General features: G+C 37.3%; 4 protein-coding genes across 4 annotated transcripts; 1 reads left to right on the top strand and 3 right to left on the bottom strand.

Annotated features, from left to right (window-relative positions):
- The first annotated feature begins 10,441 nt into the window (after nt 1-10,441).
- On the top strand, nt 10,442-12,108 carry LOC143599363 (NAC domain-containing protein 43-like). Its single transcript, XM_077077339.1, has 3 exons — nt 10,442-10,664; nt 10,744-11,024; nt 11,271-12,108. The coding sequence occupies exons 1-3, from the start codon at nt 10,469-10,471 to the stop codon at nt 11,937-11,939; spliced, it is 1,146 nt and encodes a 381-aa protein (XP_076933454.1). The 5' UTR covers nt 10,442-10,468; the 3' UTR covers nt 11,940-12,108.
- A 3,125-nt stretch (nt 12,109-15,233) lies between these two features.
- On the bottom strand, nt 15,234-16,733 carry LOC143599366 (uncharacterized). The gene has a single exon (XM_077077341.1). The coding sequence runs from the start codon at nt 16,731-16,733 to the stop codon at nt 15,339-15,341; it is 1,395 nt and encodes a 464-aa protein (XP_076933456.1). The 3' UTR covers nt 15,234-15,338.
- An 8,310-nt stretch (nt 16,734-25,043) lies between these two features.
- On the bottom strand, nt 25,044-27,616 carry LOC143599362 (growth-regulating factor 8-like). Its single transcript, XM_077077338.1, has 4 exons — nt 27,562-27,616; nt 26,604-26,750; nt 26,307-26,505; nt 25,044-25,735 (listed from the first exon to the last, which is right to left on the bottom strand). Exons 1-4 carry the CDS (start codon nt 27,608-27,610, stop codon nt 25,333-25,335), a joined length of 798 nt encoding a protein of 265 aa, XP_076933453.1. The 5' UTR covers nt 27,611-27,616; the 3' UTR covers nt 25,044-25,332.
- An 18,406-nt stretch (nt 27,617-46,022) lies between these two features.
- LOC143599361 (beta-carotene isomerase D27, chloroplastic-like) lies at nt 46,023-48,005 on the bottom strand. Its single transcript, XM_077077337.1, has 6 exons — nt 47,559-48,005; nt 47,253-47,345; nt 47,088-47,149; nt 46,844-46,950; nt 46,289-46,384; nt 46,023-46,200 (listed from the first exon to the last, which is right to left on the bottom strand). The coding sequence occupies exons 1-6, from the start codon at nt 47,952-47,954 to the stop codon at nt 46,151-46,153; spliced, it is 804 nt and encodes a 267-aa protein (XP_076933452.1). The 5' UTR covers nt 47,955-48,005; the 3' UTR covers nt 46,023-46,150.
- Between the last annotated feature and the right edge of the window lie 24,084 nt (nt 48,006-72,089).

The raw sequence follows: 72,089 nt of genomic DNA, 5'->3' as shown, positions 1-72,089 counted from the left end.
AACTTGGCTTTAGGCGAAGTTAAACCTCAGGCGAACTTGGCTTTAGGCGAAGTTAAACCTTAGGCGAACTTAGCTTTACAGCAAAGTTGTCATCAGGCGAACTTGGCTTCAGGCGAAGTTGTCATCAGGCGAACTTGGCCTCAGGCGAAGTTACCAGTTAGGCGAACTTAACTTTACAGCGAAGTTGCCATCAGGCGAACTTAGCTTGCAGGCGAAGTTCATCAGGCGAACTTAGCTTGCAGGCGAAGTTCATCGCTTTGAAGGCGAAGTTGCCCAGATGCAGGCGAAATTGCCCAGACAGCCGCTGTTCGGTTTCTTTCCAGCATTTCGAGCGATTTTAACACCCTTTCTATGGTTCAATATCACCCACTACGCTTCCCGACCATTTTCGGTCGCTTATACACTAAGAAGCTTGGATCTTTAAACTTCAAAGATCAAGAATCATACCTTTTTGAGCTTGTTTGGATCTTGTTTACTTGTTAATCACAACCAACCGCTCTCTCTCTCTCTCTCTCTCGGATCTGCCCGATTCTTCCCTTGGCCCGGTCGGCGAAGTTGTGGTGTGTGGTGTGTGTGTTTTGGGGTGTTAGAAAACAAATGGAATGAAAGATATTTTGGGTTTAGGGGATATTTATATCCCTTAAATCCCATGGACCTAAGGCCCACTCTCATTTAACCCATCTCCATTAATCCAAGTCCATAACCCACATACATTACCCAACACTAGCCCGACCCATACCAACTCCTACTCTATTATTTATTTCCTGACAACCCGAGTAAACTTCCCATCTATTATTAAGTAATATAATTAATATTATTTTGGAAATTTCCGGATGTTACAAGGCCCAAGCCCGCGGAGTTGTTAATATATATATGTGTGTCTTGTTTAGGTTTGGGTATCCAGAAAATTAGAGTATTGGTGTGTAGTTCAATTGTCTAGAGAGAAACCGTGAGGCAAAGTCGTGTGGGACGGCCCGAGGTAGAGCTCACATCGGGTCGGCCGTCATTTGTTTTCATGTTTGGTATGTAAGTGTTTCGGTTATTATATAAAAGATCTGTAGATGTGTTTATCCCATTCATGTGTTTGTTCGTGTATGTGTTTGTGTGTAATCGTGTTCTTCGTCTTCTACACCAATAAACGAGTCTAGGAGGATTCCGCACTCCTAGACCTCGTGCGGATCTCGTATCGATCAGCGACGCCCCGGGGGGGCTTACAGTTTTTATTATTTCTATTTCATTTCTACAATTTTTTTAGATACCAAACAATAAAAATTAATAAATGATTTCATTCCTATAGGTTAACCAAACAAGGAAAATGAATGGTAATGATCCATTTCATTCCCTTGTCCATTCCATTCCTTCTTCCATTTCATTCCCCCTTCATTCCATTACCTCCACCAAACATACCTTTATAGTTATTTTACCCGTCTAGTACACGAGATTTCAACAATGTATATGCGCGTACGTGCGTGTAATACCACCTATAAGTTATAACTTATTAAGTTACATTTGGTCTTAAATTAGCTTTTCTTATTTGTCTTGTGTTCTATTGATGATTTGAGTGCTATTAAATTATGTTTCATAATTAGGATTTATTTGTAGAACCATAAATTATGTTTCGTAATTAGGATTTATTTGTAGAACCAAAAAGAATTCATAATAAACTTAAAAAGAGTCAAGGGATGTGCAATACTTAATAAAAATAAGCATGATTTTAGTCTTACAATTAATATTTTTCTTATTGTTAGTAACTTAATCAATCATGTTTCTCATTACATTTGAAATATATTTTATTTTTATATTAATTGTAAAAAACATACTTAATTATTTACCATGTTTTTATACAATTTAAACATTCCTTATCCAATACTTGTTTATACCTTTTTTCATAAAAAAAATATTAACTAATAACACGGATTGGTATTTCAAAGTTAAACATTCCTTATCCAATACTTTGAAGTATTATAAATAAAAATCAATACCTTCAACTTTATGCAACTTTAAATCTTCTAATATTCTTCTAACTCAGAATAATCACTGTTATTTGAATAATGACTTTAAGGTTAGTATGTCTTTGTCATTTTCCTATGAATTACATTCATATGAAATAAAATAAATCATTTTGTTATATTTTAATTTTTGATTTTATATGTTGTTTGATTATACAACTTTTAATTGTAAAATATAAAATCAATTAAAAAATTGTCATACATAGAATATTAATGACAACAAATTTATCATGATTAATCAATTTTAGATTATAAAAATTCTAAGGATGATTATATCATCAAAGTTCAGGTAATCTGGTTTTTTGGGATAATCATGTTTTTTGGATAAACATGAACAGATGAGCTCAAATGACATCATATTAATTGTTTAAAAGGTATGATTATGTATATGAATATATTTTTTTTGTTAGTTTCATGGATATATTTATCATTATTTAGGGTTGGTATGTACTTACACGAATCTTATTTGTCACACTGACAACTATATGCATGTGGCTACATCAACAGTAACAAGCAAACCTATATGTTATCTTATCAAGAGTTACATGAACATATGGACTAAAGATTTTGATTTTTGATAAATAATATATACCGATCAATACAACAACAAATTAGTGTACATGAAAGTTTTTTACTTATTTGTAACATATTTGTGTAACCCTGGTTATGCAATATTTACAATTTTAATGTAAGTTATAATTGTATTAACAATATATGATCATTTTGTTGACTGAATTTCACTTAATGGCTAGAGTTAAAAATTTCATCATTTACCCCGTGTAATACACGGGCCTCAAACTAGTTCTTAATAAACTTTAAACAGAGTCAAGGGATGTGCATTATATGTTCATTCAATGTTATTAAGGCTTCGGTACGAAGGAACCTTATAGGTTGCTATTGGCAAAGCCCCTGGACCCTTGGGTTTCGTTCAATGCGTAGCTCTAGTAAACTCAAGGCACAACGCCATTGGCTGGGTCACACTGGATAGCTTAAAGTTGCATGAAAATGATTTTTAGAAGTTAATAGAATTTAGTAGCGAGTTTGGTAGCAACTTGGTTACAGAAGTTTGGTAGTAAGACTAAAGATCGGTAGCAAATTTGACATTCAATAATAACATATACTAAATATCAATAGTCTTTTTGACCTAGCGATAGCAAATGAACTTGTTGCGACTGAGATGTGGTAGCATCTTATACTTTGGTAGTCACATAGTTACACTTGGTACCCAAACCAACCTAACCCGTCCTTGATTTTTGTCTTGCCACCAATACATGCATGCCAAGTAGGGTGTTTAAAACCGGATATCCGAATTTCCGGATATCCAGACGTTTCGAATAGTTCACTATCCGAATTCGTATTCAAAAGTTTTGATACTGAAGCGGATATCCAAATTTAAAGAAAAGAAAAAAAAAATAAAAAACGAAAAATAAAACACTAGTTTCCATTATCACCATTAAAACAATGAAACTATCACCATTTTCAATACCGATGTATCATAGTAACCTTTATGGTAATCAAAGACGCGCTATGAACGAGAACAATGAAACAATATTTGACTAACACCCAAACTTTATTGATCAATAAATCTGACTCAAAAACTTGATACAACTTGTCCCATATCCTAAACACGGTATTTATAGCTAACCTAACACGCTATACTATAACCGGGATTCTAATTAACCAATTCCATAATAATTATCTTCCTAACATGTATCAAATAGGAAACTAGATAATAATCCATAAATTGATTAATGTTATTTAATCATTAACTTGCACGCCAAGTTAACATCCTAGCCGCCCCCACGCACCAAGCCACGGGTCGACTCGGGAATTCCCAACAATCACCCCCTGAATTTTTGAGTCGTACAGGGGAGATCTTCTGACTTTAGAAAAGCTTGCATCTCCTTGAATTTAATCCGCACGAGAGCAACTAATATCTTTATCTTCTCGATTCGTGCTTCCGAGGCGAACACTTCATCATAGTCAATCCCGGGATGTTGCACATATCCTTTCTCCACAAGCGTCGCCTTGCGTTTGTTTATCGGATTCCATTTAACTCCTTCTGGTAACCCCGTTAAACTCGCGTTTTCTTTTTCTCGATTGAATTGATCTCGGCCCGCACCGCTTTCATCCACTCGGGTTTCGATTTTGCTTCATCAAAACTACTCATTTCATCATTCAATAACACTAGTAGTTCTTCGAGTTCTTCATTGGAATTTAACTCGTAATCACCAATATTATCGGATAAGATCAAAGGGCAAGTAGAACGTTTAACCGGGGTTTGCACAACATTATTCATGGCTACCTCACTGCAGTTAGCGACAGAGGTGCTGCTGTTTGCAACAGTTCCATCACTAATGATGCTGTTTGCGACAGTTTCAGCGTCGCTATTGCTGCAGGTTGTATCAGACTCGTCGCTATTGCTGTTGTTAGAACCAAAACCGTCGCTGTTGCTGCTGTTCGTTTGGGCTGGGTTCGGGTTTCACTGGTCCAAACCCGAAATCGATTGGCTTGTAAACACCTGAGAGCATACCAAGTAACTTTGCTCGTAAACAAGTTGGGTTCCCAATATTTAGTCTGATTTTATAAAGCATCTTGGCATTCCTCGTGACCTTCATTAGTAACCTCCCACTACTATCGTGCATCGTTAAGTAGTTACTCCTCATCCGTATATCACAACCCGACGTGGTTACTTGACCCAAGCTAATCACATTACACTGCAAACCCGGAATATAATAAATATCGGTCATCAATTTATGTTCTTCACTTTTACCTTTTAAAATAATTGAACCCTTCCCTTTGATCGGTACACACGAACCATCCCTGAACCTTACTCGTCCGGCTATCTGTTCGTTTAATTCCGAAAAATATTCACGGTTTCCCGTCATATGGTTAGTTGCATCATTATCTAAGTGCCAGATGTCGAGCTCACCCGAATCGGTATCGTACTTTGTCGGAATTACTTTATCTTCGTTAGTCTACGGTTTCCCAAACACCTTCCATCATGAAAAACTAAGCATCAAGATCTTTTGGTTCACGCTCGTCCGTTCGGTTTAGATTTGCTTCTTCATCTTTTCGAAACTGGTCGAGGCACCTTGAGACAAAGTGCCCGAATTCATCGCACCTATAACATTTAATGTGTGATAAATCTCGCTCCATACCTTTTCCTTTCTTATCAACATGTTTCTGGTTATCATCTCGACCGCGTCCTCGTCCTCTTAAATCATAGGATCCTCGACCTCAACCCCTACTAGACAAATTAGATTTAGTGAACATTAACTGACCTTGATTGCTCTCGGTTTGAAGATTGTCTTCTTTTATCCTCTCTTCATAGGCTTTTAATCGACCCACCACATCATCAAACCCAACTGTCTTTAAATCTAAAACTTGCTCAAGTGAGGCCACAATATGAATAAAACGTCTCGAAAGATTCGTGAGGAACTTTTTTACCATTTTTTCTTCCAGGAATATTTCTCCGAGCGTGGCGGCTTTCAATGAGTAGCTCGATAATGTGGCTGCATACTCATTAATCGACCCTGTTTCTTTCATCTTCAACCTGTCGAACTCTGATGTTAGGGTTTGGAGCTTCGCCTCTTTCACCCGTTCAGCACCTAGATGTCGGGTCGTTAACGCTTCCCACATCTCTTTTGCTGTGCGCAGATTACCGACTTGTAAAATCTGTGCTTCGGGGATCGCCTGAAAGATCAAGGCGATCGCAATATTGTTTTGTTTTACCTCGCCGTTACCCGGATCGATCGTGTCCCACACGTCATGCACATTCATCAGCACGCGCATGTGCATAGCCCAGATCGTGTAATTCGTTGTTAGTTTCGGACATTGAAACGAGTTCGGGTTCGTGTTCGTTTCCTTGGCCGATTGATCACTCATCGTTGTTCGTTAAACTCTAACCGCGAAAACAAGCCGAACAAGCTTTGTTGAACCAAGAGTATAAAAGGAATTAACCACCTTGCTAATTTTGTTTTCGTCTCTTCTGACTTCTTTTGTAAGCAATTTTCTTTTCCGTGAAGCCTCTTACCAATACAAATCAAGATATTAATATCAATTCAAACCCTCCTCGATTTGACCGCTACTTTCAAAATTGATATTAAAATCAATTTAATTTTCATACCATGATGTGGTTGAGATTAGTTTTAATACCTTCTGGTCTTTAAGAGTCCCTTGGTTGCGAACAACTGATTAATATTCACGGGTTCGTTGATCAGTTGTTTCTTTAACTTGGCTCTGATACCAATTATGGTAATCAAAGACGCGCTATGAACGAGAACGACGAAACAATATTTGGCTAACACCCAAACTTTATTGATCAAGAAATCTGACTCAAAAACTTGATACAACTTGTTCCATACCCTAAACACGATATTTATAGCTAACCTAACACGCTATACTATAACCGGGATTCTAATTAATCAATTCCATAATAATTATCTTCCTAACATGTATCAAATAGGAAACTAGATAATAATCCATAAATTGATTAATGTTATTTAATCATTAACTTGCACGCCAAGTTAATATCGCCGCCCCATTGCACCAAGCCACGGTTCGACTCGGGAATTCCCAACAACCTTTCGTCTTTCATTTCCTTCTTTAATTATGAGTTCCTTATCATAAGAATTGAAAAGCTATTTGATTTTATTTCAATTGAAACCCTAACAAATACACATCAAATAGAGAAAATCCATCATCACCTGTCATCTTATCATCTAAAACACGAAATTAATGAAGACAAACCGGTAACCGGAAACTTTCGACTTCGGTAACTGATTTATGGTGGAATTTGGAGGCTATCTTCGATAGATAGCAACAGATCCGACTTTCAATTGGATGTAGATAACGATTAGGGTTTGATGAATCGAATTTAGAGCATTCTCAGTCTGTTCTCTAAAAATATGTGAGGAAGATTTGTAAATTATATGGTACGGTTATGAGTGGTAGTGAGTAGTGGAGTGAGAAAATGTTATATGGGAAAGTTGAATTTGGGGTTTCACTGTTCATACTGTATATATTTTAATATTTTTTAAAAGTAGTTGCGAGTGGTGGAAAGAGAAAAGATAACAATAAAGATATAAAAAATATTATTTAATTAAACATAAGAGAGAAAAACAGTAATTTTAATGAAATTATATGATATATATTGATATATGGTAGGGAATGGGTTAAGAATGCTCTAAGAGCGGCTGAATGCGATAAAGAGATTCCAATGTTAAATATAATAAAATAATTAAAAATAATAAAACCTAATATTCGGATAGTTCGTATATCTAAACTGTCCAAAAAATCCTATAATTGCTATCCGAATCCAAATTTTGGGATATCCATGATTCGGATTTCCGGATACAGATTCGGATTATTTTGAACACCTCTAATGCCAAGTATAGAGATAAATGATTCATAAAAGAAATAATTAATTTGAGATCTAAAAGTCTATGCACATAAAGGTATATGATTTAAACAAGGGGAAAATCCCCAAAATAACCCATCTACAAAATGAGATTTTAACTTTTCCCCTAAACTTAATATTTCCAAAAATAGCCTTCTCTAACTCATCTTTGGACCATGTATTAGAAAATCTAACGCGTCTTTGACGACGTGTTACTAACACGTCGTCAAAGACGCGTTGGATTTCCTAACACATGGTTAAAGACGCTAACACGTCGTCAAATGCACGTTAGATTTCCTAACACATGGTTAAAGATGAGTTAGACTTCCAAACACGTAGTCAAAGATATGTTAGTATCAAACGCGTAGTCGAAGATATGTTAGCTTTTTTGTTTGTTTGTTTTTAATATTATATTTTTAGAACTAGTTTAACTTATATTTGTTTTTCTTTTATAACTTTTAATATATAAAAGTTTTATATTATTTCGAATATACCGACGAGACATGCTTACTTTTACCTACTGACCGACATAAACTAACTCAAACTCGAGCCGTGCCAAATCAATATCGAAATATTCAATAAAATTTGACCCCGCTCGGTTTTAAATAAAATTTATGTCGGTCCGTAGATAAAAGTAAACATTTCTTGTCGGTATATTCGAAATAATATTAAATTTTATATATTAAAAGTTATAAAAGAAAAACAAAATAAGTACAACCAGTTATAAAAATATAATATTAAAAAAACAAACAAAAAAGCTAACATATCTTCGACTACGCGTTTGATGCTAACATATCTTTGACTACGTGTTTGGAGGCTTAACTCATCTTTAACCATGTGTTAGGAAATCTAACGTGCATTTGACGACGTGTTAGCGTCTTTAACCATGTTTTAGGAAATCCAACCCGTCTTTGACGACGTGTTATGCTAACATGTCGTCAAAGAAGCGTTAGATTTCCTAATACATGGTTAAAGATGAGTTAGAGAGGGCCATTTTTGGAAATATTAAGTTTAAGGGACAAAGTTGAAATCTCATTTTGTAAATGGGCTATTTTGGGGGTTTTCCCTTTAAACAAGTCTTTATGCAAAATATCGAAATATTAAGTTTAAGAGACAAAGTTGGAATCTCATTTTGTAAATGGGCTATTTTGGGGATTTTCCCTTTAAACAAGTCTTTATGCAAAAGATCGAGTGATGACATAAAAGACCTTCAATTGGTTATTAAAAGATGTGTTGTCTCATGGCAGATACAAATTCCATATAAAGCATGAGACGCTTATGATACTGATCATACTTAAACTAATGACTGTGTTTATATAAAACAAACACAATTCACTATTTTACCCTTTTGTATTCATAATAAATTGCATTTATATAAGGAAACGGAAAGCATTTATATGAATAATAATGTAACAATCAATTTTAATTAAATTAATCCGTTTTAATACACACTTTGTGCTAAATAATAACACGAGCCAGCCCCGACATCAACCCTCAAGGGGACCCAATTTCAACTCATCTTGGTAGCAAGTACTAGCAGCAGACATATGGTCCTAATATCCACGCGAAAAAGTAGGATTTTATCACTTTGGCTCTCAACCAACTTTAGAATCATATCTTAGTTGAAATAATATATAAACAAATATAAGTGGAAAATAATTTGTTCAAGACATATAACACTAATATCACATATAGTTCTTAAGATCAAATGTTATTGCTAAGAAGCCCACCGACAGGTTATAGGATTGTTACAACATTGTGGATGTGGAGGAATTATATCAAAGGGTGAAACAGTCACACTTCATCTCTTATCCATCTTTTAATAAGGTAGTGTATACTATTGTAGGATCATATAGGTTGTTCTAATCAATAATAACGGAGGTTGGATCGAGAATGAGTGAACGACACAAGTTCTAGTAGTTTTGATGCTAACAGGGACACTCCCAGCAACCAGAGGAATTGTAACACTTCCTAGTGTCGCCCAAACTCATGAAGAATAACTTTCTAGATGCGAGACTATCTGCAACACTTTGGAGTGTTGTTGCTAGCCTGACAGTGACACTTACTCTACCTACATATAGTTCTTGTTTTTGTTCATTTTAGACTAGTCGTTCAACCCGTTGTAATAAGAATCATTGTTAGACTCGTTTTCTGATTGTATTAAAATAGCTAGGCAAGGACTCAATCGTTGTCTCGTTGGCTTTATGATATCAATTGAATCGTGTTTGTTAGTTGTGGTGATCGGTTTCACTTGTTTTTATCATTTTTCTCTATTTTGGGCGTTGATTACCATTTCTTTTGGTATTTCACATATCAGAATTGGTTTTTAATCAAGCTTGCACTTGATCTAGAGATCGATAAACCGACCTACAATTATGAAAACTCTTAGAAGAAAGTTTCCGATGATTGGACCAAAACCCTAATGGGTCAATGTGTCGGGCGGAAACCTGTTGGGTTACGCCCATTCAAAAGTATCGTCTGCATTACTTGTCTAGCACATTAAAATCGTTCATATTACACGAATTGAAAGCCGTATGATTTGAACCAATTCATCGCACTACATCCTTGGCATCAAGATTCACGTACTTGATTATAGCGCGTACGACTTTTATGTCACGCGCACTAGTAAAATGTTATATTAATTGAAAATAGGACATTGTTTAGTGTTGGGTGTGACATGCAAGGTCAAAGGTCGTATTAGAGAAGGTACTGGCTCATATTCGGTACACAACCATCCCCCATCTGCTTTTTAAAAAGGCCCCAAATTTCATGTCCTTTGTGTTAGATCAGTAGGTGATTAGTTGTTTTCTAACCCTCATGACCCTACAATCAAAAGGTTGCTACCAATTTCCAAAGTCTGGTGCCTCATTATGAACCTTCTATTCCTTTTTCATGTTTTTCTTTTTACTAACAATATACACATTATGGTTATTAAAGTGTATTTCATATTTTCATACACATTATTGTTTCATCTCTAAGCATTTAACCATTGATATAAATCATCATCTTGTTGTTCCTTTTCTGTTATTATTATTATATCTTTCTTGCTTTTGTTTCCATGTCTAAAGAAGATCAAGTGAGTTTATCTGTGAATGTTAATGGCCACTCTAAGGTGCCACCAGGGTTCAGGTTCCACCCAACCGAAGAAGAGCTTCTTTATTACTACTTAAGGAAGAAAGTTGCGTATGAAAAGATTGATCTTGATGTTATTCGCGATATTGATCTTAACAAGCTTGAACCATGGGATATCAAAGGTGACTGATGGTTTATTTCTTGATTAGCATGCATATATAATATGGTAACTTAACATTTCTTTCATATATATGTTTAAAGAAAAGTGTAGGATTGGTTCAGCCCCCCAAAATGATTGGTATTTCTTTAGTCATAATGACAAGAAATACCCTACTGGAACGCGCACAAACCGTGCTACTGCTGCTGGTTTCTGGAAAGCCACCGGTCGAGATAAGGTCATTCATAGTAGCTTGAGAAGAATCGGTATGAGGAAGACACTCGTGTTCTATAAAGGAAGAGCACCTCATGGACAAAAGTCGGACTGGATTATGCATGAATATAGACTCGATGACAACACGATTTCCTCCCAAGATTATGGCTCGGTAAGTATTACTCGTATAAACTTAATCCTCCGGTAGTTGATTTTATTATCTATTATAGTAATTATTTTATTCTAGATCGAATATAAGTTTGTTATTCATTGTTTTGCTCGGGTTTGAATATTATGAATCCTTGTTGCAACAATCTTTCTACATAAAAATATCTAGTTTTCAGTTATTCACTACACAGAAATTATATTAATTGTTCATTTCAATTCTTTCAACCTTCTACTCCCTTTTCCTTGATAGGGTTCTAACATGTGTGATTCAACTCAAGAAGACGGATGGGTTGTATGTCGCGTTTTTAAAAAGAAAAACTACCATAAAGCGGTCCAGAGCCCACAACGGTCATCATCGGCACCTTCCAATGATTCAACAGCTCAAATGCAATCTTTAAAGAAAGATCATGGAACTCAAGTTCTTCCCTACATCAATGGTAAATCCTGCAAGCAAGAAACCGAATCACTTGCCAATATCACAACCACTCATGACTATGATCCTTTGCAACAATTCATTAACCCGATAGCCAACAGATTCCTACACCTCCCACGGCTGCACAATACTGACTTGATCAGCTCAGCCACCTTTGATCAAGATTCAATTTTCCCGGCCCCTAACTCCGTGGCCCACTCTAGAAACCATGAACATCTTGAAAATTGGTCTGATGTGGATCGGCTTGTGGCCTCGCAGCTCAATGGCCAACCAGGCTCATTGAGGCAGATGTATGGTTGCTATGATGAACCCAATGCAGACATGTGTTTCCCATTTCATCATAATGATCAAGAACCACTTGCACAACCATCATCCATGGCTAAACCAAATGAAGCAGCCTATACAAGTGAGATAGATATATGGAGCTTTGCGCAATCTTCATCGCAATCATCATCACCGGATCCGTTCTACCATTTGTCGGTATAGCTCAAATATTTTTATTCCAGTTTAATTTCTTGATATACTTTTTTATCCAAAACTTTTACTTTTTATGGAAGATACAAATGGAATAAACTGTTGTGTATATACCTGGAAGTATAAAGAAGTTTGAGTTTGAATAAGGTTGCGCTAAACGTATCTCACCCCTTTCATTTTAGTTACACACCCCCTTCAACTTGTTATATCAGTAATATTCTCTAATTTTTACACTAGAAGAAAAAAATCCCACTGATATGATGTTTTTCGAGGTAATGTACGATGAAATGAGGAGCCGTGGTACGTTTAGGCGTTTAGCTAGTACATGTATTTTCTTAGCTAGGTAAGGCTGTTGATGTTGATGTCAAGTAAAGGTTATCTAGTGTATTGTGTTTGATGGATACATATAAAATATGCAGCAAAAAAAAAAGAAAGAAAAAAAAACATTTATAATTTTCATACCCCTACAAGAAAATATCCCATATACTCCTTGGCTTCATTGAAAATTTTGTTTTTAAAGTGACATTTATTCTTTAAAACATGTTTAGTTCCAAATCATGAAGTATCTATTGAAGTTGTCTTCTAATCCTTTTAGAAGGTATAAAGATATAACGTTACTTTCTTGTCTAGGGTCGTCTCTATCATTAACTCCTTTGTTTTATTCATTTTGGTCATCTTTTGTAGTGCTAGCTATCATTGTTTGTGAAACGCAAACATGTTTGTTTTTGTTTTCATCTTGCTCAACTTTTATCTAGAAATGTAAACAATTCAAGTAAAGCTTGAGTTCGTCTAAGTTTTATTTAATTTGAGAAAGCTTAAGCCCGGCTAGCTCGTTTTCAACTTGTCTAAGTCTCGAGTTTCACTCATAAGTAACTTTTCAAACTCAAGCTCAACTAGTTTCTTACTTATTAATTAATTTATTATTTATATGTATATATGCGTCTTTATATATATATATGTATATATATATATATATCTTTATAATTATATTTATACATATATATAGTATAATATATTTTATTTCTTATTTTTTTTATATTTATAAAACTAATAGGCTGGTTTCGACTCAAAGCCTAGTGATTTAAGTCCGACTAGATTTGAGCTTTTAACAAGATGATCTCATTTAACTCATGAGCGTTTATGTCCTATATCATTATATAGAACATATATGCTATATATAAATATATTCTAAAAGTACATGTTGAGTTTTAAAGGATGGGCATGTATCAAAAGCATGTCAAAGAAGCCCTTTTGCAAACTTGATTACTTAACAATTGGTGTATGATAGATATGTAATTGGGAATATCGATTTAATAGGTCGTGTTGGATTGGTCCCGTATAAGAAAGTGATAGACCATGATTGTGACGTTCCAACCGACAACTAACCAACAAGAATAATGCATGAAGATGGTCTATCGTATAAAGTTGGTACGTTAATAGATGATTAAAACAACACCTTAATTTTAATAAAACGAAAAGGCATCCAATAATATCATAACTTTGCAGTTAAGCATCTTGTTTGACAAAACTAGCCCTAAAATAGTAAAAAATATAAATATTTTTAATAATTTACGGGAAAGTACTTAAAATCAGGATTTAAAGGAGGGAAATTGCTCACATGCAGATTTGTTGCAGGCAGGTCCTACTAGCATAATGTAATTATTATACTTTAACAAGCATTAATAATGTTTATTGATTATGAAAAAAGTTGCAATATGTGTTTAGTTATTGTCAAATATTACTATTGAAAAAGAACCCATCACAAGTCCACAACTACCAAATTGGATGATTATTAATAGATATTAATTAGTATTTTTTATGACAGCAAGCATGCAATCTTCCATAGTTTTGCAGATTGAATAGAAAAGAATTAGTTAAATTACTTCAAGTGAAAAATGAATTTTGAAGCTTAGTAGAAAGAGATGGAGAAGTTTGAGAATTATAGTAGGTATTAGAAAAATCTCAAAAATTGAAATTGACAGTTTGAAACTGAAAATAAAAGTATAAGTAAGCACATAACATAAGTTAAGAAAAGTGGTCCATATCTTCTAGCACATTGAGACCTTTATGTCCATATCTTATGAGTCTTCTAACTCTATATAAATCAATAGTTACTTTCATTTGATGTTTGCACGGTTGTAAACAAACTGAATGTCTGGCGAATCGTTATGAACCGTTCGCATGTCTAATAAATGAACGAACATAAACAAAAAAATTTCATTTTGTAAGCTTAACGAACGAACACGAACAAAGGCCGTGTTCATGAACGTTCGTGAATGTGTTCGTCTAGGTTCATTCATTTACGTTCATCCAGTTCCTTTACATGTATATGTATACTATTAGTATTTTTACTTATTTCTTTACTATTACTATTTTTATATAAATATATATGTTTATGATTACTATCATAAGTTTTTCTCTTTGGATATGGTGTACTTCCGGATTCTTGATTGATTTTCTTTTTTGATATTATAGGGTGTACTTTCGAATTCTCGAGTGATTTTACGTTGATTTAACGATTATTGTTTCCAAATTATTATATGTTCATTTGTCTTCGTTTATGTTCATTAGTATCCTTTAGCACCCGGTTATGCTAGTGTCCGTTTACAAAATTAAAGAGCGAACACGAACAAGCTCAATTCTTTAATGGGCGAGCAGGTACACGAAGTTTCGTTTGATAAAGTGTCCATGAACCGTTCGTTTGTCCAGTAAAAACTTAACATGCGAACACGAACAACGTCTCGATCGATTTGGTTTCACCCCTAGATGTTAGTGTTACAAACTTACACTCTTTTTTGAAAGGCGATATAATTTCATTAAAAAAATCAAGCAAGCAGCTACATGAAAATTGAAAACAATACAATTTTTTATCAAAAAGTCTCCACGACATCTAAAGTGCTCGAGTACATCAAATTTTTAGCGTTTTATAGGATAAAAAATAGATCTTCGTTTAAATTGCTAAATTGGAAGGATTGGTGTATTTTTTCTTTGTTGGCCGCTAGTGTTTGCTAGCTTGCCTTTCTTAATGAAAGTTGTCGTTAAAAAAAATTGAATTTTACTTAAAAAAAAATAAAAAAAGCTACATGAAAATACACCAAACATCCACCAAAATAACTCCAAACAAACAGCTTTAGTCAATACCAAATTCATCACCAATATGTCTAGTGCTGAATCAGCTCTTAACAAAGCTCCAAGTGTTACAGTCAATACCATATGTTATATCAATCAAGCTTCTAACACCAACACAACAAATGTTTATAAATGCATATGCTATAGAAATCTAGATAACCCTTTAAACTATCATCATATGCTGCAAATTAAACAACTCACTTAAGTGATGTTAATCTGAATTTCATTTATAAATATCATCCTAAAAACAAAATTTTCTCAAAAATACATACCCAAAAACGATCAACTACAAACCGGACATCGAACAAGTCCATTCTCATTACAATCACTACATTTCACAATAACAGTTTTCCCCAACTGATCTCCATCACTTTCATCAATTTCTTCCTCCACATTCATCACCAATTTACAACTTCCATTACAACCAGAACAAGGCAAGAATCTTGCACCACCACAAGTCTCACACACATACCCTGGCTTTAACTTAGTCAACCCTTCAAGCAATTGACCCAAACACCCATCTTCAACTATCCTCAAAACCTCATCTGATCCACCTACATACCTCCCCTTCACAAACACTCTTGGTGGCACACATTCCTGCTTATCTTTCCCCTTCATCAGCTCCCAAAGCTCTTCCTTAAATCCTCCGTCCATCGATATATCCCGCTCGCAGAGAAACAATCCGGATTGTTCTAACACCGCCCTCACCGCATTACACGCCTCAAACGTCTTGCGTACACCACGCAATGTCGTCGTATAGATCACCAACTTGTTTTCCCCCTTCGGTGGGCAGAGCGGTTCGAACCCGGATAAATAATCCGGTTCCGAAACCACTGGTTTGGTAAAGATTGGATTTTTATGATCCGGGCTTGGGTTTTCTTGAAATGCTGAAATTATGGGTTTGGTAAAGATTAGATTTTTATCATCAGAATTTGGGTTTTCTTGAAATTTATGATCAGGGTTTGGGTTTTCTTGAAATTCATGATCCGGGTTTTGGTTTTCTTGAAATTTATGATCGGGGTTTGGGTTTTCTTGAAATTCATGATCCGGGTTTTGGTTTTCTTGAAATTTATGATCTGGGTTTGGGTTTTCTTGAAATGTTGAAACCAAGGGTTTGGTAAAAACAGAATTTTTACAATTAGGGTTTGTAAAAATCGGATTCTTATGATCCGGGTTTGGGTTATCTTGAAATCTTGAAAACCCGGGTCGGGTAAAGATCCGATTTTTATGATTAGGGTTTGAGTTTTCGTGATTTCGATCAAATGGGTATCTAAAAGGGGATGGTTTGGAAGACTGTGGGGTGAAATTGAAGGCTTCTGGGGTGGAATCAAGACCAGCCATGAGTTCCCATGAGTTGATGACGTCATCAGGTGGTGAACCAGAGGTGAACCGGGGTGGAGTGGGTGCAACGGTGGTCGGAGAGGCTGGTGGGTCAAGGGTTAGAAGGCCATAAGTGGTGGAAGTGAGGGAGACTATGTGGTGGGTGAAGTCATCATCTTGGTTGAGTAGATTGGATGAAGTGGTGTGAAGATGAAGGTTGATGGAAACTGATGGGACGATGGGGGTTGAATCAAATGTGAGGTGGTTTGTTGAAAATGATTTTAAATGTTGGGTTTCGCGCCTGAGGTTTGAATGCAGGTTCATGGATTGTAGTAACTGGAAGGCTTGTGCTGTCATTATCATATTATATTATGGATTGAATAACTATGTGACTATTTAATGCATAATTTATTACTTTATTAACATCTCATAGTAAGTCCTTTTTTTTATTTTTTTTTTCCTTTTTACCTCTTTTGTGTTGTAGCTGAGATGCGGTAAGAATTCAGCCGATATCTATTTGATTTTTTTTGGTACGGCCGATAGGCTATGTAAAAAATGAAAAAAGTTGAATAACTCAAAAAATAAAGTTCTAATATGAATATATGATGAAAATGATATCTAAAAGAATCATGATATCAAATGCTTGTAATTAATTTTTATGTCTTTTGTAATAAAATAGCCAAGCATAACAATCATATAACACTTTTTAAAAAGATTACATTGGATAAAAATATTATTATTGAAATAAAGCATTTTATCAAACTTAATTGCTATTGCTATTAATTAAAATAATAATTATTAACTTATTTAAGAATCAAAGTTAATCTCACTTTATTGTTATTCTTATTGAATACTTAATTTTAACTTATAAATGATTTAACTAAGGTTGTGTTTGTTTTTGTTTAAAACTTTTACAGGAGGCTTATGTCTGCGGGTGTGCAGACATAAGCTTCTGAATACTGTTTGTTTTTTTTTTTAAATAAGATCTGCAAATTGCTTTTATGGTCTTAAAAAAGAAGCTATTGTTCAACTTCTTCACACATCTTCACACTTCTTAACATTCTACCAACACCAAATGTCCAACACCACCACCACCCATCATGCGCCGCCACCACCACCACCGTCCACCACCACCCACCGTCCGCCACCACCACCACCACCGTCCACCACCACCCACCGTCCGCCACCACCACCACCCACCACCACCACCACCGTCCACCACCACCACCCACCGTCCGCCGCCACCACCGCAGACCTTTAGCCTTGAAGACTGTTTGTTTTTTTGAAGACATTTCATTAAAAAAACGTCTGCGCGCTATCTTCTTGGTGCAAACTTGGACCATAGTCTTCCAGCATCTTCTAAACTTATTATTTCCATCAGATATAAAAAAAAACCCTAGCCAACAACTCTCCTCTCCTCTCTTATCCTCACATCTCCTTATCTTCACCTTCAACCTCCCTCACTGCCGCCGCCGACCACCCAACCCGCCGCCTGCCACCCTACCGCCACCGCCTACTCCGCCGCCTGCCACCCTACCGCCACCGCCTACTCCGCCGCCTGCCACCCTACCGCCACCGCCTACTCCGCCGCCTGCCACCCTACCGCCACCGTCTACTCGGCCGCCATCTGCTCCGACTCCCTATCCATGTACACTAATTGTTAATTAATTGTGTTTGTTTAATTGATTTGGTTTTTTAGGTCTTTATTAATTGATTTGTTCAATTAGTTTATTAGGTTTTTATTAATTGATTGTTCAATTGAGTTGTTAATTGATTAGTTTTTTTAGGTTTTTATTAATTGATTTTTTTAATTGGGTTATTAAGTTTTTGTTAATTGAATTCTTGTTAATTGATTTGTTCAATTGAGTTGTTAATTGATTGGGGATTTTTTGTTCAATTATAATTTTGCATAATTGTTCAATATTATTAGTTTTTAATTGAAAGAAGTTTATAGAAAGTTTAGGCTTATAAAAAGTCTATAGAAAGTTTTTAGTTGAAAAAGGTTTGTAGAAAGTTTAGGTTATTGGGTTGTGAGTTGTTTTTAAGCCAAATTTTCGAAAGTAGATAAATCATACATAATGAATGAAACGAGCCAAAACTCGACCTCGTAAGTAGTTCATATATAATTAAAAAAAAGTGTTCGGGTTATACGGGTTTGGGCTTCCATGAATTAATAAAAAAAAATGTTCGCTTTTCTTTTTTGTGTTCAAAAGTAAGACAATAAATGTTTGGGTTATTTTTATTATCGGGTTTGGGTTAGCTTGGGTCGGTTTGGGTTAGTTTGCGTCATGTTGTTTGGTTTTTGTTTGCATTAGTTCGGATTATTTTGGGTTGTTTGGATTATTCTAACTTGTAATTATTTGTTTAGATTTGGCAAAACTTGGCAATAGCTACACTGATGGAACTTGACGATTTGATTATGAGATTAATGTCAGAACTTTTTTATAGATTGTTTGTAAGGACCTAATGATTCTCTTACATGTTAATCTTGGATTATATATTTTGATATTGTGAGTATTTTTAATTATGGATAATTTGTATTTTTTGGTATAAAATTTGGATTTATATACCTTTAATTGTTACTGGATAATTTGTATTTTTGGTATAAAGCTATATGTTAAAAGTTTTAAAAGTCTGCAGACGTTAAAAAACAAACAGTCTTCTTCTTGCAGAGTGCAGAGGTTTGGTCCACCTCTTCTGCTACAGATGTCTGCAGATATGGTCCGCAGACTGCAGACATTTTACCTCTTAAAAACAAACAACACCTTAAATTGCTGAAACTGTAAACTTAAAAAAAATATCAAAAAATGTCGCATAGCTAAGGCACACATAAGCATTCCAATAACTTGTTCTTTTGAAATGAATAAGTTTGCAAATTACTAGGTAATGCAATTGGTTCCGTTAAAATGTTAGAGCATTCCCAGTGGTTTCTTCAAATTATGTGAGAGAGATCTCTATTTTTTAGAGATGGTTAAAAGTGGTTGTGAGATGAGGAGAGAGAAAATGTTATTGTTCATGGTTAAATTTGGAGAAACACACTGTTCACCTCTATAATTTTTTAAAGTTTTTAAAAGTGATTGTGAGTGAAGGAAAGAGAAAAGATAATGATAAAAGTATAAAAAAATATTATTTAATTGAAAATGAGAGAAAAAGATGGTGTTTTTAGTATAATTATAGAGATGGAGATGGAGAATCAACCGGAAATGCTCTTAGAGCTTAAAAAGGAGAATAGATTTTGATACGAAGCGGACCGAATTAGATAAAAAATAGTTTTATTTAAAAAGATTACATATCTTTCACTTGGGATACAAAATAATAAAAACTGAAGCTAATTGAGCTATCTAATCTTAGCTCAAGCTCGGCTTATCTACAAACCCCGAGCCGACTCATTTAAAAACCATGCTAATCTCGATCGAGTTTCGAGTCACTGGCTGTTTATCACTAGTGAGGCTGCGTGCTATGATGGGGGGCTTCGAAACCCCTCCAAAGTGCCACTTCAGCGCCACGTGGGCACTGGGGGCATCGAAGCCCTAGGGTATAATGCCCCTCTATGGTGAGGGGGCTAAGAAGCCCAACCTTTTTTCTTTTTTCTTTTTTTTTCTATAAAACAAAAAAACCAATACAATAATAAAAAGAAATACAATAATACAAAATAAAAATAAAAACCATACAAATAAAAATAAAAAAAACATACAATAAAAAAATGATAATATACCTAGTATTCGTCTTCCTCGTCCTCGTTTGCATATTTGGTCAATATTTGGCTTTTCTTTTTTCCATCACCGCCCGCGACACAGGATCTAGATGCGATAGATCTTTTGTGAGGAGCTCGAATTCCTTTTGTTTCTTTCGCTCTTGGTGCATCGCTTTGTAATCCGCAAGCATCGCCTTTCTTTCTTCGTGCATTTTCATGAGGCCCTCCTATTTTTGTTTTTTAATGTCGGCAATCTCGGCTAGCCTCAGCTCCAAGTTTTCAAGATATGATCTTATGTCGGAACTCTTAGATTATGTGGTTCTGGACGAAGATCCTCCACCTCTAGCCGCCGCCTTGGCTTTATCTCTTCCTACCGGCCGTGGCAACTCATCTGGTTCGTCAAAAATTAATTCCAGATCCAACTCGTTTAGATTAAGTTGACAACGACCATAGAACATGGGCTGAGACGGTGATTGATTGGCCAAAGTAGATGTGACATTTGTCAATTTCGGGTTATTTTATACTTGTATTCTTAATGTAAACCCGACCCGTTTTGTATCCCGAACCTTTCGATATTATCAAAATGATGAATTGTATGTTATATATTTGTTTTATAGTTGTTGGATAAAAAAAACACCCTTTTCGGTTCTTAAAATTCCCCGAAAACGCTCAAAACGAACTCCAGGGACTAAAACTACCAAAATGGAGACTTGAAGGACCCATTTGTAGTTTGTGATTTCTTGGGTCTATAACCAACCCATTTAATGAAACACCCTTTATGAAAGACCCATTCAACTTTCCCTATATATACACACCCATCTTCTTCATTTGTGCTTGCTCATTTCTTCATTTCTCTCTCAAATTCTTGAATTCTAAGGTTGTTCTTCATAAGCTAATCTTTCATTTTAACTAACTTCTCAATACTTAAAGCTTGATGTTACAACATATATATAATATACACTCCTTGTTTACCTTCGGTCTTTCATTTCTCCGGTCTCGGCCGGTTGAAATGTCGGGCTAGTAAGGCAAGGTTACATGGAGGACTTTGTAGTCCTTGTTTATATATTTAACAAATCTAACCATATAACTTGTTATACTTGCTTAACTTCTACATATTTTAGTTTATTGTTCATATTTGTCAAGTTCCATGGTATTGGGTATGTGGTGACTAGCCTTGGTTTCATCCCGAATTGAGAACCGAACCAAAAACCGAACTTTTGTTTAAAAGCATTATTGTTAACTTTTTGAATGTAAAACTTGAGTATTATTATTTATAAGTTATTTTACAAGTTCCATGGTAATTGGGTATGTGGTAACCATCCTCGGTCTTATTCCGAGTCAAGGACCGAACCAAAAACCGAACTTTTGTTTAAAAGATTTATTGTTAACTTTTTGAATGTAAAACTTGAGTATTATTATTTATAAGTTATTTTACAAGTTCCATGGTAATTGGGTATGTGGTAACCATCCTCGGTCTTATTCCGAGTCAAGGACCGAACCAAAAACCGAACTGAACCGAGTTCACTCGCTTAAGACACACAAGTGTGTTTTTAGCCACCAAAACTCATATTTTTCTTCAAGATTATATTTTAAATCAATTTTAGTTAATTTCTAAACATACTTTTCATGTCGGTAACCAACTTGATCTTATAACAAGTTCGAACCGATAAGGTCGTATACTCGCTTAACGAACGTTAAGGTTCTTCACAATAGAACTACATACTTGGTTAAGTCTATTTTGATTTTATTGAGTTATCTCATAACATTTATTATTTTAGGAAGTTAACTGTGAGCTTGGTCAATTATCAAATCTCGAACCGACAAACCCGAACACTCGTTTAAACCTCATTTTGGTATTCTTATAACCAAGGGTTTTGCAATATCGCATTTTAACCCACATTATTACTTAACATAGGTTGAGTAAAAAAAGAAAAAAACTAATGAATAGAATATCGAGACCCGGTTTCGAGTAAACTTATTTTACAAAACTCGTTTATTTAATTTCTCAAATATTTACATTTTAAATCCTAAACTTTATTTATTTACTTTATTTGTCATGTATTTTATTTTAAACCCTTTCAAGACTACTTACTAATACGAGACCCATTTAATATAGGTCTTGCTCGTTAAACCGATCTCTCCGATTATTCACGACACTATCTTTCAAGTTACTTGTTAATGTGAGTACTTTTTCATCCCCCGTTTCCCATCTTTCGTTTTGGGGGTGGCATTGCATACTTATTCAAATTCAAATGATTTATACTTGAGTCTTAAACCACAACACGTATTGTATATGTTTACTTAAATAAATGCTCGATTTGGTGTTATATGCTTTACATGATTATGTGCAAATTCTTGAATGCTAAGGCGGGTAGCCTCTTGAATGCTAAGGCGGGTAGCCTCATCAAAGTATGATCATACGTTAATTCCGACTATATATGGTATCCCCATATAGAAAGGTGTCGTCAATGTATTCTTATTGACGATTTCATTATTGTCGTCAATGTATTCTTATTGACGGTTTTATTATCTAAATTGTTGCTATTATTTATTGTTTTCATATACTAGTTTTGGATTTCATACTATATACTTATTGTCCAAAACTATGAAAATTGCTCACCAACCTTCGTGTTGACAAACTCTATTTTATGCAATGTTACAGGTTTGATGTTAGCTTGATTGGATTACTTGAAGAAACTTATTATCTTGGCTTTAGGATATTAGAAAATAAAAGAACAAGTTATTTGTTTATCTATCTATTTGGCATTTTGTATGAACAATTGTTGTGTTATTTATTATGATATGGATTTAAATGAGTTTCTTAAATATTGTAACTTTATAGTGTCATTGTGCAATGAGCAATCATGTCGCGCCTCGACGTTTCCGCCTTCATTGGTCGGGGTGTGACAGTAGACGTTGTCTTTGACCGTTTGGACGGTCGCGGTAGTGATGATGTCGGGACCGGATGCCACTTTGGCGAGCTTATGCATTGTCTCCAAATATCCAACATGCTAAAATCTGTTTTATAAAGGGCTCTGTATTGTTTTAAGCATGCCTCCAACACATCGGCATCGCTCATGCCGCTTTTTCTGTTGTTCACAACGCGGGTGTGAACGTCTGTAAAGTCGGTTATTTTTGTGCGTAATGACTTCCATTTGTTGTAGACGGAATCATTCCCGCGATACTCTCCTCGACCCATTAAAGCAAAGAACTTGGTGCGTATTTGTACCTAAAACACCGGCTAATGTTTGTCGTCACCTTCGATTCATATAAAAGCTTAATATTAGTAAACAAAAAATATAACATGGAAAACATATAAATATTTTTATAATATACCTTGAATCGAGTCTTCGGAAGAGTCGATCCACGCTAACGCTAACGCCATTTCCTCGTTCGCTTCCCACATTTGTCGTTCGACCTTTTCGGTTGTTCGAACGTCACCCGGGTTCTTTTTTCTATGACTTCTTTTTGGATGCCGGATTTGCGTTTCGGGTACTTGTGTTTCGGGTATTTGGGTTTGTGGTACTTGCGAGGACGTATACGACATTGGCGCCCAAAAGAACATATCGGGGGTAAACGGTGGCATGGTGGAGGAATCATCGGTCGTTGTTGGTTTGCATAGAACAGGTTGCTAAGGTCGACGTTATTTGCGAGCAAACTAGCCCACCACATACAACTCGAATCCCACGGGTTTTGATTCTGGTTTGGGTTTGGTGTTGAGCTTGAGCTCGTGTTCGGGTTCGGGTTTGGGTTCGAGTTAGGATTCATGATTTGGTGTGAAGATGAAAGTTGTGAAGATTGTTAAATTTGGTGTGAAGATGGTTAAATTTGATGTGAAGATAAAAGTTGTTTGAGTAAAATTGAGAAAAATGTTTGAATTTCTATAGAAATGTTAATTCTAATTTTTTTTAAACGGATATAAATTTGACCGTTGGGGTGCCCCCCCCCCCCCACCTCCCTTCCGCGCCCAGCGTCCCCTCCACCGCTCCCCCCTCCGCGCCCCACCAAACCGCGCCCCCGGCGGTGTTTGAAGCCCACTGCGCCCCACCTAACCGCGCCCCCCCCCGGCGGTGTTTGAAGCCCACCACGCCCCATAGCGTTAAGTCTGATGGTCATTATTTCCCCTAGTGTTCATGAAAAGTAAGCTCAAATATAGATGTGCCTTGCACATATCGATTTTGGTGGACTCTTTTGGGTCGTCCCATGTTGTTTCGAAGAGATATGCTAGATTACGGCCCAAGTAGGCAAGTACAGCCATCATTTAAGAGAATTGGCAATTAAAAAAGTACTATTTGGATGGATGGCACCCTTTTGATTTCATTATTATTATTATTATTATTATTATTATTATTATTATTATTATTATTATTATTATTATTATTATTATTATTATGTTTCTACTCTTAATATAAGTTATTAATTAAGTTTTTCTTATTATTTTTAGTATATAAGGTTTTATACAAATTCTATACAGTTGCGATAAGGTATTGTTATTTACATTTTGATATGAGTTTTATTTAATTGATTTGACTTAGTTTGTTATAACGTAGATTAAATGGACACATTGTACTAGTATGCTAAAAATCATATAATACTTTGTATATTAAACGTCATGAAAGAAAAGTAAAACTTTATGTCACTGAAATGGCAATGGTGGAGGTGGGGCAACAACGACTACTATGGTATTGGTGGTGGCAATGTGGTGTTGGGGAAGGTACTGCTATGGTAACGATAGAGAAGTGATGAAGTTAAGAACTACATGGTAGAGGTGCGTCTCTAAATTGGCCCTGGTTGGCTGGTCCAACCGTTTCTAAGCCCAAGTTAGCCCACAAAATGCTCGCCATAAACTCAAATTCTCCATATATGAAGCCTGAAGGCTACTCCACGTCGGGTTTTTATGGGCCTCTCTAAGTTAGCCCACAATCTGTTGGACCAGGGGTCCGGGGCCAATTTAGGATCAAACTCTACATACATTATGAATGAAATTCAAACTTCATATCTTTGCTGAAAATTTCAAAAGAAAACTAAATAATATGCTGAACAAAAAATATGAAAATATTAAGATTGGATCTAAAAGTTTTCAAGATATCAAGATCCTAGCTTGAACAAAACTCACATATCTCAGTGTGACTTGTGATCATTTACTACATTAACACGAAACTAAGACATGTGAAATCCTCTAATGGCAACCAAATAAAAAACAAATGTCTACTACAACATGATCAGTTAGCTGCTTCTAAAATATCATCCCACAAATGCACCTCAACCATGTGGTCTACAGCCATCAAACGATGGCTCATTTCGAGTACTCATTATCCTCAGGCACAATGCTTCACCTAATGGCCCACCAGGTGCGGACCCTGAACCCGAACCAGAACCCAAGCACACCCACGAAGCCTGGTTCAGCCAATGCTGATTTGGTTTGAACACATCTTCACACCCATTTCTCTCACCATCACTCAACATTCCAACAGCCATTTGAAAACTCTTATTATCAAATTCCATCTCATTATCATCAGATTTCATTGATAGACTGAGAGAACATTCTTGCTCCCAAATCGGGTCCCGTTTTGATCCTCCTATTAGTGACTGCATTGGTTGCTGAAACTGGTTGTTCAGCTGATGCATAGGGACACCGGCATTCCTCATCAACCAATCACTGCACCTTCATCCAAAACAAGATATGCAGCAACTAAAATTAAAAAAAAAAAATACAGAATGTTTAATTTAGGGGGGTGTATGAAACCGAATAATTAGATTGGTAACTGAAACAACCGAACCCAATCCAAAATCCACAATTTGATTTATTTTCTTTAAAAACCAAATTTTCGGTTCAGTTTCGGTTTTACATGTATAAAAAACCAAACTGAACTCGTAAAAACTGAAAAACCAACTTTTGTTATTGAATTCATGGATTATAAATGAAGTAACCCAAAATTTTTAGGTCTGGATATGTAAATATGTAATTATGAACTAATCACTAGTTAACAAATAAAAAGTAGGCCCAAATTCATTATTTCAGACTTTATTTTTCGACCCAAATGACCAAACAGAAAAATCAAAACCAAACCAAACCCATTGTGAAAAACAAAACAAAAAAAACTGAAACAGTGATTTTAAGAAAACCCAAAAACCGAATTTTCAGTTTTTGGTCCAGTTTGAGCAAAATACCGACCCATACACACCCCTAGTATAATTGTGCATACCAATTTGACATTTTTACCGATTACACTCACTTGGTTTGTTGATTCGCTTTGGTGTGGGTAGTTTCCACAGGCTTTCTTGAACGTGATCGGGTCTTGCGGGCGTGGCGCTCGCAGTACTTTTGATCCGGAGCCACTTCTTTAGTACACCTCCATTTTTTACCATCTGTTCTTCTACACCTCCACGGCTCCGGGTCCGACCCGTTTGAGAATCTCAAACCCATACCCATCCCTACCAAACGCACAAGTAAATTTTCAAACAAGCATTTTAACAAACAGTTGGTGATAACCATTTTATATTAGAAATAAAAGGAGAATAAGTGAAACTACTGTTGGGTTGAGTGGATAAAGATATGAGGAGATGAGGTGGAACACGGATTGAAGCCATTATGTACTTGTAGATTGTTGTTTGCCTCTCTAGTTCTTGCCATTGAGTAGCAGTAAATAGCATGTTTCCAGTGTTTCTCATTACTCCACCTGCAACAAAATACACATTCATAACTAAGGGTGTTACTTATCCCAGTCGAGCCCGATCTCGACCAGGTTCTAGCTCGGGGCTTGGCTTGTTTCGAGCACTTTTTCTAAAGCTCGAGCTCCGCTTGTTTTTGACTTACGAGGGTTCAGGCTCTGCTTGTTTCGAACTCCGTTTCTAAAGCTCGAGCTGGGTTCGTGAGTCAGTTTTTCAAGCTTGGGACAGGGTTGTTTATTATTTTGTTAATTGATATTTATATGGTTTTAATTATTTTATACATTTTTGAGAAAAACTTTAAACGAGCCTAAGCTCAACGCAAGCTCGTGTAGTACCTTAAACAAGGCAAAGCTCTGCTTGAGCTTGGCTATGCAGTGTGAAATTAATACATAGAAGTTCAAAAGAGGTAAAAGTTAGGGTGGGTGGACTGGGCTCTGGACGGGACCGGTATTGATCGGTACCGGTGTGAACACCACTCCATGGTGGTTGGTACCGAGGCAAAAAGCATCCGGAGAGGGTTGATGATGTCGAATCCATGAAAAAACAAAGAAGTAACGGTCTCGGCGGGCTGGAGGATCGGGAAGAATGGTGAAAGATGGGCGGGAACACCATTTCGTCCACCCATATACACAAGCCTCGTTATGGCCCGTGTAAGGCTCGAGCTCGGGCTTGATAGCTAAACAAGCTTTTATCTTAGGCTCGGCTCGTTTCATGTAATTTTCTTGATCCGATCTCAGGTAGCTCACAAGCAGCTCGGCTCGTTCGCACTGTTATTCATAACAATTACAATAAGATTAAAAGAAGTTGAAAAGTAAGAACCTGTAATGGTGTTAAATGGCTGACCATAAACATCACTTCCATTCCACATATTACAAGAAGGTTAGACTCAAATTTGTATGGAGGTTGAGAGAAGAAATAATAATAATAATAATAATAATAATAATAATAATAATAATAAAAGGGGTTTTTTAATATGGGAGATATTTTGGTTTGATAGTTGGGTGTTACCCATGGTTCCAACATTTTGGACTGTTAGGAAGCAACAAACACAAAGTCCAAATTTGGTCCCCTCAGTGTAGTGTGTGATTGCTTACCCTTTTGAATAACAAATGCAGATGGTTTCATAAAATAGTAAACAAAGTGGTCAAATTGTGGTTAAAATGGGCATGGGCCAAATGGGGTGCAGGTAAAGTTGGTTTTAGTGCTTCCACCATTTGAATGGTTACGTTACGTGTGTGACAGTTTATACTACCCAAAGGCCAAACTTTAATTTAATGTTTTAACCATAGTATTGGACAATATGTTGTACATATGTAATGTTTCATGTAAGAAATATATTAACCGGTGAAGAAACACTAAGTGACCCGGTGCAGATTATAGATACTGGGGGTTAAGTAATGTTTCCCACGAGAATGAGGTCCAATAGAGACGGTTGTTCTTCAGGGGACCTGCAAAACAAACACCGTAAGCTCGTCACTGAGAAGGGGGGGGGGGTTCCTCCTTGTGACCACCCTCCGGTGTGAGAATCAGACTAGATTGCTCTGAATATAAGTGTATATTAAGAGATTGCTAGATAACAGGATAGCAGATGATCTTACCATTCCAAGATGTTGGAGTATTTATAGCCGAAGGTAGGTTTCCTAGAAGGTACAGCCAGCTGAATAGTATTCCTGTTCTACCAACAGTGGACTATGCACAGGCCATACTGGTTGCTGGATAGGTTACGGCCAACAGTAACAAAGTCGGCTGCACTATTCCACCAACTGTAGATTATGCACGTCCCACCTACTGTGGATTATACGCAGGCCATGCTGGTTGGTTTATAGGTTACGGCCAACAGTAACACTATTCCACCAACTGTAGGCTGCGCACGCCCCTCAGTAAGAGTTGGTGAGTAGGCAGCGGCTAATAGTGACAAACAGTACTAGAGGGTGCTCCTCCTCGTACTGTTGTCGGTGAGCTGTCACCCTGTGATTGGCTCATGGGCTGTTCTGGTCAGATTGTCTGTCCTATCCATACCTTGGTAGGTATAGTACAAAAGATCTTTCAGAATCATACGGACTGGCTCATTTTGGCGGGATTGTTCCCGCCTTGCTCATTCCTTCATGTGACTACTGAAGTAGCTATTGTCTTGTGCGTGTAGCCCTGCTGTCTGCGGGTAGCCTTCCCTGATGGCTTGAATCCGCAACTGCGGGAACAGGCGGGGTACTTCACCATTGGGAGGCTTTCCCTGCGTGTACAGCTTGCGTACTGCGCGTAAGGTTCTCTGAGCATTGTGGGTCCTGCGGGAGCAGATGGCCTTTGCGCAGACGTCCCTGTTCAAGGTGAGTCTTGCGGGACCAACTGGGCTCTGCTGGGACCTACCTCTTCAAGTCCCCCCAGTCCAATGTTCTTCTCATGAATGTTTAATAAAGTGAGGTGAACTTTTGGACTTTAAGCAAGGGGTTTTGAAAAGGGTTTTTAGTTTTAAGGTTCTCCGTGGGGATTCTTCCCGCGGGTTTCCTAATGTCACTTGCAAAAATTCCCGATTTTTTTGCTTGATCTTTGGGTATGATGCGGTTAGGTATGTAACCTTCTCGCAAGTCAGGAGCGTTGAGTCTTACTTGTATATAGTCTCCATGGGGTTCTGTTGGTTTTCAACATAGTGATCAATTATGCTAAGACCACCAATTCCATCATGGAGTTTCAAACAATATAATTCTCGACGTTCCCGTTATGCGGGGATATTATTCCTCTATCCGCAAGCATTGCCCAGAAGATCCTTCTTGGTTTCAATTCTCTGCGGGGCGCTAGGTATGTGAAGGGTTTTGCCTTAACACTACCCGCGCTCGTCTTACGGTTACTTTACTTCCAAGGTACTGGGGTCCATTCCCTGCGGGTGCTAGGTATGTGAAGGGTTTTGCCTTAACACTGTACCCGCACCTGTCTTATAGTTACTTGGTTGCCAAGGTATTCTTGGCTTCAATTCCCTGCGGGTGCTAGGTATGTGAAGGGTTTTGCCTTAACACTGTACCCGCACCCGGCTTATGGTTACTTGGTTGCCAAGGTATTCTTGGTTTCGATTCCCTGCGGGTGCTAGGTATGTGAAGGGTTTTGCCTTAACACTGTACCCGCATCCGTCTTACGGTTACTTGTTTGCCAAGGTAAGGGGTGTTTTCCCGCTTACTTTTGAATCTTTTTTGAATTTTGAATTTCGAAATTCGAAGAGTTGGTGGAAAGATAGGAACAGTCCAAACATCTGAAACGTCGTGCGACGGTTTCTTCTGACTGTGTCAGGACGTGCAGGAAGTTATGGTGACGTGACAGTACATGGTCATTCCAGACGCTTTTTCAGGCGCGTGGGCGCGATTTTTCGGGCGCGTGGCCGCGAAATTAATGGTACGCGTCCTGTCAACAGCTGTTGACAGCCTGCTTTTTGCCACGTGTCATAGTTTCATTGCACCTTCGATTTCTCTCTCCTCCGCATTAAATTCATCGCATTAATTGCGATTAGTATATAGAGGGGGAGAGGGCTCTTTGCAATCCACACCTTCACCCTTCTCTTCTTCTTCTTAGCGATTTCCGGCAAATACTCCCCTTTTCAGGCAAGCATTTTCCCGAAATCGCTTTCTTCTTTCTGCAAAATGTCTTCTCGTGATCTTGAGTCTTCGGCCGATGACAAGAGTACTGCTGGTGAGTGCCAGTGTGCTCTGCCCGGCGATCAGTACCGGTATGTTGTTAGGAAGTTCATGCTCGATCCTTTCGAGCCTGAGTTTCCTGAACCCCATCAGACCGTGTACGATGCCCCCATCGGCAAGATCGGGGTTTATGCAGCATTCTTTGTCTATGGGAATCTTAGGTTCCCATTGACAAAGTTTGTTTACCGTGTCCTTGAGAGGCACGGTGTTCATCTGACCGAGTTGCACCCCATGGCGATCGCCAAGATTCGCCATTTCGAGTGGGTGTGCCGGATTTTGGGCCTCGAGCCCCATGTTGACCGCCTGATGACCTTCTACACTTGGAGGTGCATCCAGGGGTGGTATACCCTGACAACCCGTATCAAGGGTTTGAAGATTTGTGCAACCGAGCGCAGTCTCCGTTCGTGGAAGCGGGAGTTCTTCTACATTTCTGCCCGCGCCATCCCCATCGCCATGAAGTTTAAAAATGGCCAAGCAATTCCGAGCATTCACGCCACCAACTACCAGGAGGCGGAATGGTTCTCGAAGATATCCCGGGTTCAATCTCCGGTTTTCCGGTTTCCGGAGTCCGGGATGGTGATGTTGGGGATGAGCCGAGTGTGGAAAGAGGCTGATGCGCATAAAATCCCGATCGTCCTCGAATATGGTTCGAACTCTATCCCTTACGGTATGCTCCGTTTCTTTTTGCTTATACGAGTTTATCTTCTAACTGTTTATTTTCTTTCAGAGGGGAACGACTTGGAGTCGCTCCTGTACCCGCGGGAAGCTGACGGTCCTGCGCGGATGGGTACTCGTGCTCTAGACGAGAACGAGTTGCCCATCCTGGAACAAATGGCGGATCGGTTCGTGGAGGTCTATCCCTTAGGCCACGAGATCCTGAGCCACCGGCGGCCAGGTAAGGCGCTATTCCATCCTCAACCCCTCAATGCTGTACCCGCTGTTGGAATTCCTGACATCCCGTCTTCTTCTGAGGAATCCGCAGATGGTCCTTCGTTGGTGCGGAAGAAGAAGGCTGCCGGCGGTAAAGGGAAGGAGAAGGCGGCCTCCACAGCCGATCCAGTGATTCTATCTGACACCGAGTCAGGTAGTGAAGAGGTGGCGGGGAACCCCGGTGGTGAGAAGACCACTGCTCCGGAGGCTACGACTGTTACCTCCGGAGGACCAACGACTACGACTGTTACCGGCATCAAGAGACCGGCTCCATCGGGTTCGTCTCCGCCCGTCCGTACGTTCAGGCTCAAGAAAACCCGTAAGTACAAACATCCTTATCTTTGTAGATTTATCATACTTCATAAATTTATTGTTAAAACACTTGTCTTCTTTGTGCAGGCGTGGATGTTGACGCATTCCAGGGTTTGGCGGAGAGGAGTACCTCTCCGCCAATGACGGTAGGCTCGGTCAGCCTAGCTGAGGCGTCGACCCAGGCGCCTGCGCCTGCTTCCGCTGGTCCAGTTGCTCACTCCTTTGAGCCGACTGTTCCAGCCGAGATGACGTCACCGCCGGCGGTGAGTGCGATTTTTACAGCATCCTTCACCGAGCCGGCGGTTACTGTTGCTGCTGACTCCGCGGCGGCGACCGCGGCGGACACCATGCCTCCGCCATCGACTGCGGCGGAAACCATGCCGCCTCCGCCATCGGCCTCGACGGCCGAACCTTCAGTTACGCGCGGGGCTTATCGCCAATCTTTGTTACCTTCCCATCTGCCTGACCTTTTGGATGGATTTCCCTTAGGTTCAGGTGATGGGTTCGGTGGCTATCGGCCTGTGATCGACCCTACAGGTGCGTAGGGTTCTTTTGGCCTTTATGCATTTTTTATCATCTTTTCCTAACTGCTTTGTTTCTTTTGCAGTGTCGGATTCCAATGAAGTGTATGCTCCAAGATGGAACATTCGCCGAGGAACAACCCTTCGCACACCTGTGGAGTGCGTGGACTGGGCTCGCCACGCTGCCCCCCATGGTGCGTTGGGGGAAGCCATGGTTAGCTACCAGGAGGGTAGGCTAACCAACGAGCTTCGGGTTCTCCTGGCCCGGATGCAGCCACGCGTCGAGCTGCTTTGTCGTGAAAACGACAAGTTGAAAGCAGCTCGCGTTAAAGAAGTATCTCAGGCGCGTGCTCTCCGGGAGGAGAACCAAAAACTAACCGCAGTGGCTGCGGAGAAGGAGAAGGCCTTCAAGGCCCTCGAGGTTGAGGTTCAAGCGCGACTCGAGGCCCGCTCCAAGGCTGCCCAAGCTGTTAACGAACAGCTTCGGCTAGCTAAGGAGACTGCGAGGAACGCGACCGAGAGGGCCACCAAGGCTGAAGCCGTTGCTGAGCCTTTACGCATGGAGAACGAGGAGCTCAAGGCCAAATTAGAGGCTCTTCAACGTGCTCATGATGCCTTGGCGATGGAAGATGCCAAGAAGCTCCAGGAGATCTTGGACCAGAGGGGCGTGCTTGACCATACCGAGCGGAAGCTTAAGGGCGTCGAAGAAGCTGCCGCAAAGGATGTGCTACTTGCCAACCTTAACAAAAGCGAAGCCGAACGCGCCTGCACCCAAGCTCAAGCCGCCCTTAAAGAAGCTCTGGTTGCCAAGGAATGGCTTCTTCGAGAAGCGTTGTCTCAGGTATGTTTAGCTTTACGTCTTCACGCTTTCCTTTGTTCATAGAAAAGGTGTTTGACACTTGTATCTTTTTTTGTAGGTTGTGCATCGGGTCTTCTCAGAGACTACTTACGATGATGCCATGAGCGCAGCCCTCAACGCTTCTCATGAGGATGGGGAAAAGGCCGGCTTCCTGCTTGGTCTAGGGTTCGTTGAGAGAGGCTTCCCGCCTTCCAACTTCCCTTTGTTCGATGTGGACACCGAAGCTGCATATGACCAAGCGGTGAACCAATATGCCGCCTTTCCGCATCCGGTGGTGGAGAAGGTGAAGGAAGTCGCTGCTGCTGATGATGGACTTGCTATCCTCAAGGCTTTCCTTGAACCGCCACGCTCTACTGATGGGGCGGGTCCAAGTGGAAGTGGTCCTGAAGCTTGATTCTGAAGATCCCTTCCCGCTGCTAGGATAGACTAGATTTTGTTTTGTAGGCGGGTAGTTACCCGGCCATTCTTGTAATATATCTTTTGAAATACAAATCTTTTTGTGGATAAGACTGTTATTTCCTTTGGGTTCATTTCTTTATAAACCTTATATGACTTGCATACTTAGTTTAAATTAGCGATTTCCCAAGTGTTTAGAATAAGTTAACCTTGAATGTGGTTGACAGTAGGTTGAAGTTTTGCTTCCCCCTTTGTGAGTGTGCGGATAGGATCGGCACTTGCACTTGGTAGGATGGCTAAACTTTACCCATATCTGACCTGCGTGTAGGTTTTCCTCATCCTTTTTTAGTATAAGTTAACCTTTGAACGTGGTAGATGATAGGTTGAAGTTTTGCTTCCTTGTTCGTGATTGTGCGGGTAAGACCGTCACTTGCACTTACATAGATGGCTAAACTTTACTTACATCTGACCTGCGTGTAGGTTTTCTTTATTTTTTTTTTTTAGTATAAGTTAACCTTTGAACGTGGTAGATAAGTTGAAGTTTTGCTTCCTTGTTCGTGATTGTGCGGGTAAGACCGTCACTTGCACTTACAAGGATGGCTAAACTTTACTTACATCTGACCTGCGTGTAGGTTTTCCTTATTTTTAGCGTTGTTTATGCGGGTTTTGCCGCCTTCCACACGTAACGACTTACTTCTTCCCCCATTTATGCGGTGAATACCGGCACTAATGTGGGAAGTTCATAAGTATAAAGGTAAAGTTATCAACACATTGTGAAAGGAGAATCATTTCCATTAGAAGTGGCTCTAGGCCTTTTCTTTACAAGTTTGGAATTGATCTACATATAACATTTGCGTAATTGAGCTCCATTCCATGTTCTTGGGATGGGAGTACCATCGAGCCTTTCAAGCCGGTATGCGCCTTTTCCCAGGACTTCTTTGATAATGTATGGCCCTTCCCAGACCGGGGCCAGCTTTCCTGGGCGCTCTTGGTTTGAAGCCTCGTTGTTACGCAGTATGTAGTCTCCTATACTGAAGTTGCAGAGTTTTACCCGCGTGTTGTAGTACTTTTGCATTTGTCGTTTGTAATTCTCTTCACGCACTGCGGCCAAGTCTCTGCGTTCCTCGGTTAGCATAAGGTCTAACCGTCTTTCCGCATCATTGTCTTCTAGCTGGATCAAGACCCTTGGTGAGGGTAAACCAATTTCGACCGGGACCATGGCTTCAGTGCCATAAGTGAGACTGAACGGGGTTTCCCCCGTACTGGCCTTTTTCAGCGTTCTGTTTGCCCAAAGGACGTGCGGAAGCTCGTCCACCCAGCCGGATCTGTGTTCCAAGAGTCTTTTTTTTATGCCATCGACGATGCTCTTGTTTGCTCTTTCCACCTCACCATTACCTTGCGGGTGTGCCACTGAGGTAAAGGTGTGGGTGATTTGAAGTTCTTTCAGCCACTGCTGTAGCTTCTTGTCAGCAAAGTTGGTGCCGTTATCGCTCACCAAATTCTGTGGAAGTCCAAAACGACAAATAATAAATTCCCAAATAAATTTTTTGATATGTTTTGCGGTTGTTTGGGCTAAAGGTTTTGCTTCTATCCACTTGGTGAAGTAGTCGATTGCTACCACTAGGAACTGAACATTTCCTGCTGCTGTGGGAAATGGGCCTGTCACATCGATGGCCCACTTCTGAAATGGCCACGAAGAAGTGACTGGAACAAGTTCATTCTTCGGGCGATGCGTGTTGGGTGCGTAAAGCTGGCAAGACCTGCATTTTCTGGTGTATGCCAGTGCATCCATATGCATCCCCGGCCAAAAGTATCCCGCATTGTTCAGCTTAGCCACAACAGCGCGGGGACCTGCGTGAACTCCACAGATGCCTTCGTGTACTTCCCTCAAGAGGTAGTCAGCATCTTGGTTGTCCACGCATCTTAAGAGTGGGCCAAGAAAGTTACGTCTGTAAAGGGTGTCATCGATGAGTTGATAATTCAGTGCTTTACAGCGTAGTTTTCTTGCCTGTGTTTTTGACTCTGGTAGTGTTCCTGCTGCAAGGTAATTTATTATTGGTGTCATCCACGTTTCTGTACCGGTTTGGAAGACACAAATTTCCTTGTGCGGGACTGATGGTGCTTCGAGGAGTTCAATGCGGATGTCCTTTCCCAAGTGGGTGAAGGCTAGTGATGCAAGCTTGCTTAACGCATCCGCAGATTTGTTTTCGCTGCGCTTGACGTGTATGACTTTACAATCATTAAAATCACGCATAAGGGTTTTTGCCTGGGCAAGGTACAGGGCCATTGTGTCGTTCACAGCCGTGTACGTCCCATTTATTTGGTTGGCCACCAGCATGGAATCCACGTGGGCTTCCAAGTTTTTCACTCCCATCTTACGCGCAATTCTCAATCCGGCCAAGAATGCTTCATATTCGGCTTCGTTATTCGTACTTGGAAAATCCAACCGAATAGCGTAAGTATATTCTTGGCCTGCTGGGTTGGTTAATTTTAACCCTGCGCCTGAACCCTCGTTACTGGCTGCTCCATCAGTGTAGAGTCGCCAGACATCATTGATGTCCTGTGCTGGGGAGGGTTGAGCCTCCTCCTGGCACTCTTTCTCCCGCGAAGCGGGGACTTCTGCAATAAAATCGGCCAGGACCTGGCCTTTTATGGCTGGTCTTGGCTTGTACTTAATTGCATATTCTCCCAATTCAATTGCCCATTTGGCTAGACGTCCCGATAATTCGGGTTTGCCTAGAACGTTTGAGAGTTTGAAGTTGGTGAGAATGGTGATTGGGTGGCCCTGGAAATATCGTCTTAACCTGCGTGAAGCGTGTATAAGTGCTAAGACTAATTTTTCGAGGGTAGAGTACCGGGTTTCTACGTCTGTTAGTACACGGCTAACATAATAGATTGGCATCTGGATGCCTTTTCGTTCTATTAGCAGGAGTGCCCCGGTTGCTCTATCTGTTGCGGAAAGGTATAGGATTAACTCCTCTCCCGCTTGTGGTGCTGTAAGTGTTGGGAGTTCGATCAGGCGTGACCGAATCTTCTGAAAAGCTGCTTCCGCTTCTGGTGTCCAGCGGAAGTGCGTTTTCTTTAAGCAGTTTCTCAATGTTGACACGAAAGGAAACGACTTATCCGCATGGTTTGCCAAAAAGCGATTAAGTGCGACTAGTCGTCCATTCAGTGTCTGAGCCTGTTTGATGGTGGTAGGTGATTCCATTTTAACAATGGCTTCGACCTTTTCAGGGTTCGCTCTGAAGCCATCTTTAGTAACAATGACTCCCAAGAACTTCCCTTCTTCCATCCCAAATGAACACTTGCTCGGGTTGAGCTTCATGTTTATCTTTCTGAGCGTGTTGAAAGTTTCTTCAATGTCTTTCAACATCGCTTCTGGCTCGGGGCTTTTGATGACCAAATCATCCATATAGACTTCCAAGTTTCTCCCGATTTGGGCATGAAACTCTTTGTCCATCAGTCGTTGGTACGTGGACCCTGCATTCTTAAGTCCGAATGGCATCATTTTATAACAAAATGTACCATCGGGCGTCCGAAATGCGGTTTTGTCCTGGTCATCTACGGCCATGTGGATTTAATGGTACCCCTTATACGCATCCAAGAAGCATTTAAGGCGAAATGGTGCCAACGAATCCACCTTAAGATCAATTTCTGGTAACGGATAACAATCTTTGGGGCATGCTTTGTTCAAATCTTTGAAATCTATGCACATGCGCCATTGTTTGTCATTCTTCGGTACCATTACGGGATTTGCAACCCATGTTTGATATCTACTAACGCGTACGATGCCTGCGTCAAGGAGTTCCTTGACTTGGGTTCTACACGCGTTAGTTTGTTCAGGCCCCATTACTCTGCGCTTTTGTACGACTGGCGTAACAGCCGGATCGCACTTGAGCTTATGCTCCGCCTTACTTCGGGGTACACCAGTCATGTCAGCTGGTGCCCATGCAAAGATGTCAGCGTTTTTCTGCAGTAAGCGTTTGAGTAAGGTGCGGGTGGGATCAACGATTGTTGGTCCAATGGTAACGGCCTGGTCGGGGTATTTGCCATTGAAGGCCCATTTTTCCGGTTCGGTGATGGTTGGTTTAGCCATTTTCGGTTTGGGTTTAGATGAGACAGATGCGATGCATACCTGGGGAATGCCAGTGATCATCGCTACACCCTCAGCTGTTGGCCATCCCATCATGCCGTGGACTGAAGATACCACGGCGTTGAATCTTGCCATCCCGTCTCTTCCGAATAGGATGTCGTACGTGTGGTGTGGCTTTTTCATCACGACAAAATCCACGTCTTCTGTGCGTGAATGATTCCCATCGGTAAGAGTAACGGGGAAAGATAGGATACCCAGGGGGTTTCTGTACTGCCGTCAAACCCTTCCATTGAAGCGTAGACCGTTTCCAAGCGTTCTTTGTCTTCATCATCCAGCTTGTCAAAGAACTGCCTGTACATCACTGTTGACGAAGCGCCGTTGTCAGCAAGAGTGCGGGAAGTGATGTAATGCCCCAGCTGGCTTTTGATGACGATGGGGCCTTCTTTGCTGGGGCCTCCTGGCACTCGCGGGAAGCGCACCTCAGCTTCCTTCCACGCGCATGGTTCTATCACTCGTCTTTTTCTTCCTCTGACCTTGCCATGAACCATGTTGATGCTGATGTCGACGGGCTTTCGCCCGTTACCTCTGTACCGGTTGTCATTCATTCCTCCCTTCTTGATTGATGCCACGAGATGTGCAAGTCTTCCATCCTTGACAAATGTCTCAACAATATCCTTCAAGGATGTGCACTCTTCAGTACCATGACCCTTTGTCCCGTGGAAATCACAGGATTTGCTTTGATCCGCATTAGGTTTCTGCCGGATCAATGGGGCTTTTGGCCATGGCAATTTTTCCGTGGCAAATATCTCCGTGACGCTCTTGGTGAGTGGCGTCCACCGGTGTTTTCGGTTTGAAGGGTGTGTGTTGTCCCTTCCGCCAACAAGAGGGCGAGAGCTGGATGAGGTGTCAAAGTTTACCCTTGACCGCCAAATACCTAGCCGCCTCTTTTTGTTCTGCCGGGCGGTCCTAACGTTGTTCTCCCTTGTCCTCTGCGTGTAGAGGTGTGTACTCTGGGGAAGATCTCTTCCCAGCTGCTTCTCCGTCTCGGCAAAGCGCTTGGCTGCCGTCATGATGGCATCCCATGTGGATGGCATGCCGTCCTTACCCGTCAATGTGCGGATAAGCTCTGGGTACTCGGCGCCCTGGATGAAAGCGGCGCGAACAAGATCTTCACTTATGTTGCCCAGACTCAGCTTCTTGGAGTTGAAGCGGGTGATGAAGTCTAGTAAAGATTCATCCTCCTCTCTAACGCAGTTGAGGATCGTCCACTGCTCTTCAGTATACTTCCTCTGCTGGCTGAAGTGCTGGCTGAACTTGTTCTGAAAGTCCGCCCAGTCATATATGTGGTGGACCGGTAAACGATCGAACCATGCCCTGGCTGCTCCGACCAGAGTCATCTGGAACATGTAACACCACGTGGGTTCCGTCCAGTTACTGACGGTAGCCCCCGCAATGAACCTGTTCAAATGGTCGTCTGGGTCGGATAGACCATCATAAGTGCCAATGTTGGACCTTTGTTTGGCACTTCTCGGGGCGATTGCTTCCGCAATGTCCCTTGCAAATTTTGACTTTCCTGCATGCGTAGCAGTTGGTCTAAAGGTTTTGGAGAAGTCACGCGGGTTTCTCTCCGCATTTGTTGGTTTAAAGGCTTCCCCAAAATTCCTTTTTGGCTGGGAGTCCGTTTCCTTACGCTTCCCTTTCGCCTTATGGCGAGGGTTTGCGTCGGTATCGGACTCCTCCCTCTCGTCGTCTGAGTACTCGCCCTCGCTGTTCATAATGAGGTGTTGGCGAGTACTGCCGAATTCGTCAGCCTGTTGAACTGAACGCAAGCGTTCGTCCAATTCAGCTTGGAACTCTTTCTGACGTGCTTCGGCCCACGCCTTCACTTGATCTAGTGTTTGGCGAGGGACCCTCGTTCGTTTTTCCAGCTGGGTATCGGTGAACCCCAGTGGAATATTTACTGCACTTGCCCCGGCTTGGGTAGTCGGGGTAGTGTTCGTAAGGATTGTATAACCGCCGGTGTTCCCCCCAGTTGCTGGGGTTGTTACCGGGGTTTCTTGGTCGGTTACTGGCCTTTGGACCGGAGTAACGTTAACCATTTCTTCAGAAAATTTGAAAAAACTAAATTGGTTCTAGCTTTTATGCACGGATGGCGCCAATGAAGAAAAACACTAAGTGACCCGGTGCAGATTATAGATAATCTGGGGGTTAAGTAATGTTTCTCACGAGAATGAGGTCCAACAGAGACGGTTGTTCTTCAGGGGACCTGCAAAACAAACACCGTAAGCTCGTCACTGAGAAGGGGGGGGGGTTCCTCCTTGTGACCACCCTCCGGTGTGAGAATCAGACTAGATTGCTCTGAATATAAGTGTATATTAAGAGATTGCTAGATAACAGGATAGCAGATGATCTTACCATTCCAAGATGTTGGAGTATTTATAGCCGAAGGTAGGTTTCCTAGAAGGTACAGCCAGCTGAATAGTATTCCTGTTCTACCAACAGTGGACTATGCACAGGCCATACTGGTTGCTGGATAGGTTACGGCCAACAGTAACAAAGTCGGCTGCACTATTCCACCAACTGTAGATTATGCACGTCCCACCTACTGTGGATTATACGCAGGCCATGCTGGTTGGTTTATAGGTTACGGCCAACAGTAACACTATTCCACCAACTGTAGGCTGCGCACGCCCCTCAGTAAGAGTTGGTGAGTAGGCAGCGGCTAATAGTGACAAACAGTACTAGAGGGTGCTCCTCCTCGTACTGTTGTCGGTGAGCTGTCACCCTGTGATTGGCTCATGGGCTGTTCTGGTCAGATTGTCTGTCCTATCCATACCTTGGTAGGTATAGTACAAAAGATCTTTCAGAATCATACGGACTGGCTCATTTTGGCGGGATTGTTCCCGCCTTGCTCATTCCTTCATGTGACTACTGAAGTAGCTATTGTCTTGTGCGTGTAGCCCTGCTGTCTGCGGGTAGCCTTCCCTGATGGCTTGTATCCGCAACTGCGGGAACAGGCGGGGTACTTCACCATTGGGAGGCTTTCCCTGCGTGTACAGCTTGCGTACTGCGCGTAAGGTTCTCTGAGCATGGTGGGTCCTGCGGGAGCAGATGGCCTTTGCGCAGACGTCCCTGTTCAAGGTGAGTCTTGCGGGACCAACTGGGCTCTGCTGGGACCTACCTCTTCAACCGGTTTAACAGTTTTTGTCATGGCTTAGACTCTAGTATATGTTTTCAATTCCACAAGTTGTTTGGACATTGTTGGTTTTCGAGACAAAAATCCTTGGCTACAGACCGTCCTTGACATGAAGACATGTTCTAGTGGAGAGGGTGGAACGGTTGAGAGGTTTTTGGCAAGTTGGATAGTGATATGGGCTAAATTTTACTATACTATTAAAGCAATACAAGATTTTCACATAGCATTCAACTAGTATGTCCACGTAGGTTTTTAACTCATCAATTTTTCATTTATATAATTTCCACATGTTAAATTAAATACTAATTTTAAACATTAACTCCTAAATTGAAGAAAATTTCAAAATAAACTCTTATAATCATCATTTATTGAGTAATAAAGACAAGTAATTGTTTTCATTGTTATTTTTTTAAATTTTGAAACTTTGTTATTTTATTTTTTTTTTTTGAATTTTAGGAAGTTATTTATGAACGTTTGGACTGAATGCTTGGATTGAAATGCTGGTTTAAGTCTTAAGGTTTGGATTATATTGTTGCTTTATTAAACACGTGGTTCAATAAAAATTATAATTATATCTCATTGTTATATTCATATTTTTAGCATTTGTTATGTTGTGTACTTAAATGTTTTATAATTTCAATAAAAATAGTTTATATAAAACACAACTTATGTTACAACATCTAAATGTTTACGTTTCATAATTTACAATATATGGCTTCAGTAGATGATAAAGTTTTAACTAATATGTTTTTTTTTGTTTCTTGGTATAAGTTAGAAATATGTGGCATAACTTAGAATTATGTTTTAAATTTTTATTTTTTCTATTTTTCTTCGTATGTTGGGTTCTATTAATTAAAATAAGAATATGATGATACCTTATAATAATAATGCTAGATTATGTAACGTTTACAATTTGTTAAAATGTATATAACACACACGTGCACGCACGCGCGTGCGCACACACACACGCATATGTATATGAAGTTTTATATATTTTTCGTCCGTGTGTAACACGAGATCTAACCTAGTTTTATATAAATATTATAATTGTTTCATACACCTTTGAGTAACTACAAGATTGTTTTTATCAAATAATTCGCCTAATTTGTTCATATTTGGATTTTGCACGATGAAGTAATTATGCGCTTAAAATGATTTGCAAGAGTTTAAAAGGAATTAAATGGTGGCTAACTAAGCTAGATTCAATGTTAATTAATATTCATATGAATTCAATAACAGACGAAGTAAAGTATAAGAATGTCAACTATATGTGGCAATGAATGATGAGTTTAATAACAATTATTAATATTTTAAGAGGTTTGCATATTCACAAAAATGGAAGAACGTGTAAAGTGCAAACCAAACAATTCATTTAATTCCTTTTACTCTTGAGACAATCAATCAATTTCATGTTTAAAATAATCGGATTCCATCGTCTTGGTTGACGTATTCTTTTATTCATTCACTTATTATTATGGGTTTTTTAAAAGCCCATATAAGTAATGCTGAAGCCCATTTGAAACAAATGACGGTGTGAAATGTGACTTGAGGGCCCACCAAAAAGGGACGCGACCGCATACAGGGATTCATTCGGTGATATAGTTGGCGGCTGTTTTCGAGTTTCGACACAGGGGTTACCCTTGTTAGAATTGAAAGGATTTTTTTTATTAGGAGGAGAAGAGCAGCCGCAAGGAGAGGGAAGCAAGCACATGTTAGTTCGAGTATAGAGAGCGTTTAAGATTAACGTCTACTCATCCAAACATTATTATTTTTTGGTTTGAATTTATTGTTTTGTCATGAATTCATTATTTGGTTTGTTCTTGAGTATGATTTTTTGGCTAAACCACCTAGCTACATGGGTTTTTGATAATTACTTTGTGATTTTGCGGTGATTTCTTGGTTTGTGGATTTTATTTTTTGATTAATACTAAAGTAAAGAACCTTTTTATAACTGATCTGATGTGTTAGAGCATCTAGTTTTGATTTATTATTGATCTTTGTTCTGCATGTATCTTATTGAATGTCTTTAAGTTATAGATGCATATCTAGGTCGCTTACTGTGTGTTTGTGATTATTTTATGATTTTGCTAGACGTTATAATCCATAGGAACACTAGTTGGTGATTTGTTAGACCTTTATATTCTACTTATCTAGATAGATGAAAAGTGATAGATAGTCAGGTTTGTTTGTGGGATTAGGATTTTAGGTTTAACTTTATGACAGGAGGTTTTCCTAGGTTGTCCATAGTTTGATTGCCTACTCGTGTCTTATTGATTGTTATTAGGTTACTTTGCACTTTAGGGTGTGTTGAGATAGTGAGACTGACAAGTAATCAATCTTCTAGGGTATTTTAGCATTGTTGGAGAGACTGACATGTAATCTCACTAACCGGTAATTTACACGCCCCTTAGAGTTTCCTTTTAGGTCACACCTAGAGAATGATCAGGGATCCACTAGGTTGTTTAAGGGTGTCATATTCTAAGATCCCAGTTCCATCATAGATTCCATAACCGAGAGAGATCCAAGATTCACAAGTAGGATTCTAAACCTAGGTAATGCTTCTCCTATCTTTGAGTTTGTCTAGATAATCGAGTTGAAGTGTGCCGGTGCCAGTGTTAGTTTAATTAGTCAATTGTTTAATCAGTAAAACCATTAAGTTCTTAGTCAGAGTCTAGTTTAGGTGTCGCTAGTGTCCTATAGGGTTTAATATCCTGAACTTTATTAGGCTTTACTATAGTCGATAGGTACACTTGCTTGTCTAGTGGTCTAGCATTAGGAGAGTTTGGGTTTATAAATTTAAAATTAGAGTGTTTGGGTTAGGTTAAGTTTTTATAGACCGCTTTTAGCATATCAAATAGAGAGATGGCGAGAGGGGACTGTGAGTCACCATTGTGGATACTTTTAAATCAAATATTTAGCAAAGCTAATTTTATCTGATCTTACTTGTTACTATTTTGTTACTTTGTTTGTAGGATTCCATAATATTAACAAAGCCTCATGCTGATATTTTTTTTAAAAAAGAATATTTTCTTGGATGGTTATTGTATGTTAATCCATCGAATATAAAGATGAATGGATAATTATAAGGAGGGGCCGAGAGCTCGGGTGGTCCGAGCTAGACACACTGCCCGCCCTACAATCGATTAACATTGTCAAATAAATAGAAGGTATAATGAAAAAAAATACTGATAATTACAATATATCTTCATTTTCATTGGTGCTGGTATTGAAACGGGTAGTTTCGGCACGAATTCAATACCAACTCTTTAAGAATTCAGGATCGGTTCGGTATGGTACTAGTATTTTACCGAAATTTTGCCTATAGTACCGCTACCGTCCGAGCATTTTCGGCAACGGTACCATTTTTTAAGATTTTTGGTCTATGTATTTACTACTAGGTTATTGACCCGTGCATGCACACGGGCGGAAATATAGAAATCGTCAAGTGAAAACCTATATAATTTCAAACGACAAGTTATTTTTTAATATATTTTTTGAGACAGCAACATGATTTTTAATTACGATTCATATTCATCCGCAAACAAAGTACTGAAATACATAAACTTTCGAAGAATGATTTTGCATAGTAGAATTTTATGAAGAAAATTTAAAAGTTTAAAACATAAACTTCAAAAACTTAGAAAAATAATATTAATATAAAACAAACAAACTTACTAACATTAGTCTGGAAAGCAAGCAAATCAAAAATAAGCATTCAGGAAAGATTCCTGATAGCATCCAAGAATAATTCAGGCTTCTTTTCTTCCTAGACCGGGAACATAGTTGATGTCATTAACATTCATACACCAATCTAACAACAATAGTGACTAACTGACTACGAAAAGTGCTTTTATATTTCATGTGAAAAGTCTTGCATCCTAACAAACTAAAGCACGTTCAAAGCACATTTAAGAACCATAACTAAATCGAGACCTTTATCAAAAAATTTTTTTACCATAATCAAATCGATACGTTTTGAGAATGAACCATTTCAACCCGAACCAAATCGATATCTATAAAAATTGTCGCGGTATAACCCTAACCAAATCGATACGATTTTAAAAAGACCTGTTGAAACCCGAACGGAATTGATATCTTTTTATATTGACTCGTTGACCGGAACTAAACTGATACCCTTTTAAAATGACCCATTTTGACCCGAGTCAAATCAAATCGAAATATTTCTAAAATGACCCATTTCGTAAATAAAAATTGAAATAACACACTTGAAGACTAAGAAGAAAAATGAAAGGTAACACATACAATGTTTTTAGCTTTTGAAATGCTTTCTACCAAATGTGAATTATTAATTATTGATGGTTATGAAGATAATATATATATATATATATATATATATATATATATATATATATATATATATAGCTTTAATGACTTTAACTCACTTGAAAGTTGAAACTCATGTGAATCTTTCACTTAATTGTGAATCTTCCATATTCTTTCATTTTTCTAAACACTAAAACCAAACACTAAACAAACTAAATACAAATTGAAATGAAACTAAATTTAAAAAAAAAACTAAAACAAACCAAAACCGAAAACCAAAATAAAACCAAATACTAATAAAATTAAAACAAAAACCAAAATGAAACTAAAAAATTAAAATCGATAAATATGAAACCGAATAAAAAACAGTAACTGTAAAAACTGAAACGCAAAACTGAATAAAGTTAAACCCATCTAAAACGAAACTAAAATAAAAAAAATCGAAACGAAACAATTTTATAAAAATTAAATCGAATAAAAACCAAAAACCGAAATGAAACCAAAATAAGTAATAACTACCATGAACTTTGAAAAGAAAAACCTAAACTCATTAAGGAACACATGTAATAATATTATAGTAGATTTGAATATGTTGAATGCAATTAAGCTTAATGTAATTTAATTTAATTTTGAATTATTTTATTAGCAAGGAATTATGAGAATTTGTGTTATTTTTGGAAATAGTTATTGTTTTATAATAGTATAGTAGATAGTAGATTTTGGTAAGATACCAAACACAACCTTAGTTTGACCTTTCAAGTATTTAGATCGGGTGGTGATCAGTAAGGGAGGATGCATATTAATTAATTGACACACTAAATCAAAATTATTAAATTGAAAGAAAAGGGTAAATTGCTAGAAATGATCGGGTTTTAACAAAGTTCACCCGTCGGTCTCAAAGATCATCGAAGACATTGTCGCAGCCTATACGGATGGATCAAATATAGATCCAGCCTTTGCATATAAAACGTTCGACGTGTTATAAACATGATTGTCGTGTTTACAGTTATACTATACATCTACCATAACGTATATGTTTATTTCAGTTCACCTTCAAGAATTGCAGCTACAATTCAAAAATGGAGCCATACCCGAAAATCAAGAAACTGTATAATTTGTGTGATATACATTAGGACTGTATCAGACTTGTAGTTTGGGGCAGATGGTGGAGTTGGGATTTGCTACAGAACCTGTACATGTGTACATAAACAAACATAAATAAGAGCAAATAAAACCACAATGCGGTAGATTATTTCAACCTATGGCGACTGAACTTACAAATATCAGCAAAGCACGGTTGTTTAGCCACCGGATCCTCCTCAAATGGCGGTGGAGGTTGGCCGTATACCATGTCACAACTCATGTCTTCAAAATCTGTACGAACATAAGAATGTGGTTTCGAATTTGTGATTAAAAAAAGAGAAAATCATGAAAGTAGCTATTTTTCTTAGTATGACATCCCTAGCTTGTTATTTCAGAACAACTTAGTCAAGTATCTATTTTTACTAGCCTAAACCAAAAATATTTTTATTAAACTGCAACAATAATACATGCATACACAAATGTATACCGGAATAATAACACACAAATTTACACTTGACATGGTGTTAGTATCACGCTAGTTTAAGTCATTACTAATGAGAAGAAGTCTGATACGCGAATCTTAAGTCATGTATGCCATAGCTGAATGAGTGATTTTTTTCAACATGGTAATGTAGGTGTAACACAAGTAAAAAGGTTATTAGTTTTTATGATTTTCTTTTAATTAAGAAACATTTACAAATGCCAAAGCTTTTGTATTATCTATTTTTGCATTTTAGAGAAGAAAGATACTTGGAATCATAGTCAAGGGAAGACCGAACTCGTTGGTGAAGAAGTCCTGAGTAGGAATTTTACACATATTCACACACATTCCTATGCATCCGCTGTTCTCCAAGTACCTATACACAAAAACCGAACAGGTTTATCAAATACGATTACAAAGGTTATATTATCTCAGCAAATGACTTTTGCCCCGTCTGACCCGTTTCTTTCTAGTGATTTTTTTTAGTTAAAAACACGAATCGACTCAACTTACCTGCATTTCTTGATACGAACTCCGCTCATTTGCTTTACCCCGTTTACTTCTACTTCTATAACCTATAAACGCGACGAAGAAACATGTAGTAATGTTTAGAAGTTAATTTTATAGGTATGTATACCAAATAAATATGTAAAATTGGGATGAGACATCTTAAACTACCTCAGATGGACCAACTAACCAATGGAAAAATGGGACTGTTAAGGCTGCATTAAACTCTGCTGCCCATTTTGTAGGTGGAAACAATTTCTTAAACTGCAATAAACGGGATACTATTAAGGATGCGACACGTGTTACACGTGTATAATGTTAAAAGAGGCTGGCTAAACGTACATCTTTGTATACTAAATCTTCTCCTAGTGGGTAAACGTAGATAAATAAAATAAGGATTTAATAGGGGTACGTTCGGTTAAAAAAATAATTAATAGGGGACAGGATACGTTTAGCAAAACTATATTAAAAACTGACTTGTTCCGGGGCACCAGGAGGAAGCATGGATAAGAGAACCTCCCTCACTACTTCTTGTTGTTGTATGCGGTTTCTTCCTTGCATTACTCGTCTCGAAACATCAACAAAACTATCATAATCATAATCTAGCAATCCCTTTTTCTTACCCTCGGGTTCTTCATCCGGTTTCCCCGAAAACTTTTCCATTTTTATAGCAAACAAGCTCATAAACACCTTTTCGAACACCCCGTCATTGTACTTTGTCTTTTGTCCCATTGGTGCTGGTTGTCCTGACGGCTCAGCGATCCCACACCGAACGAAACTGCCTCCAGGGTGGCGGTTGTGGCGTTTTGATGACGAACATATATGGAGATTAGTGTTTGGAAGCTGAACAACTTGGTAGCTTAGAACCACCATGAGTTTGACAATCTATAGGTTCAAAATAACCTTAATGACATCAATTTGATGATGTTTATAAAAAATAGGAACAAAATAAGATGAGTAAATGGAGATGTGCAATATTGTGTCATTTTTGGCCACACGAATATAGTTTAAACCGTTATCCTTTATCAAATTGAATTACAAAAGTGCCCCTGGTTGTGTGCATTCACTTGGCAAAAACTTGTGTGGTCCATACGAGGGTAGAAGCAACAGTTTACATGGAGTAAAGTGAAATGCAACTGGTGGACCCAAATGCAAACTCTGGAGGAATCCAAACAAGTAGTAATCGGGAGGCTGAAACATAGGCCACGCATGAATCTAACATGTGACTCAAACCCATCCACACCGTTTATCACATATGAAGTCGGATCCGATCGGAAAACCAAAAACCTAAAAGATCTAAAACCGTTTAGTGGACGGGTATTTGGATGTGAGACCACAATCCAACATACGAGATCATTTTTATAAGTATCAGGTTTTAGGACGTGCTGGTATTATGTCATACCATTCGATTACCAGATAACCAAACTCGTTTGCTTGTATTCATGGCCGGTCCTGAGGATTTCAATGCCTTGGCCAAGCTGAAAGAAAAGACCCTTACGCCTAATGAGTAATGAATTATATACTAATTTTTTATGCGACGATTAACGTTATAACAATAAACATATAAATCTAAACGTAGTGAGCCTAATAATTATAAGTTTGGATTAAGGATAATATATATATAATTATTTTAGTAGATTTTACTTTGGGTCCAATAATTATTTGGGCCCAAGGTCGGCTCTGCTTGTATTTGAAAAATATGTTTATAAATTCTAGTCTTAAAAAATGTAACAACTATGTACTGAAAACTTGATTTTTAAAATTAAACAATCGCCAGAAGTGTAGTTGAATAAATTATATTTTGAAGTTTAATTTTTGACGAGTTTAAGATCGGCTTGGCGACAATAAGCATCCTAAAGAGTCATGTTCAACCACATAACATTATAAACGGTAAACATGTAAACATGATGAGTAATGAGAGCAGATACAAGACACAAATTTTATAATTGGAGTCTGAGACTTGTAATGTGAGTCGTTATCAACCAACGAACTAGAATAAAATAAAAACTCAATTGAGTTATGAAAACTTTAGAAACTTATTCTCAACCATATGATTTTAATTAAAGTTTGAATTTTATGTTACACAATTAAAGCTGATAAAAAATGTAAAAGTAAACTTACATTTTCTCTCTCCTAAAAGATATGTTAAAAAGTTAAAAAAATTATGAAACAAAATTTTTTTTCCGATGTTTTGTAATAAATGTAACAACATATATTACATGTGTAAAAATTGATGTTACATAGGGTTTTCACGAATTTTATCAATTTAAATGGATTTTCATTCTATACATGTCCGTCAACCACAAATCCACAATAGAAAATATGATGCTTAAATAATAATCCGAAACCCACCAAAATACATAAATTAAGCCCAACCTTACGAAATTGCCTGACATTAAGCCCAAGTACGAAGTTGTATATTTAGGGTAGTTAAAGCATTCTCATCATACCCCCTATCTCCAAATAAAAAATTACACTAAAACTCATTTTATTTTCTTTCTTCATTTAATTAAATAATACTTTTTATACCTTTTATCATTACCTTTTCTCTTTCCTTCACTCACAACCACTTTCAAAATATATTAAAAAACTATAGGGGATGAGCAGTAACTTTTCAAATATACAGAAAAATCACTATTTTTTCTAAAATATAAAAACTCTTCACTCACAACACCCTAAATCACTCTCTAAATTATAAAAACACCCCTCACATAATAGAAGGAGTTGAATGAGAATGCTCTTACACTAAAGAAGGACGGACATTTTACATTTTTACTTTTAGGTTTCTTTTGTATTTGGTATAAAAAAGCCCGATTGATGCTAATTGAAATTTAAATGTCACTAAAATAAATAAGATTTCTTTCCTTTTCTTTTTAAACTATTAACATCCTTTCTATAACTCTAGAATAAAATATTAGCATCTAAATAAGTTTTAATTTATAAAAGTGAAAGTTCATTTGTTTCAGTTTTATGTTTTTTAAGTTAATTTTATATTTTTACGTCAGTAGATGTATCAATGGATGTTATTTGATTTTTAAATACATTTATATTAATGTTTATGATTAAAAATAATTAATTAATAGTGGTCTAGGATAGATCTAGCAAAGACAAATTAAGTAAACTTCTTTCTCAAAAATTAATTTTTCAAAACTTTTCCCCCTCTTATAAAAATCTTCTTTTATATTTTTTAAACTGATGTTCATCAGAAGTAAAATGTTCTAATTATAACTCTAACCGGCGTTTGGATTACTAATATTCAATGGAATTGAAATCTTAAGTCATTAGACTTTTGGTTTCCTAGCATTCAAGGCTATAGAGCTATTTAGTCGTGTTTAATGGGTCATGAATAGTAATGTTATGACCTAAAGCTTTATGAATTTTATTTTTAAACGACTTAGTTTTGCTGTCAAAAGGGGGCTAGTGGTGTAGCTTTTTGTCCGTTTAGCTTTTGTATCGATGTAAACACTATTTTAAATGAACTATATTTCATCTTAATCAAATGATAACATGTTTGATCAAAAAAATGAGAGGAATTAGAATGATTACCATTAAAAGTTCTTCTAACTAAAGGGATTAAGCATTACTTTGACACAACAATTGAAAGATTTGTATAAAACCACACATTAAATGGTTCTAAGTTAAAATAAAATGTCTAAATAAACACACTCATCATAACATCTTTTGAGTTTCAAAAGTTAAAACCATAGGATCATCCCCTATAATTTTTTAATTTTCCAATAAGGTTTTTAGGACTCTAACTTGGAAGATTTTGTAAAGTTTGGAATGATTTACCACACTCGTTTTGTGGATTTCAACCTGTGAAGGCAATATATGTTGGCATGGTCAGCCTTATCATAAGTTAATTAAATGGAAGGTGTGCATGATGAAAGCTGAATTAGTCTTCTCATTTTGACATTACATACATGCAATGCAATAATCATTAGTCTCCCACCTTACAAGTCTCCCCATTGTTTACTCACTTTGAAGTCTCCCGTAGTTTACTTATAACTTTCCAACCAAATATATAAAAGACTTACCTACAATAATATACAACTGAAGATCTAGTTGTCAAGGGAATGGGCGGTATGGCCGTCCTTAAGAATCGATCAAAGATTTTTATGCCTAATGAAAAAGATAATAAAATAAAATTTGGGGCTTAAATTAAAAGGGTTTTTCTTATTGATGGGCTAGCTTATTGGCTTGTGAATTGAGTTGTGCAAAAATTCTTTAATAAAAATGGGTTTAAATGAATTAGGTAATGAGGTTTAGACATTAATTAAGAACACATTATTTTTTCACACACACATATTACTAGTCCTAACATTTACGCTTAAAAAATGTGAAGTTAATATTTTCTTTCAAGTTTTTATTGCAAATAATTAAGATTTACGATTCTCTTATTTTATAAAGAAAAATAACTTTATTACACCTTTAAGATCCTTAACGGTCTTAGAAAAATTTGTAAATTAGTTATTTGAATATATGACAAGATTGAATAATCTATGTAGAGAAGATGTCACATAAATACTTGTTTTAGAACACCGTTTGAGACTTTGGGCTTTTGATTACTATCTGTTTTTATATGGCTTGTCATATTTAGTTATTGTTATAATTTGTTTGTGTTTGATATAAATCTATTGTAATTATTGTAACAACTCGGTTTTTCCACGTACTGATTTATACATGTTACCCGACCCGTTTTAGGTTCGAGAAATTTTAACACTGAAAAGTATCTTGTTTATCGAGAAATTTTTATACAATTTATATTTGTTTATTATATTTATTTAATATATATTTAACTTTGGAAAATGTACACTTTTAACCCAAAAAAATAAACTTAAATCCTTTATTGTGTTCACCTCAAATTCCTATGGACTAAACTGAAAGTTCTACATATTCCTTTTATTACTCTTTGGTCCTTGACCCGTAACCCATGTCCAAGACCCGTTTACCCATAACCGTGACCCGTTTGGTTGCTTGAGCCATAATTATCGATCTAAAATAGGAATCAAATCATGTTTGTGATTATTATTACCATTAGCGGCCTAACAGACTCAACTAATTAAGAAACAAGATCAAAAAAAGAAAAAAAAAGATCAGATATAACGCGTATTGATTCATTAGCTAAACCAACTTGACCTAAGATCGATTATATAACTTAGGATTCATAATAATTCAATTGTCCGTGTCTGCACCTCCTCTATAACCCAGTGACTTAAACCCCTAACCTTAATTGCATTAAGATTGGCCGTAACCCCTCTGATCGAGTTCTGTTCTTGCCGCCGTGAAGGGTTATCGTTTCCTTTGGTTTCATCATCGTTCTAGGTAATTGAAACATGCATCTTGCTCGTCTATCATCAATAGACATAAAGCCTAAATCAATTTAAACAAACATTAACAGACTGAGTGATTTAAGAATTAGGGCTCTTATTCAATTTGGTTTTTTAATCAGTATTGTATAAATAATATTAATGTCATTCCATAAGCAACTGACACACCAGCGCGTATGGCTGATGTGTGTGTTAACTTCTTAAGCCGGCCACTGGTGCGGGTTTGAGTCTCGGCCAGCTGATTTTTTTGGTTATTTTTATTTCTTATTGTTTTAACTTGTTTTAATTGTTTATAATATATTATAATTAATATTAAATATTAAATAAACAATATTTTATTTATCCGACATCATAAAGTTAAACGTTTCGTGTCAATTAGTCTCGTTACTAAACCAACATTTATCTTGTTAAAACCCGACACCACTATTGAGGTTTCTCAAACGTCTTTATAAATTTGCTCATATATATATATATATATATATATATATATATATATATATATATATATATATATATATATAGGTATTATTCGTTTTAAACAAAACTATAATATACGTATTAAACATGTTAGACGTGTTAATTTTTTTTACCATCGGATTTCGTTAAAGATTCTAAAATATAAATTTTATAATAATTATATATTTAAACGTTTATCATTATAGTTTATCTCAACTCATATTTATTTATACTAATTAATTGTGAATTCAATTATACGATAAACAATGATTCTTACAGTTAAATGGTAACTAATAATCTTGTTTTTGGAATAACAATAATCCGTAGAAATCAATTGTTCAATCCATTACGTACCAATCATAATTGTAACTCAATCCACATCGAAATCCTAAGTTCATTATACGTATTATATCAGTTATAATTCACTCTTAATATTATATTATTTAATTATGATTCTTGGTAATTCCCGAAGAGAGTGATTTACACTTTCTTGTCGTATTCATTCCCGTTTGGCTTATTTGATCAGGTGAGTTTATCATTCCCCTATTTTATAACTTTTCCAATCGTTTTGGGACATATGCGTATCTATCCGTATTTCATACCATATATATATACATACTCACACAAATGCATACGTGTAGTTGTGAGTGACTTAATCAAAACATACGTGCTACTTGCTTACTTGAGTTACCATTCATTCATTCGTATATTGGGATTACTATTCATTCATTCGTATAGTGGGTGCTCCTACTATTGACCAACGCCCGATTCGCTTGACAATGATCTACATACTTGTTTATGGTTTGATTATATTTACCGCACTTATCACGTTATGCTTATTTATATTGTTGTGTCAAAATTGATGATATTCTCACTCAACTTTATGTTGACAAAACTCCATTTTCTATGCATATGCAGGTTGCTTGTATTGAAGATTGAAGTTTGGACATGTAGACAAGACCTTAGGATATAATCAAGTTAATCTTTATTTGAGCTTATATTTATATATTTAAATTGTTTGTTGTATTTGAATATTGTGTGTATAATTGAAATAAAATAATTAATTAGATATTGTCACTTTTATATTATGATAGTATCTTTGAGCTGTGAGCAATCGGATCACGCCCCGACATTTCCATCTTAGGTTGGGGTATGACAATTATTTTGCTAGAACTTAAATGAAAGGATTAATCATAATACTATTTATTCTTTAAGGGTATGTGTGGTTGGAGGTAATGAAATGAAGGGGGAATGAACTGGGAGAAGGAATTGAATGGAATGGACAAAGGAATGAAATAGATCATTACTATTCATTTGTCTTGTTTGGTTAACCTATGGAAATGAATTATTACTTTATGTTGTTTGGAATCCACAAAAAAATATAGGAATGAACTAGAAATAATAAAAATGCTCCTATCTCAAAATAATTTTTTGTACTAAAAAAAAATGAAATGGCGACGGAGGTGGTAGCTCCGGCGACGACAATGGTGTTGATAGTGGTGGTGGAGGCGATCAGGCAGCAGCGGTGGTGATTGCGGTGGCGATGGTGGTGGTGGTGGGGGGTGGCGGTGGTCAAACGGTGGTGGTAGTCAGTGGTAGCATTGGCGATCAGGTGATGATGGCAATGGTAGTGTGGTGGCGGTCAAGTGGTGGTGGTCAGGCAGCGACAATGGTGGTGGGGTGGTGATTAAGCAACGACAGTGACAATGGTTTTGTTGGTTACATTGACAATGGTTGTGGTGGTTACGGTGACGACGGTGGTGGTGGTGGCGGCAGCAATGGTGGCAGTCAGTGGAGGTGGTGACGGTGGTGGTGGTGGCGGCGATGACGGTGGCGGTCTGGTGGTGGTGATCGTAGTGGTGGTGGTGGTTGTTATTAGGGTGGTGCGGAGAAAGTATGATGAAAGAGGAATGAAATGAAAAAAAAAATGAAGAAGAAGAAAGGGGTGGGAAGGAATGGATTTAGGGAGTGTTTGGGATTCCTTATTTTACCTCCTTATAACTTTTCATTAAGTTAATAATTTACAAAAGTGTAACTTATTAACTTTTCCCTCTCACATTAAAAGCAATCCCAAACACTTTATTCCTTTTCAAAAAGTTAATAAGTTATAAGTTGGGGAAAATAAGCAATCCCAAACACCCCCTTAATGGAATGGGATTCTATATGTAATGAGTGATTCCATTATATTGAGCAACCAAACACCATTTTTTTCATTCTCATACAATGAATTATTTCATTCCACTGTCATTCCTGCATACCAAACATTACCTAAGTGTCATCACCACATTCACTCTCACAATTTTTAAATTTTTAATAATGTACTAAAATTTAGACTAAAGGTTTGAACTTAATTACGTTTGTATGTTCATCAAATTTACTTTATGTAAAAATAAACATATATTATTGTGTATCTTCCATACAAGTAGTACCCATAAAAATTCAAATTGAACATATCTTCGTTGTGTAAACACTATATATATTGTGTGTCATGTTCAAATTTTTTTAACTTTCATTGCTAGAGTTCTTCACGGAAAAGTTTTTTTGAAGACCCCGAATCCGAGCACCTTACGTTTAGTTGAATTTATACATGAACACTGCTTAATTATCAGATTTTACTAAAACTTTTGCAGAATAAACCTACGTTTACATAAAGCTTTCTTTTAAACCAACACTTTGGATGTAAACACTATGTGGATAGCCCTCCGTGTAATCCGGGTTGTTTCACTTTCTTTAATCAACAACCTTTGTGCGGACTAAAAGTCAACTATGCTGAATGAGTTCTAGTTTATGACTCGACTTGGTTAACTTGACTCATGCTTCTTCTTTACCGCACACACACACACACATATATATATATATATATCACAACTTCTACATCATGTCATACACTGATACAAATCAAGTTAACATCACATCTACACCATAAGTACGTGGAAGAATTTTCCTCTCTTATACTTACGTCACACTACAAGAAAGCATGTAGAAGGCTTAGTCGTCCCTTGTACTTACGTCACACAACTTGTACACGAAAGCACGTAGAGGCTTAGTCCTCTCTAGCACTCACGTAACATATCTTATAAATGAAAGCGCACAGAGGCTTAGTCTTCCCTAGTAGTTATGTCACACACAACTTATACACGAAAGCACGCAGAGGTTTAGTCCTCCCTAGTACTTTCGTCACTCGATCTCTTCACAAAAGTATGTAGAAGGCTTAGGCCTCCCTAATACTTATGTCACACATCATCTACATCCCACGAAAGTTAGAGGGATTTGTCATCCCAACTTACAAGGTAGTTAAAGGGATTTGCCAACTTAACTCACCATTGCACATGTGGGACTCGTAGTCCAAACACACTTGTAAACTATACACATTTCATATCATACATACTTGCATATATAATTAAATATATGTTTACACACTAACATATAGCATAACTTCACAACTTAAAAGCAACACACGTAGAACAAATTGACACTTATGAGTATGCACAAAGCCCCGACGATGTTAAAGAGAAAATGGCTAGAAACTCACTTGTTGACGATTGCATTCTGAGTTAATGGTCATCCGCTTCTTCTGTTGAGCACGACTATTTGTTGTTAAATAATTAACTTCTTGACTACAAAACTTAATGGATTTACTAAACCCTTGCTAACATTATAGGGGGTTTCAAATTTGGTTCAAGTCCTACCTATGACAAAAAAAATAGGGGGTTCAAAATTAGGCAATGGGTCTTCTCACATACAGTGGATTTCCTCTTGATGGTGAAATAGAGATGATTGAGTAGGACATTGTTTCATCAGTGATCCAAATGGTCATTAATATATATATATATATATAATTGACTGTATAATAAAATCAATGTTGTAAAAGTAAGTTTACAAGACCGAGTACTCGTTACAAGGTACGTCGCCGAGAGGAGTTTCTTTAACTTCGCCTAGTTACTAAGAATCGATCAAAAATGGTCAACCTCAGTCAGAATCACATTTAGTCGATGGATTTGAGCCGATTTTGACTTAAAAAACTAAATGTAATTCTTATTTCAATAATATTAAAGAACAAATATCATTTTTTAATTAATGATAAGTAATTCTTCGAATAATTTATTGTGTATTTCTTTTATTTATATTGATATTTGCATATTTTGTTATAAATATCAGTAAAATAATGATATTTGACATGTATATAATATCCAAAAATTAATTTTCATCATGTTTACCATGTCCGAGTACTCTCCGAGTACTCCCCGGGTAGTCTGAGTACACCCAACACCCCAGTCAACCACGTAGGGTCCGCCTAGCGAATTTTACAACTTTAAATAAAATCACTTCTATAAGAGATAGGGCTTTTCCTGACTTTTTTTAAAAGCAAAAGGAAGAACAGCAACAAAGTATCTCTAATCTTTACTGAAGCATACATGCTTGACCAATTACATATATGTATTCAAATGCATTTTTCTCAATTACACATAGTATGTCAAACAAGCATACACGATTGACCAATTACACATGTAGATCCATATATATCGTCCTAAGTCCATATAAGTAGATCAAACAAAGAGACATGATCGGCTCGTTACATACATGTATCATTCTAGATTACTTTTTTCTTTTCGAAAGACTTCTTTTAGATTACATATGGGAAGGTTCCATCGAAAATCACATTTAACTTGAAAGATTAATTGGGTTAAAGTAAAGTGGCACATGCTAATTAGTTAGTGATATGGGTGGTTGTGGGTTCAAGGGGGACTACCCCTCCTGTCCTTATACATTGATGTAGATCGTTTAACATTTTTGCATCGTTTTTGGGTGACTACATGTAGAGGAAGCAAAATGTCTAAAGAATGTTGGGAAAAACGACCATCTAGCCACGAACGGTAAACAAAAATTGCGGAATTAATATTCATTTGGCTAAACTTTTTCCCTATCCGAATGAACCAATGAGGATGCAAACAAATAGGGTATAATTTAAAAGTAAAAGTGACACAAAAATTTTAGAGTGGAAAACCTCTCAAAGCGAGAGTAAAAACCACGGGAATACTAGAGCCGCTTCAAATCCACTATCACCCTGAGCAATACAAAGTCTTCTCTAGTTAAAACTAGAGGCATACACAAATCATCATATACTTGGCACAAACTAACATCAAGTATATGGATCAAATATAAAAGAGTAAACGAATAAGAGGAATCACCAACGAGAGAATGAATCGATCTCTGGCATGTCTCTTATCTTCTTAAAACACCAAAAGAACGGAGCACCCAAAAAAATCTTCTCTTCGTAATATACTGTGTCGACAGAAGATGAAGACCTCCAAAATAACTCACGAAACTTTCTTGTGTATATTGTTGGCTGGAATAAACCACCAACTAACCTCACAAAACCTTTTATATATATTTGCTTTCTTGTTCCTTACGGATTAAAAGATCCAAACCAAAAAAAACATATTAGTGGGCATGTGGGCCCCAAAGCCCACCAAAACAAAACACTTTCAATCTTCAATACGGAAGAAAGAAAAATATATTCTTTTTTTTTTCTTTTCCTTCTATTAATAATAATAATAGAACCCATGTAGAGCATTATTTGTTGGGCTTTCTCATGGGTAAAAACACCCCAACAAATCTCCCTCTTTTTGTCTATGAGAAAGAACTCACCATCCCGGCGAGTGAGCAGCATATCTTCAGTTTCTCCCTTGCCAAAGCTCTGGTCAACATATTGGAACAATTATCATCGGTGTGAACTTTATCCAGTTCAAACAACTTGTCTTCAATACCATCTCTAATCCAATGATACCTCACATCAATATGTTTTGTTCTTCTATGATACATAAAATTTTTAGCAAGGTGAATAGCACTTTGATTATCACAAAGAACCACGTATTGCTGTTGCATAAAGCCAAGCTCTTGCATAAATCTTTTCAACCACAACAATTCTTTGCATGCTTCTGTTGCTGCCGCCATATACTCTGCCTCGGTAGTAGACAAAGCAACACACATTTGCAGTCTTGACTGCCATGACACAGCCCCCTACAAATAACCTAAAATATCTAGAAGTGGATTTCATGTTGTCCTTATTTCCTGCCATATCAGAATCCGTATAACCAACAAGCATCGGTTCGCCATTTCCAAATGTTATACCCAATTTGGAAGTACCTCGTAAATATCTAAGTATCCACTTAACTGCTTCCCAATGCTTCTTACCCATATTTGACAAGAACCGACTAACAAAACCAACTGCATGGGCAATATCAGACCATGTACACACCATTGCATACATCAAGCTTCCAACCGCTGATGCATATGGAACACCATCCATCTCTTCAATCTCTTTCTCAGAACTAGGACAATCTTTTTCAGTTAACTTAAAGTTGGGAGTAAGAGGTGTACTAACCACATTAACTTTAGACATCTTGAATCTGCTAAGCACCTTTTCAATGTATTGCTCTTTTGACATATGTAACTTCTTTGAAGCTCTATCTCTAGTAATCTGAATGCTAAGAATATTCTTAGCTGGCCCCAAGTCTTTCATTGAAAATGACTTGCTTAACTCTTTCTTCAGCTGAACAATTCTTTCTACATTCTTGCCAACAATCAACATATCATTAACATAAAGCAATAAAATGATGAAATCATCATCACCAAACCTCTTAAAGAAAACACAGTGATCAGACGCAGTCTTTCGGTAGCCTTGCTTCCCCAAAACCGACTCAAACTTCTTGTACCACTGTCTCGGTGCTTGCTTCAACCCATAAAGACTTTTCTGAAGTTTACAAACATAATCTTCTTTACCCTTAACCTGAAAACCTTCAGGTTGCTCCATATAGATTTCTTTATCCAAATCACCATCAAGGAATGCTGTCTTGACATCCATTTGCTCAACCTCAAGATCAAGACTAGCAGCTAAACCAAGAATCACCCGAATGGAACTCATCTTCACGATCGGAGAAAAAATCTCATCAAAATCAATACCCTTTGTTTGACTGAACCCTTTGACCACCAATCTTGCCTTGTACCAAGGCCTCAAGGTATGCTTTTCAGTCTTCAGCTTGTAGACCCACTTGTTCTTCAAAGCTCTTTTGCCCTTAGGCAACTTCACCAACTCAAAGGTATTATTCTCATACAAGGAATCCATCTCATCTTGCATGGTTTCAACCCACTCTCTTTTATGCTTATCTTTTCCATGGCCTCTTTATAATACTCGGGCTCTCCCCCATCAGTGAGTAAGACGTACTCACCAGTCGAATAATGAGTAGAAGGTTGACGGTCTCTGGTAGACCGTCTAAGTGGGACAAATGCAGGCATATCTACTGGTAACTCGGGATGAATATCCTCATCCAACTCTGCCTGCTCTTGATTATCAACATTATCGGTACCATGTTGTTCGTCATTTTGAATATCATCTTCGTGATGTGGCTCAGATTGCTGAGTAGGAATAGGATCCAAATCAATGAGATCATCAGTTGTCACACCCCTGCCTACGGCGGAAACGTGGGGGCATGATGACGTCATGGATCACAGTCACTGTTTATAGACTTTACGATAGATACTTCATTAGAATGCCTCTACATGCATGTGACTCCATATGTGTTTCCGATGCTTCAATTACCTGAGAATGCATACATAAAAACGTCAACAAAAATTGTTGGTGAGTTTCACAGATTTATATGACATCTAAAAATATGTGTTTCTTGGACAACGAGTCAACCAATTTCTCGGACAGTTACCATGAGCTCTATGATTAAGACTTAACAAAGTTTCTATGATCGCCCCTCTTGATGTTCTAATGCGAAAAACATCGAAGACAACTATGGACAAATATCACCCGCTAGACCTCCAATCTAAGTTAGTGCGACTAACCATGGGTGGGGCGCGTTACTTCCAAATAGTACTATTCATATCGACCACGTCTACAATAGTTAATGATTATAGATTCTATGGGACTTTGACCGCATTATTGATTCAACCCATGTAACAAAATGAGACTGCGTTTCTACTCGTTTCCGAACATGTATTTCTCCATGTATTCTCCCCCAAAGTTTCAAAACAATTTAATTAAAAGGGGCCGTGAAACTCACCTGATTCTCAAAGATGCGCTAGATAATATAAAATCCCAAATCCCGACCAACGAGTGCCCTATAACGTACAATAATAATTTAAGTCTAATGTTTCAATTTCAACACATAAGTGTTTCATGACCGCGTTTCACCCAACTAGTTAAATGTGCTTGGACAACATGTCAACTTAAACATGATTCAACAACTCATTGGTGATATGTTTTTCATGAAAAGGCATATATGTATAATTTTTATGGAGTTTAGATATTTTCAAATATGCTTTCGGTTTCTCCACACATAATTACACTATATAATTATGTGTAGGCATTAAATGATCATTTTCATAAAAATCATTCTTTTAAATGCGTTACTATATATTTCAAGACGCGTACACGTGCATTCTTCGTCTTTTACAAGCTCATACATTTTTAACCATATTTCATAATCTTTTACACGTTGTCATACAAGTTCATACAAGTTTCATACAAGTTTATATTTACACGTTTTCATAAACGTGCATTCTTCGTCTACACGTTTATAATGTTACATGCCTTTTATATATATGTTTAGTGTTTAAATAATCATTTTCTTACAAGTTTATGTAACATTTTTACTGTACGAAACACACAAGTTTATGATCTAACATAGCTTTTTGGGTGATTAGGGTCTTGAACAAAGTTTAATCTTTTATAAAAATAATAAATTAGGATGAGTCTTCCTTACAAATGCTAGGAGTAGAACAAAAGAGAAATAGATGATGATCTTGGTTTCCTAGTGGCTTCTGACTCCACCAAATACTCCTAGATACTTGCTTATATTTGAGGTTATCTTGTAAGTTGATGAAGTGTATGCATGTGTGTGTCGATTTGTGTGGATGGTTGAGGGGAGCAAGGACTTCGGACCTTGGAGCTCAAAAACATGAGAGAGAGCTAGAAAGATATGAAATTAGTAAGTGTGTGTGTTTGGTTCTTGTATCAAGGAGTGTATGCAATGTTGTAAAACTCCCGAGTAGGCGGCCGAGTACTCCCCGATTACTCCCCGCCTAGATCGAGTACTCCCCGCCTCGGCCGAGTACTCCGTAGGTATTTTCCGAGTAATCCCCAACTATTCCCGAGTAGTTGCGACTCCCCAGTCGACCGCCTAGGACCGCCTAACGACTTTTACAACCTTGAGTGTATGTATTAATAGAAAGACATGAGACATGTGCATGCATAATATAATATAAATGATATGGTTGATGGAGTGTGAGATAAACCAAGAAAAGAAATGAGTAGTAGGTTGAATGGTGATCGGCCGAAGTCAAAAGGATAGGGAGGGATAAGGTATGGCTTTGTTAGATCTTGTCTACCTTTTTTTTTAAATTGTGATCTCATGGGGATAATTTTGGTGTGGAATAGATTGATTGTGTATTTGTGAAGTAAAATGAATGAAAAGAAATGGTTTGGGATTCAGGTTAGTGAGAGGGACAGGGCAAAACAAAAGATGATGATGGATGGAGTAGTTGATAATTGATGGTGTGGTGATCATGTATGGGTGACATGATGCATGTAAGTTAAAATGACTTAGCTTTCAAACTTTCTTGGATAGTGCATGGTTATATTTATATTTTGCTTGTTCATGCAAACGAGCAATAAATACTGATGATGCATGATGGGGATCGATGTAACTTTTGTTACGTCATCCAAACCAACAAATAGAACAAAATCATTCGGCTGGGCACAAAACCGAAGAGATCGATTTTGTGCGGTGGTGATGGGAGGAGACAGAACGGTGTCGGATGTTCGTTTGGTTCGGGATCAAATCACGTGCACACTCTTATATATATTTGGTGGGTTTTTTTATAGATCGATCTATAACGTGTGTGTATATATATATATATATATATCATTTGAGAACTCTTAAATTATTTAAGAACTTGAAAGAACTCTTAATAATTAACGTTTTTACAAAAAAATTTTGTATGTTAATGCAATTTAAGTGTAGTTTTATCACTTTTGACATCTATATTGACGACGATTACAATTATGAAAATTAGTTTTTTACGCATATGTATGTTTTTTTACACATATGTAAATTTTTTTACATATGTGTAACTTGTGATTTATATATGTAATCAAAATTTTTTTTATAAATATAATAAAACAAGTCTCAAATAATGTTAATATACAAAAAAAGTTAAAAAAATATTTGGTTTTTAAGAGTTCCTAAAAGTTCTTAACTTTTTTGAGTTCTCAAATGAAACTAACCTTATATATATATATATATATATATATATATATATATATATATATATATATATAGGTGAGATTTCAAATGAGAATCCCTTTGAGTTTTAAGAACTCGAAAGTACTCAGTGTAACGATTTTTTTTTTCGAAATTTTTTTTACACATGCGTAATATGTGTAGGTTACATATACGTAAAAAAATTACAGAATTTTTTACGCACCGAGTTGACTTTTTACACATGTGTAACGGACATAAAAGTTAGTGTAACCACTTACGTCTTTATTATCTCTCATACTTTGACTTTTTTGCCAGATTTAATCTCAACCACATATTTCAATCCAATTAATTAAATGTGTGGCATAGAATTGAGTTCTTAAGTTCTTAAAACTCACCATGGTTCTCAAAATATCCCTCCCCTATATATATATATATATATGGCATTATTTTATTTAGAAGCTTTTACAAATAAAACCGAATTAACACATACTTAATATTTGTGTAACACATATAAATATTCTCGTATACGTACGGCGCTCCAAGATAAAATTTAACGAGACGTGCTTTTATAGTCTGTCCCTTATGGACTAGTGATTCGTGTTTCTAATTCGAATTGCTTTATCACCATTGTTTGTTTGTTTCGGACAGACAAGTGTGACATGGTAATCCTCCACTATTCTGATAGAAGACATCTACTCAATTGTGGACTTTTAATGCATATGATAACCTAATTACTTATAATCAAGTTTATCATGAATGTTTTCAAATTTTAGATCATTTAAATTTGTACGGATAATAACTTTTTTTTTGTGGGGTGTCACATCAGTGTACTGAGGAACTACCTGTGTCTTCTCAATATCTTTCAAACTCTGATCTTCCACAAACACAACATCACGACTTCTTACAAGCTTCTTTGAAACCGGATCATATAGCCTGTATCCAAACTCATCTTGCCCATAACCAAGGAATATACACTGTCTGGACTTCACATCAAGCTTTGATCTTTCATCTTTGGGAATATGCACAAATGCTTTGCATCCAAAGACCCGCAAATGATGATATGAAACAGCTTTGCCACTCCAAACCCTGTCTGGAACATCATTATGCAAAGGAATACAAGAAATAAGATTAATAACATGTACCGCTGTATTTAAAGCTTCACCCCAAAACGAATTTGGCAACCCTGCATGTGAGAGCAAACACTTAAACCTCTCAACCAACGTTCTATTCATTCGTTCTGCTAAACCATTCAACTGTGGTGTCTTTGGAGGTGGCCTTTGGTGTTGAATACCCTTCTCTCTACAATAAGCATTGAAAAGACCAATATATTCACCTTCATTGTTTGTTCGAATACACTTGAGCTTCTTCCCAGTTTGCCTCTCGACTAAGGCATGAAACTGCTTAAACACATCAAAGACCTGATCTTTAGACTTCAAAGTATAAACCCATACCTTCCTCGAATGATCATCAATAAATGTGACAAAATATAAGCAGCCCCCAAGTGTTCTAGTCTTCATAGGACCACATACGTCTGAATGCACCAAGTCAAGTATACTTTCTTTTCTATGAGGCGGATGACTATGAAAAGAAACTCTCTTTTGCTTACCATTCATACAATGAGAACACTTCTTCAAATGAACATCTTTCACACCGGACAAGGCATCTTTCTTCAATAATATAGACATCCCTTTTTCACTCATATGAGCAAGTCTCTTATGCCACATATTGGTTACATCAGAACTCGTCAACGAATGAACCGAGTCTCTGGAAATCTTTGGATGTGCCATGTATAACTTTGAAGTTCTTTCACCTCTTGCCACGATTAACGAACCACGAGTGAGTTTCCAAATTCCACCACCAAAAGTACTGTGGAAACCATCATCATCTAATGTGCCTGCGGAGATCAAATTAAGTCTAATATCCGGAACATGTTTTACATTGTGTAAAACCAAATCCATCCCGATATCAAACTTCAAGCAAATATCCCCAACACCAACGATCTTTGATAGCCCAGTATTACCCATCTTGACATTCCCAAAATCACCAGGAGTATAAGACGAATAAAAATCCCTTTGTGATGTCACATGACAAGTGGCACCACTGTCAACAACCCAACTCGAATCATCACGCGCTATGTTCACCCTATCATAATCACAACAAATATGAAATTCTTCGGTGGCAGTGTTAGTTTTAGAAGTACCTTCATCACCGTCGTCTTTCTTGTGGTTGTTCTTTTTATTGTTGTAATTAGCCTTCTTGTTCTCCTTTTTCAATTGTCTGCAAAATTTTATTGTGTGCCATTTTCTACTACAATGATAGCACTCAAATTCTTCAAATTTCCCTTTGGACTTACTGTGGTGCTTTGCTCTATTACTCGGACCTCTACTATGGCTTCTCCCCCCTACTTTCGGTAACTAAGGTATCTGAATGTGAAGAGGAACCTTGTGACTTTCTTCTCATCTCTTTATTTATAATACTACCATTAGCCAATTCCAAAGTAATAATATCGTTTGCTGTGGAGTTGGACAACGATGTCCTAAAAGTCTCCCAAGAATCCGGTAACGTACGAAGAAGCCATAAACCTTGTATCTCGTCTTCAAACTTTATACCCATACCTGCAAGCTGATTAATAACACCCTGAAAAGCATTCAAATGATCAGTAACAGGCGTACCATCACGGTATTTCAAGTTTATCAACTGTTTAATCAAGAACAACTTATTGTTCCTGGTCTTCCGAGCATATAACTCTTCAAGCTTGGTCTAAAGAGTACGAGCATGAGTCTCCCCGCTAATATGGTTCAAAACATTATCATCTACCCATTACCGAATATACCCACAAACTTTTCTATGCAAAATATTCCACTCTTCAACTGTTTTATTTTCAGGTTTATCGGCAGTGAACATAGGCAAATAATAATCCTTCACATAAAGAAGGTCTTCCATCTTGCCTTTCCAAACATGATAATTAGCACCATTCAAATTCACCATCCTACTTGTATTAGCTTCCATCGTTCAAACAAGTATTAACCCAAGAACAAGAGCCGAAGCTCTGATACCACTCTGTTGGGAAAAAAGACCACCTAGCCACGAACGGTAAACAAAAATTGCGGAATTAATCTTCGTTTGGCTAAACTTTTTCCCGACCCGAATGAACCAATGAGGATGCAAACAAATATGGTATAATTTAAAAGTAAAAGTGACAAAAATTTTAGAGTGGAAAACCTCTCAAGGCGAGAGTAAAAACCACGGGACTATTAGAGCCGCTTCAAATCCACTATCACCAATAATGAGCAATACAAAGTCTTCTCTAGGTAAAACTAGAGGCATACACAAATCATCATATACTTGGCACAGACTAACATCAAGTATATGGATCAAATATAAAAGAGTAAACGAATAAGAGGAATCACCAACGAGAGAATGAATCGATCTCTGACACGTCTCTTATCTTCTTAAAACACCAAAAGAACGGAGCACCCAAAAAAATCCTCTCTTTGTAATATACTGTGTCGACAGAAGATGAAGACCTCCAAAATAACTCACGAAACTTTCTTGTGTATATTTTCGGCTGGAATGAATCACCAACTAACCTCACAAAACCTTTTATATATATTTGCTTTCTTGTTCCCTATAGATTAAAAGATCTAAACCCAAAAAAGCATATTAGTGGGCATGTGGGCCCCAAAGCCTACCAAAACAAAACACTTTCAATCTTCAATACGGAAGAAAGAAAAATATATTCCTTTTTTTTTCTTTTCCTTTTATTAATAATAATAATAATAATAATAGAACCCATGTAGAGCATTATTTGTTGGGCTTTCTCATGGGCAAAAATACCTCAACAAAAAATTCATAATGTACAAATAAAAATATTTGTGAAGAAATATGGTCCTAGATCAAATTTGAGCGCAAAATATGCCAAGCATTATGAAGTGAAAATTCCTAGAAAGCAACACACCCCAAAAAAAAGCCGCGGATGAGAAGGTATGATTAAGACCATTGCCTGTACCAAGTTTGTGCAGGAAAAAGGCACCAACAGGAAAAAGCCATGTGTACAACGGGTACATGTGGGACACCACAATGGTTACACAGAGAAGACAATAGTAGTGGTGCTGGGCTCCGCACAAACGACATCCACGATCTCCACTATGACGGCTGCAGAAGGGACGTGTCGAATATTCCTTCGACACGTGAACCAACAGGTTCTTCTCAATACCTCACACCTTCGACTGTAAATATTGGACTCCATCGAACAATAAAGGATTCCACCTTCACTCTCTCTTATCTCATATTACCTCCATGTGTTTTACACACTTGTATATACGGAGAGACCATTGTGAAGGCGATGATGACGCTTTTCTGGGCTGGAATTATCTCTCATTTCTAACCATCATCACACGATTGTTTTCCTTGCATCTTTACACTTGTGCATCTTAACACACAACAGCCTTGAATTCAAGACTCTCGACTAACTACACCCTGCCGAAAATACCCGTTCGGTCTTGGTTGAACTCGATCGTTGTTTCTTCGGTTAGATTACATATTATGATTCGTCGATAAAAGGAGTGAACATCAAGTAAGTAAATAACATGAATGTAAGGTTAAGTATATAAAGAAAAAGTTATATATTCTTGATAAAAATGAAAAATAAACATATATATATATATATATATCGAAAGAAATAACCTTTTTAAATTATCTGTAATACAAAATTACTAGGATAGAGCCCGTGATACACGGGTAGTTAAAAAATACAACAAAAAAATTAAATATAATAATATGCATGCTAACATACCTTATGGATTCATAAGATACAAATAATTTTCTAAAATACATAGAATAGTAAGAATAATTTGTATTTGTATTAGAAATCAAAATGGAAGCTTGTGAATCTTTACCAATTAAGAAAAAGAAAAAGTAACCATTAATTCATTCTAGTTGAGTTGGTAAGCCACAAACATTTTTAAAAGAAAGGTAATGAGTTCGATTTCGACCAACAACATATTTTTTCTTTTATCATTCATAAAGTGGAACTTGTAAAAATGAAAAGTTGTACACTTGGAGTCTATGTAGAAGATCTGGTTAAATGACATGTGAAAAATTTTATTTGTTTTAATAGTATTGGTAGATATTGAGAAATCAAAATTTATGTCTCCGTTAGGTTTTATTAATGGAACATGCGGATGCTACTTTCCAACTCGCTTCATACTTATGACAAATTGACCTTTGCCAGTAAAACCAAACATGTACTTACGATTAGACCATCTGCTATGCAATCACGTCTTGGGCGTGAAATGGCCAGATTACCAGCCAAAAATTTGTTAAACCATGCCATTTAAGATGGAGCCAAATTTCCCCTTCCTATTAACGGGTTAACGTGAAATGGCTTAAAAGTTAAAAGTTAGGGTCCATCTACACTAACAATTAATCACATCTTTTCTTTTTCTTCTTCTTCTTCTTCTTCTTCTTCTTCTTCTTCTTCTTTTCTTTTTTTTAATATCTAGTAAAATCATAACGCACTTGTTACAGGAAGTGTTAGTTAAAGCTCATTGCCTACATGGTGCTGACGTGAAGTTTTAAGTGGTTTTCTCTAGTTAAACCATTGCACACAACCTTAGTGGAGGTAATCACCATGCCACTAGCAAGCTAGGATTTAAATTCGCACCGTCACCATTTTTGTCGTAAGGTAATGAGTAGAGGTGTAAAAATCGGCTATTGGGTTCAAACAAATTTGGGTTATAATCCGGATCGATTTAGTCAGCATTGATCTAAACCGGTTTGACCTAAACCATTTCGGGTTATAATCCTGTTTGGGAGGAAAAATGCTCGAAGCTATCAAGTCGATTAGGTTGAGGTTATACATAAGTTTGGGCCTTGGGGCAAGCATTACACTTTAGGTTACACCTAAATATAATCTAACATTACACTCTTAAGTATTTAAACCTACATCATTTTTGTGAGAGGTAACCTCAAAAGTCATACCACTAAGTCAGAAGTAAATCTAATTTGAACAATGAGTAAAATTTATGTTTTCCTAATTTATCCCGTGTGCATAAAACGAAATAAACATATGTGATCTTATAAAGATTTGAACCCACTATCATATTTGTGAAGCGTAAACATCATACCACTTGACCCAATAGGTTACAAGTTTGTTATTGTTAATAGTGTAAAAATGTAATTTGGTAGCATTTAATGAGTGTATTTATGTGAAATGTGGAGTAAGCTACCATTTCAAGCGCCTTTAATATTATGTGATATATGTCATACTTATTTTCTATGAAAACCCAAATTTAATGTCGTATCTTATTCAGTTATTTGCATAAACATGGAAGTGATGTTTGATAAGTCGTTTAATATATATCCCATCTCCTGTAACAAATTATAATCGAACTAAGTTTTTGTTTTTAAAATTATAGTAAATACTATTTACTTATCCCTCACTCATGTTTGGTGAAAGTAAAACGTAGAGAAAATGGAGCCAAAATACCGAAGAGAATTTGGATTTTATTGGCTGCGTCGAACCTGATAATCCCTTAAAATTCCATGGTTTGGGACTAATAAAATAAAGGGCCCTAGATATCATCACGTTCTTAATTATATGATAAATAATTTGACAATTTTATCAGCTGGGCTGCATTTTCAAAACCCAATACGAATGAAAACAAAAATAAGAATAATAAACAAGTTGTAAACTACACCAAGAAGCCATTTCGTAAGCTTTTGCTTAAAACAAATTTATATTTATATATAAAATATTTAACTTTTTTTAATAGCTATGACCCTCTTGGTAGACTCGACCTGGGGCGGTAGGCCTCTTTGGGGCGGCCCTAGTTATTAGCAAAGAAACAAAGGTTCTTAAAATGTGATTACCTCTATTATGTGTAGACGGTTCTTATAACCATCAAATTATATAATAATGAAATCATATAGATAAGACCTAAGACTAATAATTCTTTAAATTTATAATTATCCTTTTTTGTATTAGTTATAAACATCGTTTTCTTGAATTAAACATGAGGGACAAAAGTAGGGGAAAATTCCCAAAATAGCTTTTTTTAAAGAAAAAAGTCTTAAAATAGCCATTTTTTTCCTCAAAATCTTTTATAATTTGGACTATCAAGACGCATTAGGAATAGATAAAATAAAGACTAGATTTTGAAAGAAAGTCAGGTAAAAGACGAGATTTGAGGAAATAATGCCGTGCAAGTTCAAATTATTTGTAATCATGGAGCAAAAGTCCATATTTTTCCAATCTTTTTTATTCAAAAAACCGTCTTGAGAGACTGTTTTTTTTGTTTTCTACCTTTCTCGTCCATATTTTCAAATTATTAGAAAAATATATTTTTTACAATTATACCCCTTAACTACCACCACCACCTTGAACCACCACCACCATCACCGACGCCATCATCGGCCCATCACCACCACCGTCCTTTCGAATGCCGTTCCGATTCCGGAATCTCCGGCGCCGTTCCGATTGCTGTTTTGCTTATTTCTCATCTAGGTTTTTAAATTAATAAAGCTAACTCCATTAACAGAACAATCATGGTTGAAAAAGGCTGTCTGAGGCTTACGCCTCGGCTGAAGCTCTGGAAAAAAGCATCAGAGGCTTAGCCTCATGAGTGCCAACTAAAACCTAAGCTTCAACCTGTCTAAGGCTGTGAAGCGGCAAGTCCTGATTTATTATTTTTTGGATATTTTTGACCTGTTTAGTGCTTTGTGGAATTAAATGGTGAGCCAACCCAACATTTAGCCAAAATGGACCCATGAAACCTCTTCATAGACCTAATCCTCCTTTCGCACACAGTCATACAATCTCATATATTAACTAAGGTTGTTGAACTATTTTATGTTGTTTGTTTTATTACTAAAGTAGGTTTTATAACATTCATGACGCTTGTTTTATGAGATACATATACTTTGTTATTCTTTTTAATAGTGTCTGGAGGCTCGTTTCTGCCTTTTTAAACCTTGAAAGGATAACTGTCTTAGTTTCTAAATTTATGTGTTAGCAATGAAACAAACAAACCACAACTTATTTATCCATACTAAAAGCTACATACATAAATATCTAGCATAAGGTCTACCTGTTAAGCATAAAGTAAAGCAGACGCCGGAGATGCCGGAATCGGAACGGTGGTGGTGGTCCAAGGTGGAACGGCATTCTAGAGGTATCGGAATGGCACCGGAGATGCCGGAATTGGAACGGCATTCGAAAGGACGGTGGTGGTGATGGGGTGGGGCCGACGACGGCGCCGGTGATGGTGGTGGTTCAAGGTGGTGGTGGTAGTTAAGGGGTATAATTGTAAAAAATATATTTTTCTAATAATTTGAAAATATGGACGGGAAAGGTATGAATCATAAAAAAACAGTCTCTCAAGATGGTTTTTTGAATAAAAAAGATTTGGAAAAATATGGACTTTTGCTCCAAGATTACAAATAATTTGGATTTGCACGGCATTATTTCCCCAAATCTTGTCTTTTACTTGACTTTCTTTCAAAATCTAGTATTTATTTTATCTATTCCCAATGCGTCTTGACAGTCCAAATTATAAAAGATTTTGAGAAAAAAAATGGCTATTTTGGACTTCTCTCTCTAAAATGGGCTATTTTGGGAATTTTCCCCAAAACTAGGGTTGCAGAAGGAGGTGACTGCTGGTGGCTGACGCTTGAATTTAAATTATGGGGGTGTTTGGGTGAGCTTTTAAAACTTGCTTATTTGCTTGTTGAAAAGCAAAATGTGTTTGACAAAGCTTTTCCAAAAGCTTCAAATTGGAGCTTTTCAAAAGTTGCTTTTGCTTTTCAAAAAGCAAATCAGCAAAAAAACAATTTAAAAAGCTCAGCCAAACACCCCCTATATCTCATAGGGGTGCCCGCGCAATGCAGCGGAAATGATATTACTAGACGGGTGCCCGCGCAATGCAGCGGAAAACACGGACCTTGATAAT

Source organism: Bidens hawaiensis, unplaced genomic scaffold (assembly GCF_021521415.1).
Source record: "Bidens hawaiensis isolate Kalapana, Puna unplaced genomic scaffold, B.hawaiensis_p1.1 tig00052073_1, whole genome shotgun sequence".
In the NCBI taxonomy this organism is placed as follows: Eukaryota; Viridiplantae; Streptophyta; class Magnoliopsida; order Asterales; family Asteraceae; genus Bidens; species Bidens hawaiensis.
The sequence above is the reverse complement of the archived record's forward strand: the minus strand, read 5'-3'. Positions and strand labels throughout refer to the sequence as shown.

Excerpts from the sequence above, each read along its gene's own strand:
- LOC143599363 (XM_077077339.1), top strand. The coding sequence starts at position 10,469 with ATGTCTAAAGAAGATCAAGTGAGTTTATCTGTGAATGTTAATGGCCAC. Across the intron at positions 10,665-10,743 it reads TGAACCATGGGATATCAAAG|AAAAGTGTAGGATTGGTTCA; the intron begins GTGACTGATGGT and ends ATATGTTTAAAG. Across the intron at positions 11,025-11,270 it reads CCTCCCAAGATTATGGCTCG|GGTTCTAACATGTGTGATTC; the intron begins GTAAGTATTACT and ends TTTCCTTGATAG.
- LOC143599366 (XM_077077341.1), bottom strand. The coding sequence starts at position 16,733 with ATGACAGCACAAGCCTTCCAGTTACTACAATCCATGAACCTGCATTCA.
- LOC143599362 (XM_077077338.1), bottom strand. The coding sequence starts at position 27,610 with ATGTGGAATGGAAGTGATGTTTATGGTCAGCCATTTAACACCATTACA. Across the intron at positions 26,751-27,561 it reads GCCATTTAACACCATTACAG|GTGGAGTAATGAGAAACACT; the intron begins GTTCTTACTTTT and ends ATTTTGTTGCAG. Across the intron at positions 25,736-26,306 it reads AAAGCGAATCAACAAACCAA|GTGCAGTGATTGGTTGATGA; the intron begins GTGAGTGTAATC and ends TTTTGGATGAAG.
- LOC143599361 (XM_077077337.1), bottom strand. The coding sequence starts at position 47,954 with ATGGTGGTTCTAAGCTACCAAGTTGTTCAGCTTCCAAACACTAATCTC. Across the intron at positions 46,951-47,087 it reads GTTCGTATCAAGAAATGCAG|GTACTTGGAGAACAGCGGAT; the intron begins GTAAGTTGAGTC and ends TTTTGTGTATAG. Across the intron at positions 46,385-46,843 it reads TCCCTTGACTATGATTCCAA|ATTTTGAAGACATGAGTTGT; the intron begins GTATCTTTCTTC and ends ATGTTCGTACAG.